Genomic DNA, 64,417 nt, shown 5'->3' with positions numbered 1-64,417 from the left:
GGGGCGTGGCAAAGGGACAAGAGGATGTTCTGGAACTCGTGGGAAGAAATCTTGAGGTCTTGAAGGTTTCCCCAGGGGCCTCAGGAATCTGGTGGAAATAAGTCAACCTTAAAACTGTCCTGTCACCTCCCAGACCATCAGCCTCCCAGAGCCTGGCCTGAGCAGGCCTCTGAGGTTTCCCCAGCCATTCCTCCTGAGTGATCTGAAATCACTTTTGGGTTACCTTGCTGGGCAGAGGTCAGGAAGCAGTGCAAGGAGCGCCAGCTGTGCCATTTGGTTGGACTGGGAAGGGGTTAGGGGCCTGTGTGCTGGGCTCATGCCCCTCCTGAACCAAGGGAGATGGAAAGGTGTGTCCTCCCCTCCTCTGCTACCAGGTTCAGCAGACCTCTCACAAAGGCCTCAAGCATTTCCTGTAAGGTGCCCACTGAGTCCCCTACTCAGGACACCAGGGAGGGGGGTGCACACCTGTGAGGATGGGACCACCTGTGAGCTATGGACACCAGAGTCACCCTGCGCCTTAAGTGTGAGCTCCGGGCGAGGCTGCAGAGCAGGAGCTGAACATGCGGGCCCAGCCGGGAGGAGGGTCACCCTGCATGTGATCGCCAGGCTACCTGCTGCTGCCACAGGAGAAACATGCCCACATGGCACAGTATCTGTGGGAAGCCAGCAGCTCTCATATTTATATGCAATGCCTTGGTTTTAAATTTGACAATTTTTAAAATTTAAGTGTGTGACCAAAACAAAATACCTGTGGTCCAGGTATAGACATCAGGAGTTCAGACTGCTACTTGTGCCCAAAAAAGACTTAGTTCTTCTCACAGACTTCCTCTGTCTGCCCCCAGGTTTACAGGGGGGCATACTGTCCCCAGCCCTCTCAGTGGTGACTGATGCTCATGTTTCTTGGTTCTAGGCCCCCGGATGCCCTGACTACAGCATCCTCTCCTTTATGGGCGCTTTCCACGGAAGGACCATGGGTAAGGCAAGAGCACCATGCTCCCAGTGGCATGCAGAGTAATAACAACAGTAACAATAGCCACGCCTGCCCTGGGCCTGGCATTGGTGCTTTACATATATTGTCCCACAGATGCCACACAAGGCATGGGGGACTACTGTCCTCACTCGCCAGATGTGGAGGCTGAGGGTCAGCAGGGGAAAGAACTTCCCAAGGCCTTTCAGTGACAGATCCAGACCTGTGACAAATCACAAAACACACACACACACACACACACACACACACACACCCCTACACACATTCACACGTACAACAGTTCACAGGTTGTGCTTCAGCTTCAGGATGATGCAAGAGCTGGGAACCTGCAAGCAACAGGCCCCCCTGTGCATTGCCTACCTGTGGCTAAAATGCCCAGCATATCCTCTTCAAAGACTGCCTGTGCCACCGCCCCATGCCAAGCGTCTGCTTTTCTCTTACCGGACTCAGGTTGCTTAGCGACCACGCACTCCAAAGCAATTCACAAGATTGACATCCCTTCCTTCGACTGGCCCATCGCACCATTCCCGCGGCTGAAGTACCCTCTGGAGGAGTTTGAGAAGGACAACCAGCAGGAGGAGGCCCGCTGCCTGGAGGAGGTAACTGGCCTCCCCACTTCCCTTCCTGCTCCTGCCCTTGCCAGCCAGAGCCTGAGCCTAGAGGAGGGCAGATGAAGCCAGTATCTGGGGGGAGGCAGGGATAGAGAGGCCTGAGCCTCGAGTGCTCCACACTGCAAGAGCTAGTGACACATCGTTTTACCACTTCACATTCATCCTCCACGTCTGGCACCAATTCCTCTACAGTTCACATGTCTTTGAGGCCAACCTCCAGTGACTCCAAAATAAAGGGAAATGGATTTATTGAAAAAGTATGCATAGCAAAACATGGTAACACGCACCTGTAATCCCAGCACCCTGGGAGGCTGAGGCAGGGAAATCACAAGTTCAAGCCCAGCCTGGACAACTTGATGACTTAGCAAGACCCTCTCTCAAAAAATAAAAGAGGGCTATGGCTATAGCTCAGTGTGAAAACCCTGGGTTCATCCACAGTACTGCCAAAAAAAGTACAATTAATTTAACTACATTTTATTGAACCTAATATATCACAAATATTATATCCACATGTAATTAATATTTAAAATTATTAATGAGATATTTTATTTTTAATATGAAGTGTTTGAAAACTATATTGTGTATAGTATACACTAGAGCACACGCTGGACCACCCACACGCCAACTGCCCCGTAGCCGTATGTGGCTCACAGCCCCCGAGGCAGAGAGTGCGGGGTAGTAGGAAAGATACAGAAATAACCAGGTAGTGACAAACCAGGTGATTTGTAAGTGGAATGGCAAAGCAAGGAAAAGCGCCTCGCGCTCCCGTGGGTAACTGGTGGAGACCAAGGCCCAGATCACATATCCAAACATGTTCTGCACAGCAAAGATTCCCACTGTTGGTCTATCTAACTGCGTGGTTTAGGGCTTCTTAAATTTATTTATTACGTGATCAACAGAGTGTCATAATTATTACCTACCCATCTCAGAACAAGATTAAGAAATACCACCACTTAAAAACACACACACACTTTAAATGTGGTGCTTTCTTATATCCCCTCACAATTCCAGTTACTTTTTTTAGGTCAACTTCATAATGTCATTTGCATACCATGGAATGCACCCCACTAAGAGTCTATAGTAAATCCCTCACAAACATTCAAGTAGTGAACTTTCACAGGTGTATTGTGTAAGACTCACTTTGTCTACTTATGAACTAATCCAACTTATAATTCTCCCAGAACAGAACTCATTCGTACGTCGGGGACTTACTTTAGTCCATAGATTTTGATAAACTATGCCATCACCCAAGCAGGGGCCTCTAATGAGCTTTGAGTCAGTCTGAGGGATCCACCTGCCCCCTCTCCTCGCCCCACTCCACACTGCCACAGATGGGATTAGTCTCACTGCATACAAGCTTTACAGCAGTTTCTAAAATATTTCCCTCAGGCCGGGCGTGGTGGCGCACGCCCGTAATCCCAGCACTAGGGAGGCTGCGGCAGGAGAATCATTGTGAGTTAGAGACCAGCCTGGGCTACAGAGTGAACTCAAGGTCAGCCTGAACTGCATAGTGAGACCCTGTCTCAAAAAACACTAGACAAAAAAATTTTTTAAATATTTCCCTTGGGTTCTTCCCAAAGGACTCTCATGCTAACAGAAGACCAATAGCAGCGATGACAGTACAGTAGCAAAAGGTAGTCTCTACTCCTGCACCTTTCAGCATCCCCACCCCACTGATCAGGAGAGTGAGGCTGGGGGGGGAGGGGGGCAGAGTGACTAGCCTCCTGCTAGCACCAGTCTCAAGGAGGACACATGTGGGCTCCTATGCACCACACTAATCATAGGAACTGCTACCAACTCAGGGCCTGTGTGAGCCATTGCCATGTCCCCTTTGGGATCCAGGTGGAGGATCTGATTGTAAAATACCGGAAGAAGAAGAAGACTGTGGCTGGGATCATCGTGGAGCCCATCCAGTCTGAGGGCGGAGACAACCATGCATCAGATGACTTCTTCCGGAAGCTGAGAGACATTGCCAGGAAGGTTAGCGGATGGGGCAAGGCTGCACGGGGCATAGGACTTTCTGGGTTGGTTTTCCAGAGCAAACCATTAGCCCTGCTTCTGCTTTTGGGTTCATGCAAACATCTGGATGTACAGAGGATATGGGCACCACAAATAGAGGACCTGGGATGGGGATGATATCTGTGATTCATTTTTAAACTCTTGTTGCAGCTGGGTGTGGTGATGCACACCTATAATCCCAGCACTCTGGGAGGCTGAGGCAGGAGGATTGCAAGTTCCAGCATAATATAGGCAACTGAGTGACTTAGTAAGACTCTGTCTCAAAATAAGCAAGCAAACAAATGAACAAACAGAAGAGGTGGGGATATAGCTCAGTGCAAAGGCCCTGGTTTAATGTGCAGTACTGCAAACAAAACAAAACTTCTTGCAAACCCTCTTCCAACCTGCCTATCTTAATTTGGAACTTTCTCAGTTAGGAGTTTCCTGGGAAGGCCTCAGCCTTCCTCTTTATATGGGCTGGACATATATTGAACCAGCTTATTAACCAGCACGTTCACAAATAGCGATTGCAGGATGTGAGTTACTAATACCCCAGCAAGACACAGAACATGGCAGCTAAAGTTAAGGCGATGAAGGATCCTCTTCACTGTTGGGCTCACTGCCTTCTGATGAGGTTAAGCCAGGTGGCTGGAGCCCAGGGCAGCCAAGCTGTGCTTTGGTGCTGAGAGTTTTAGGTGTGTGATTCTGCTCCAGCTCAGCACTTTTAGGACACATTCAGTGCAGCTCTGGTGGGAACTGCTCTACTTTCAGTGCCTTTTTATTTTTTTTTTTTTTACATAGTCCAAGAACACAGCTTCGAGACAGGGATGATGAGGCTGGACTTGGTATTGGTTTTGGTGGGGCCATGGGTCAGCAGCCCCTGACAGTGTTTACCTCTCCCTCTTCCATCTCTTCTCCGCCAGCACGGCTGCGCCTTCCTGGTGGATGAGGTGCAGACAGGTGGGGGTTGCACGGGCAAGTTCTGGGCCCACGAGCACTGGGGCTTGGACGACCCAGCTGATGTGATGACCTTCAGCAAGAAGATGATGACTGGAGGCTTCTTCCACAAGGAGGAGTTCCGGCCCAACACTGTGAGTGGGATGCAGTCGGGGAGTGTCCCTTTCTTACCCCCACCATTGCCCAACAAGGAGAACCAGAAGCCACCTAACACAGCCCAGTCCTTACAGTTTAATTAATGCTTATGATCACAGCTCTCCACACCCATCTTCACAGCTACCCACAGTCAGTCTTCCCACAAGTGCATTGTCTGTGTGTAATAATGTTAACAGTTGCTCCTGCAGATGGAACACTTGCTCTGTGCCATGTACTTGTCATGATCTTTTAACCTTCACAGCAGTCTAACCAAGTAGGTGTTATTTTTTTTCCATTTCACTAATGGAAAATTAGTCACAGAGTAGTTAAGCAAGTTGTTCAAGGCCACACAACTTGGGATTATCAGTTACAGGCTTTGTCAGTTACAGGGATGGGGGAAAGGAAGGGAAAAATTATTTATATTCATACATATATATATATACATATATATACATATTATACACAAGATGACTAGGACAATCGTACTGCTAATTTCCATTAGTTCATTTAAAAGAATGGTTATTGCTTATATTGTTTGATCAATTTAGCATGCCTATATCTGGTAATCTGAACAACTACTCTGAAGATAACAATATGCAATATAACAATCATTGTTAATTTCTTGTCTTCTTTTTTGAAATTCTGTATCATTTTTTTTCTCTTTTAAAAAAATTCCCTCTCACTTTGAACACTCTCGTCCCATCATTCTTGCCATTTCTGAAGCAGTTCTGGAAGTCCTCTTTTGTGAGTCTCTTTAGTGGTGATATTGTGGTTGTCTCAGTCTCCCGAATTACTTCAAAATCTTCTCCCTTCATGATCATTTTCACTTTGGAAAGAGCCAGAAGTCATATGGTGCTAGGCCCAGTGAAAAATGTGGATGAAGATGCACTGTAATATTTTTACAACCTGCATCTGTGTTGCATGGCACCTGGCTGTGGCATTCACTGTATTTTTTATTATACCTTGTAAAGACACTCACAGAAGACTTCCAGAACTGCTTCAGGAAGCAGCAGTAACAATGGCATACATGTGGTGGATGTGAGGGGGAATACTTTGGAGGGAATAATGGCAGTGTGTGTTCACTGTAATACATTTTTAAAATTTAAACATTAAACATATATATTGATCACCCCTTGTAGTTTCTACCTTCAGGGTTGCCTCATGGCCCAGAATGGCCACTGGAATGGCTGCCATTACAACTCATTTCTAGGCAGTAGGAGGGAAAAAATGGGAAAGACAAGGTGAACCTTGCCTTTAACAGCCTCCCCAGAAATCCCACAAATGCTCTTTTCTAACATTTGACCTATTCCTAGTCACATGGTCAGGTCTCCCTATAGTGGAGCTTGAGACATGTGCTGTAGTTGGCCATGTTACCACCCTGAATAACTCATGGGTGGGTACATAATTCATTTGAGAGTCAAACTCCCAGCAATCCAAGTCCAACTCCCTCACCAAGGAGCCATGTTTGCCGTGGGCAGTGCTTTAGCCTTTCCAAGCCTCAGCTTCCTGCTCTGTTTGATGAGTATCACAGGACAGCTCTGTGCTGCAGAGTGAGGCTGCCGTTAACAGTGGACTGCATAGATCGTGGTGGTTCCATGAGATGATATCGCCTGGTGAGGTCTTAACCATCTTAGTCTGTGTGTGCACACACTCTGATGTTTGCAGGTTGACAGATCACCTAGCAATGCATCTCTGAGAACACAGCCCTGTCATTACACCACACGTGACTGTCTGTCGGGGACCAATTGCCATGATTTCGCAGAGCCCCGTGGTGATCTGCTTTCCCACAGTACCACTTACTCACCGGGTTGTCTTGGAAGAAATCAGTGAGATAATGTATGTTGTGCTTCTAACCCTCAGCAGATGATCCCTGGTTAGTTTCTCTGATTTCCAAGAGAGGGGAAGAGCGGTGCACCTCAGGGTGTGCGCCATCTGAGCCTATCTACTGTCTGCCTGTTCCAGCCTTACCGGATCTTCAACACCTGGCTGGGAGACCCGTCCAAGAACCTGCTGCTGGCCGAGGTCATCAATATCATCAAACGTGAGGACCTGCTAAACAATGCAGTCCATGCCGGGAAGGTCCTACTCACAGGATTGCTGGACCTCCAGGTATCGCCCTCCTGCCTCCCACTCTGGCCCCAGGAGCACCCCACAACCCCTCAGGGCTCCCCCATGGCAGCACCCACTCACTTCACCATGGCTCTGCACCCGCTGTTCTGGCAGTTCTGAACAGGCTGTGCTGCCCCCGGGTTCCAGGCACAGCCTGTGCCCTCTGTAGGCAATGCCTTCCATTCCTCCCTCCCCGCCCAGGGCCCAGTTCCCCACTCCTGGCTTTTTAAAAACATTTTAATTTTTGTTAGTACACTTTTGCAGGATATATCACATCCCTCATGAGGAGTTGGTACATGTACACAACACATCTTAATTCCTTTTCCTTCCCCTCCCTCCTTCCGTCTCTTCATCCCCTTCCCATTTGCAAAAGATCTGTCTCCCTGTTTCCTAGTACACTTCATTTTGCTCTTTATTTATATTTGGGTTTCTCATGTAAGAGAAACCATGTGATATTTAAACTTGTCTTTGACACCACGTTCAGACAGCCCTCCTTGGAGAAACCTCCCAAAGACTCCCTGTGCCCCTGCCCCAGCCCAGATCTGCACATCTCTCCCCTGTGCTGCCTTCTCCACAGCCCCCACAGGTACCCTGTCTAGTGGGGTTTCCTGCAGCCCACAGATTGTGAATGTTCTAGTAGCCAGACCAAAAAGCCAATACAATGAGATAAGATTAGTTTTAATAATGTATTTTACTTAACTCATTTTGTCCAAAATATTATTTCAATAGGTCATCGATACAGAAAATAAGTGATGTATTTTGTATTCATTTGTTACACCAAACTTTTGAAGTTCAGTGTATTAGCCACCTTTCTCTCTCTGACACACAATACCTGACAACCACAATGTCTTGGTTACTTTTCTCTTGTTGCTGGGACAAAATATCCAACACCTAAAATTAAGGAAGTAAAGATTTATTTTGCTCACACTTTATGGAGGCTTCAGTCCATACGCAGCTGGCTCCAAGGCAGAGTGGCACAAGGCAGAGTGGCACAAGGCAGAGGGCAACAGTTCATGGCAGAGGAAAACAGCAAAAGCAACAAGAGCAAAAGGGGGAAGCAGAAAGAGCAAGCCTCTTTCCCTCCCTTATATTGTATACAGGCTACCCACCCTAGAGTGGGTGTAGCACTCACACCTGTAATCCCAGCATTGGACCATGAATCGATCATAACCCGTAGAAGCCCACCCCATGACTGCATGAGGCTCTGGGGGGCATCCAGACACAAACCATAACACACATAGAAAGAGAAATTTAATTTGGTTCCCAGTTCATGAGGAATCAATCCATGGTCACTGGTTCCAAAGCAGAAACATAGTGGGAGGATGTGGTGGAGCAAAGCTGCTCACCTCACGGCAGCCAGGATGCAGAGAGAGAAAGCAGGGAGGCAGCAGGGAGGGAGATACACTCTCCAAAGGCACACTTCCTGGTGACCCATCTCTTCCAACCTGGTCCCACCTCCTAACCACACGCAGATCCACTGATGAGTATGGCATGCTCAGGATTCAGTCACCTTCCCAAAGCCCCACCACTGAACATATGAGACTTTCGGGGGGGGGTGTATTTTACACACACAGCACTCCTTGATTTTGACTTACCACATTTCAGCAGCCACACATGGCTATCACATTGGATGCTGCAGGTCTGTATTGGAGCTTTTGGTCCAACACACAGACACTGCTCTCCTAAGCTGGGGGAGATAGGTGGTTTGCTGGGGGAGTGGGTGGGGCCCAGCATTTCTAGGACTGGGCAGCAAAGCCCAGCAGTTTTAGGGGAGAGATGACTTGCTCTGGGTGGCTGGTCTTAAAGTACCTGTCCTCTAGGCTTTTGAAACATGCTGTTAGCAATGACATGAGCACAACCCCACTGAGGGGTGATGATGATGGTGATGCCAGAGATGACTGTGGTGGCCAGGATGGTATGAGGACGGTGACAGAGAAGGGAAGACGGATAATAATGTAACAGCTTTCATTTACTGAGGGCCAACTTCTATCCAGAAACCTTCATAAACTTTTCTGTTTAAGTCCAACAGTAAGGCTGTAGGTCTGACCACTATCGTTACCCTTATTTTGCAAGTAAGGAAACTGAGGCATGGAAGCATGTCCAAAGTCAGCCAGTTTGTGCAAAACTGCATAAGTTTAAACCTGGATCTGGTGGACTTTAAAGTCTGTGTTCTTTGCCAGGGTTTACCTCTCTGGCATGATCAAGGATCTAATGATGATGATAATGATGATAATAACAGTAATAATAATTTCCATTAATTGAAGTTGTTTGAGAACTTGCTATATGTCAAACACTGGATTAAATGCTTTCTCTCTTTTAATCCTTGTAGAGTTAGTACAATTAGGGAAAAGAGGCAAGGGCCACAGTTAAATTTAAATTTCGAAGGGGACAGGGGGACAGGCACAAGGGGACAGGCACAAGGTTGGTTCCAGATACAGGGAGAGTCAAGAGTGTCATTGAACCACCAACAGGGTTGTCAGATTTAGCAAATTACAACCGAGAGTGCTCAATTAAATTTGAGAAACAGCAACTGATTTTTTAAAATGTAAGTATATTCCAGGCAACATGAAAGACATATTTTTAAAAGTGATCTGTTGTTTATCTGGACTTCAAATTTAACTAGACATCCTCTATTTTTACCTGGCAGACCTAAATCAGAACAGTTTGAAATTAGGAAAGCAGCCCGGGTGTGACAGCACACACTTGCACCTCAGCACTCTGGCAGGCTGAGGCAGGAGGACTGCAAGTTCGAGCCTAGCCAGGGCAACTTAGTGACTTGGTGAGACCCTGTCTCAAAATAAAAAGGGCTGGTAATATAGCTCAGTGTGAAGGCCCTGGGTGCAATCTCTAATAGCAAAAAACTAAAAAGAATGAAATTAGGGAAATATGAGCCTCATTTTCTGGATGAAAACAAGCAAACAAAACAACGGAGGCTGAGGGGGTGAATCCTTTGCCCAAGCCCAGGAAGCGGCAAGGCAGCCAAGTGCTAACCCTGGGTCTGCCTGAATCCAAAGCCCTGGTGTAGCTGTTGCCAGAGCCGGGCCCCTCCAAGTGGAACTGCTCTGAGTGGAATCCAGAAACAGGCTTCTCTTGGACTGGATCTGAATTTAAACTGAGGTTGGTAGGGTGGGGAATCATGAGGGAAAGCTCTGTACGGGGCTTCCCCTTCCTTCGTTCAGGGGTGCTCCATCACTGTCCAGGGGCCTGGACTAAAGGGACAGGTGGTACTTACTTCCCTGGAAGATGCCTGGGCCAGTGGCAGGATTCGAGCAGTGACGGTGATGCCCTAGGACCGTTCCTAGTTCTGAGCTGATACTCTTCCCGCCAGGTCCACCCAGACCCAGGGTCATCGGCATGGAGGCCTTGCAGGCTCTCAGACACAAATGGATAGCCGGGCAAAGGCCAGGGATGGGAACACAAAGGAAAAGCACTAGTGCAAGGAAAACAGAAGAGCAGAGCAGTCTGAGATGGCCCCAGAGAAGCCAGGGGGACAGAAGCCAGTGGAGAGTCACAGTCAGATTGCAGGATAAGAGTGTCACTCGGAGATGAGAAGCAGCATCGGCTTCCGGCCCTGTGACTCAGGCCGGGCTGCCCCAGGAGGAGCGAGGCCCACATGGCTGCCTGGAGGAGAAAGGAAAGTCCCTGAGCAAGGCAGCCTGGCTCGGGAAGTGGCCAGCATTTCCAGAAGTGAGCTGTAGATGCAGGATGGTGCCACAAAAAAAGGTGGGGGGAGTTCTGTGGAAGCTCCCCTGGCATCTTGCTCTTGAGGGCTGTTTTACAGGGGTGCCAGGGCTTCTGGCTCCCTATCAAGTCCTCTTAGAAAGCCACAGGCAAAAAGAAGCTGGGATTCCAGGAACGCCCTGAAATAGTAGGGTGAAAATAGGTGAGGCAAAAGGTGTGTGTGGGAACCCCAGCCACCAGAGCACGGCCTGGGGGCAGCAACATGGGCCTGGGAAGGGAGGGCTCCTACTGCCCCACTAAGTCTACAGTCGCTAAGCCCTGCTATGTATGCCTGTGCTGGAGAGACAGACAGACAGACAGGAGGGCACCATATTCCCTGCCTATCCAGAGACCACGCTCTGATGCATGTGTGTGTTGGGGTGTTCAAATCACCAGCTCCCAGGCAATCGGCAAATGCTGGAGCCTTAGTTCTCCCACTGTGGAAACTAAAATGGGCCCTTCCTCACCTGTGGGGTGAGGATTTGGGACTGACAGCAAATCCTAATCACAGCCAGATGCCGGGCTCTACCACCACCACAGCACAACTTTGTCTCTGTTTTCTGTCAAGGCACTGTCACGAAACAAGGCTTGCTCCCTGACTCTGCACCCAGAACCCTGAGATGGTTTTGGGTAATTCAGGCTCTGGTCTGCTGTTCTTTACATGGACAGTGGAGGATGAAGAGAAATCATCATCTTCTGGCCCAAGGCCTTGATGAGTCTCCTAGGGCCGCTGTAACAGCCACGGTGTGGCTTACAGCAAGAAGTTGAAGTGCACATACCCTCCTGTATAGTCATGGAAGCCAAAGGCCTAAATCAAGGTGTCAGCAAGGTTTCTTTTTCCTGGAGGCTCCAAGGAAAACCTGTTCTGTGTATCTCTCCCAGCTTCTGGTGGCTGCTGGTAATGCCGGACATTCCTTGGCTTGTGACAGCATCAATCCAGGCTCTGCCTCTACCATCACTTGTCCTTCTTCCCTCGGTGTGTGTTGTTTCTATGTCCAAATTTCTATCTAATAATACCAGTCATTGGATCTGGGCCCAGATTCACCCACTAAGACCTCATCCCTACCCAGCTAGTTGGATCTGAAAAATTCCTATTTCCAAATTAGTCCACACGCACAGGTTCCAGCTGAACCAATGAGCTGGGGTAGCAGAGCACTAGTCAACCTGATCTATCTCCCAGTCACCATCCTTGGGTGAAGTTAAGCTTTTTCCTCCAGAAGAACAACCTCCTTCCTAAAAGGACCACTAACAGAGATGGCTAATGTCTATGGAGCACCTGCAAGAGCCACGCCCTGGGCTTAGCCTTGGCACAGAAATCTTGTTCCACCAAACTCTCATGACAGCTCATTTTACAGAAGGGGAAGCCGAGGGATGCATCATGTAAGTGACTTGTCCAAGGTTAGACAGTGAGAGACAGCCCTGGGTTTCTCCAGGGCTCTTAACCCAACTGTGCTCCTGCCGGTTCAGGTAGAGCCCCACAGGGTCATCTGAGGAAGGACAGCCACTAAGCCCAGCTGAGCCAGGGTAACAGGCTTTGACGCCAGCCTTGTGTCTCCCACTGTAGGCCCGGTACCCTCAGTTCATCAGCAGGGTAAGAGGACGAGGCACCTTTTGCTCCTTTGACACTCCAGATGATTCTATACGGAATAAACTCATTTTAATTGCCAGAAACAAAGGTAAGGGGACCTGGGAGTGTCCAGCTAAGCGTCATCAATGTCCAGCATTACTTGGTGTGGGTGGAAAATATTGCTAGGTACTGGGGGAACCATGGGATACATGGGATACACACAGCCATGGTCTGTTCTTTCTTGAAAAGTTACTGTGGGGTTCCGTGTGTGTGTGTGTGTGTGTGTGTGTGTGTGTGTGTGGTGCTGGGATGGAAGCCAGGGCCTGGCATGTCCTAGGCAAGTGCTCTGCCAGTGAGCTACAGCCCAGCCCCTGGGGGGATTTCTGTATCCACTCAATCGCACTGCCGGCGTCCACCAAGAGGGTGAGCTGTGCTGACAGTGAGGTTCTCACAGTGAAGACCTTCAGGCTCCTTCCTTCAGGGAGTGCAGGCCAGCAGGAAGGGGACAAGGAATAAGCTTTTCCCCAGCCACCCACTGCACTCAAGAGCCCTAGGAAACAGGAAAGGCGGGGAGAGCTGAACAGCGGGAAATGTGGAGACCTGGGGAGGACTCCACGAGGAAGTGGCGTTTGTCCTGAAGGCTTGACAGGTGCTGGGGGAGCAACCAGTGAAAGTGAGAAAAGCATTCTAAGATAGAAGGAAGGGCACAACAGTCACCTGAGGCAAGATGGAGGTAACCAAGGTGGAGAACCAGAGGAATGGAAAAGATGGAAGCAGACACGAATGAGAGGGGTGAGGCCAAGGAAGGGATGCCAGGCCCACTTCACACCAGTTCAAGACTCTGGACTTCACCCTAAGAGCTATAGGAGGCCCTTGAAGAGTTGTAAGTGGGGAATGTTGTGAGATCAGAGTTCCTGCTGTGTATTGGGCACAAGGTCAGATCTTTTCCTCTTTACAGTCCCTGCAGCATCCCTGGAGGGCAGGGATAAGTAGCCTTTCCTTTAAAAAAAATTTCTTTGGTACCGGGAATTGAACTCAGAACCTTGCACTTGCCAGGCAGACGCTTGTGCCACTGAGCTATATTGCCAGCCCTAGCCTCTCCTTTAAAATGAGAAAGAGTAATGCCACGGTGCAACCCAGTGGCACAACTCTTGCCTAACATAGGCAAGGCCCTGGGTCCATCTTCCAAAGGAAAAAGAATGAAAGAGAGAGAATCTTAGTCCCAAAGATGCTAAACTACCCCGACAAACATGCCAAGATACAGAGCGTAAGGTCTGCCTTTAAAATAAGTAGGATCAGCCAGGCATAGTGGCACACATGCCAGGCATACTGGGAAACTAAGGCAAGAGGAGCCCATCTTGGGCAACTCAGTGACTCAGTAAGACCTTGTCTCAAGATAAAAAAAAAAAAAAATCCTGCGGTTTATCCCTCTGAGTGACAGATCTGCATCACCTCCTACTACCTCCTACTTAGCCAGAGTTTGTATTTTTGTAATCTGCTTGTTGCTAACTTTCCCCTCAGAATTTCTCTATCATCCACCCTATTGCAGGAGAAGAAGAGCAAGCATGCAAAGTCGGGAGGGAGGGAGGAAAAGGGAAGGATGTTGAGATGGATGAGGGAGAGAGAAAAAGAATGAAGGATGGAAGTGTGGGTGGGAGGTCAGCTGGGAGCTTGGCGGAAAGATGGCGAGTGGAGGACGGTGGCCAGTGTGTGCCACTTCCCTGCCAGCCCTGAGAACCAAACGCCTAACTTACACTGTGTGATCACAAAATACGGTGAGTGTTTGCATTTTTTAAATTTATTACAGTAAAAGACATACTACTACTAATCCCCCTCAGAATCATCCCCCTAGCTTGGAACACACTTCTCCCATCTTTCTGGCCACCTTCTGAAGCAGGTCTGGAAGTTCTCTTTCCTGAATGTCTTTTCATGGCTGCACTGATGTTCCGAATCAATTCATGCTTATAGAAATTTGTCACATAAAAACATTATGATGTATCCTTATCCTTATCCACCTCATTTACCGGATCTGGTACTGTGCAACTTCTGCCTCTTCTCCAAAGTCAAAATGACCATGAAAGGTCAATGTTTCTAACTGATTTAGGACATCAAGGCAACCAGGACAGCACAACCAAGGACATTCACAGAAGACTTCCAGAACTTCTTCAGCAGGTGGCAAGGATGATAAGTGTGTTCAAAGTGAGGGGGCGTACTTTGGGGTATATTAATGCCAATGTGTCTTTTATTGTAATCAACACATTAAAATTTAAATTTTCACTGTGTTTTGATCACACCTACACCTCCTGCCTTTTCCCCTAGGTGTGGTGCTGGGAGGCTGTGGAGACAAATCCATCCGTTTCCGTCCCACGCTGGTCTTCAGGGATCACCATGCTCACCTGTTCCTCAATATCTTCAGTGACATCTTAGCAGACTTCAAGTAAAGAAACCATTTCCACCGCACTCTGAGAAAGCCCCAGTCTCAACAGTTGTCAAATTGATTAGTTTGCCTAATTCATGTTTTCACTTAAAAGTATCAGAAGTGAACGCATAAACTGGAGAGTTACTTGTGGGAAGGGGATGCTTTTGGCGGCTGTGGGGGGAGGGCAAGGGAAGGAAGGGCTGCTTTTGAGTGTCCTGCCTATAGAGCCAATGGTGCACATTGGTTGGAGCCCAGAAATTCTGTCTGAGCCCTGGACTAGTCTTGGGGAGGGCCCTGGGAGTCTTGGACATATTTCTGCCCACCCATGACCAACCCCAACAATCTCTTTGGAAGCCTGTCAGGGGAGTTACACATGCTCCCGGGACTGGGGGCCACTACTCTTGGGCTCCAGTTCATCCCAGGTGCCCTATTTGGTAATCAGAGATGCTGGTGTCCCCTCACCCTACAGAAGCAATTTCACTCTCACCTTCTCGCTCAGCCCCCAAGCTCCGAGTCCCCCATTTCGGCTTGAGCGCATGATTAAATGGCTCATAGGAAGGCAGTGATGTGGGGACATGAGGTCAGAGCTTGGGGCAAGGGAGCGGGCATCTGGCCTCCTGATCAGGAAGACCACCCCGCAGTCCAAGTGGGGCTTCTCTGAACTGTGAATTCTGTCCTTGAGGGCCTCTGCCCGTGGAGGAGGCTGGGTGGCACCAGCTATGGTTCTTCCTCAACATCCTGCACTCCTCCACCTCGCGTCAGCCTGCAGCAGTGTGGGAGGAACCCGCAGCCTGACGGCACAGGGGACACACCTGAGCCAAAGGGTCAGAAGCACAAGCCTGTCACCCCGGAAGCACAGGCCCAGGGTCAGAGGCAGCAGAGCCACTACACCCTGTCCCCAGATCCTCTTGGGGTCTGACTTTGGTCCCCACCCTGGGAGGCTCTCTCCAGCTTTTGCCCATTATCTTCGCCCTGCTTCTCAGCAGAGCCGTCCCATCAGAGGGGCCATCGCTGGACTCAATTTCCTCACGAGGGAAATGCCATGAATTAAAGGCTCCAGAGCTCCACACACGGAAAGGTAGCCCGTTGGTTTAAGGTGGTTTCCTTGTCTTTGCCCCTGAAATCTGAGTTTTCTTAAGATGCCTGAGCCTGGAAGTTAGCGGGCAGACAGTGTGACAGAGGGTCCAGTGTCTCTGCTGCTGGAGGCGAGACATTCTTGGAGCTGGCCTGACCTCAAATGCTCCTGCACAGAGCACTTGCTAGTCCCACGGCTGTAAGATATTATTAGTAGGCAGATGGAGTGAGTGTGGCTTGGTTCTCCGTCCAGAAGGAAGCCATTTGCCTCCTGGTGCCTTGGCTATTTGGGAAAATGGGTATGTCGGATTCCTGATTCAGGGCTTTGCTCTTTTAATAACTAATCACTCAAAGATTTAGCTTCCACTCCTCCTCAGACTCAGCCACTGACCTCTTTTTGTTGAGCAATGACCTGTGTAGCAGATGTGGACAGATCCATGCACTCTGGTTTGCTTTACATTCCTGCAAGCAGCAGCTCCTCTGCCACTTTTAATAAGGAGTTCTACCATGTCCAAGGTCATCTGCGCTGCCAACTATGTGAGGACCCGTGCCTCCCTCCCTCTCTGCAAGGCTTCACTCATCTCTCCGTTTATTTATATTCCATCTTCCCTCACGCATCAAACTTTCATGAAATACCTGCCCAATCAGGAAATAGGAGGAACTAACGTCCCACTGGGAACAACAGACTCTCAAACCAATAGTTAAACCAGGGTGCCAAGTACAGTTACGATAGAGTAGATAAGTCTGAGAGAAAACTCCAATCCACCTAAGGGTCACAGGAGCTTTCAAGGAGAAAGTGATGTTTGAGCAGGGTTTTGCAGAATGAACAAGAGTTCATTCTGCAAGGCAAGGAAGAATACTACAAAAGGGAACCTAAGTTCATGGTCTCATACCTTTCACGAGAATACTACAAAAGGGAACCTAAGTTCATGGTCTCATACCTTTCACGAGGGAGCCAGATTCCACAGGCAATATCCCAAGGTTCAAGGCTTCAGTTAACAAACAAGGAAAATGCAGACCATCACTCATTTACTGGCTTAAGTATGTTGCTTCTGAGAACTTCAGCACTGGGTGCCCAACATTCAGTGAGGTTCTTGGAATCCAAAGGGTTTTATGCCAGGGCACAGCTGGAAACAGTGGAGGGAGTGCTCCAATATTTTGTTCTCTCCCCTTGGGCCCATAACAGAGGACTGAAATCATTTTATCTGGAAAATCATTTCTAGAAATATTATTCACTCTTAAAGAAGGGAAGTTGTTTCTTGTTAAAAAAAAAAAATTTATTTTTAAGCCATTTGCCAACAAATTCTTGTATACTCAGGGCACAATGAGTTCCTGAGATATCTTCTTGAGAAAGCTGGAGATTTAGGTAGGAGAATTTCAAGGTAAGGATTTTGGCAGAGCTCAAGACTGTAGCAACTTGGAAGATGATGGAAGAAACACGGGAAGCCCAGGAGACAGGGAAGAGCCCAAGAGGAACAGCTTCTGTGGCCAACAGCTTTTGTGGGACATAAACCCATCATGCATTAGTACCATAGAGTTTAGTAAATGTCTCTAGCAAGTATTGTCACTTTTACAGAAAACAAGGTCCAATACTAGCAGGTCTTAGCACATCCTCCCTTTTATTACAAATGGGTGTTTTTTTATAATTTTTACTGACACTCAGTAACCATGCAAAGTTGTGCACATTAATATGTCTATATATCTATACCTATCTATATATCTATATATATAAGCTCATGGTAGAAAACCATAGCTAGGGAGCATTGCAGACTTAATGCATACAAAGTGATCTTGTTTACAGTATTCTGTTGACAGTGCCAATAAATGATAAGGAAATTAACATGTCACAGTGTACCTGACGACCATATGCACAATTCCATGAATTAAATGTTTCCTGTGTTAATCGGCATTCTTAAATTAAAAAATTATTTATAATGGAAACGTCAGAGTAAAGTGGACTTTTTGGGTTGGAAATTACTTTGTTAAATAACTGTTTGACGAGTATTTATTAATCACCTATTACACTTTTTTTCTTTTCTTTAAGTACTGGGGACTGAACCCAGAGCCTTTCCACTAAGCTACATCCCTAGCTTTTTTCTTCTTCCTCCTCTTCCCCCTCCCCCTCCCCCTCTTCTTCCTCCTCCTTCTCCTTCTCCTTCTTCCTCTTCCTCTTCTTTTTTGTTTGACAGGGTCTCACTAAGTTGCTAAGTTGCCAAGGCTGGGCTTGAACTTTCAATTCTCCTGCCTGAGCCTCCCAGAGTGCTGAGATTACACGAATGTGCTACCATACCACCCCTTAGTGATGTCTTGGGGGAATACTCTGCCTGTCTACATGGCCTTGGGCTTAGGAATTAGGCATTTCATCAAGTTCATCAAGGATATGCTATGTGACACAGATGCCAAGATGGACACAGCGTGGCCCTGACCCTCAGCTCACATTCTAGCCGGGGGGCAGTCCCAACCACGCAGTGTAAGAATTGGACAGGTACGGGTGCTGCAGACACAAAAGGCCGGGCAGGGTGCAATTCAGAGTGTCCAGTTGCCCCGTCAAGGCTGTGCAGGAACTGGCTGCTGACGGAGCAGAAGACGGAGTAAGAACACGCAACACAAAGGCACGAAGGCAGGACACACACGTCCTGGGGTCAGCGTTGCTAGGTCTCAAGGAGACCAGGTCAGAGAAGGAGGCACGGTTTGTGTCTGCCAGGGCCCCGCATGCTGGTGACAGAGCCACCCCAGGTCTGCCGCAGGGGAGTCATCCTCGAACATTGCAGGAATGTTCGCTCTACTCACTGAGTGTTCACCGTAAAACACGGAGGCTGGGAGAGTGGTCAGGAATCTATTACAGTAATGGTGGCCTGTGGCCTGGAGAAGCGAAGTGACAACGGGTGGCGAGAAAAGCAAAGCACGAAGTGCAGTGCACGGGAAAGCAATTTTCAACACCGGCCACTTAGCAACCACCCTAAAGAGCTTTTATAAAAATCTGCACTTGGGCCTCACCCCCAGCCAATCAAATCACACTTTCCCTGTTGCCCACAGAGGTGCTAAGCTGACAACCCATGGGAATAAATCGGGAGGCAGAAGAAATACCGAGAAGACAGAGACACTTAGTGGGTACCTGTGTAAATCAGCCACCCTTCTGGAGTCCTGAGTGGCACCTGCCTCTGTTTCCAGCTGTCACAGTAGTCCTCTGGGTCCTTGTTTTTCTCATCTGTGAAATGTACAGTTCGGACACATATTTCTAAGGTTCCTTCCAGCTCAGATCAACAAGTCCAAGAAACAACTTAGAAGGGAGTATTTAGCATTCTATGCGTGCACGTGTGCTTGAGACCTGGTCTTGCTATGCAGTCCAGTGGCCTTGAATTCCCTATGTAACCTAGGCTGGCCTTGAACTTGAAATCCTCCTGCTTTATGCTCCCAAGTACTAGGATTACAGGTGTGCCCACCATACCCAGCACAATGTGTTTATTAAAATAATCACATGTAAATAATGAAAACATATATTTTTTGAAACAGGGTCACTCTGTGTAGTTCAGGGTGGCCCTGAACACACCATGTAGGCCAGGCTGGCCTTGAAGTCATGGTAAAATCCTCCTGCCTCAGCTTCCCGAATACTGGGATTACAGGCATGCACCACCATGCCCAGCCAAAAATAATTATTTTGAATATTTATTATATTAAGCATATTTTATTGGTGCTTTACAATTTTCACAACAAATCTACATGATGTGTATTTTTGTATGCTTATTTTATCTTAATTTTGGGGGGGCGGGGGAGAAGTCCTAGGGAGGGAACCAGCGCCTTACAAACGCTAGGCAAGAGTTTTGTCACTGAGCCACATCCTCAGCTGTCTGGTCGTGTGTGTGTGTGTGTGTGTGTGTGTGTGTGTGTCACTAGGGATTGAATGCAGGGCCTTCACACCAAACTATATCCTTAGTCCATTGCTTTTTTATATTTTGTTTGGAGTCAGGGCCTTGCTAACTCACTAAGTTGCCCAGTGTGGGCTTGAACTTGCAACCTTCCTGCCTCAGCCTCCCAGAGTATTGGATTATAGGCCTGCACTACCTCTGTGTGGAAACTGAAGCAGGAAGAAGTTAGGAATACCTGCTCCAAATTACACAGCTTGTAAGCCAGGGTTCGATACACACTCTATAAAAGACATATCAGGGTTTAGACAATACAAGTGGCTGGTTGGGCGTGGTGGTACACACCTATAATCCCAGCACTCAGAAGGCTAATGCAGGAGGACCACAGTGAGTTCAAGGCCAGCTTAGGCTATACAGTGAGTGCAAGGCCAGTCTGGAATACATCACAAAATCCTGTTGCAAAACTTGTGTGAACATCACATGCAGCTGACCCAGGATGGTTTGAAGGTAGGGACCGTCCAACATTCAAGGAACTTTCAGCCAGCCTGGCCACCGACCTTGGAAAGTCAACACGAACTGGTTGGCATCAGTGTGTGCTCTGAAATGCACATTCCTAAAGAGGCTGGACTGAAGTCACCAGAACTGCAAGGTCAGACACTATAAAGTCAGTTTTCTGTTTACTGTCCTGGTAGGCAGTAGACTGTCCCAGCTCTGCTGCTCGCTAGCCAGGTGACTGTCAGCTCCCTAAGCTTCATCTGTGAATTGCAAGTGAGTACAGCAAACACTGAGTGCTTCCCCAGAATAAGAGCCCCTCATGCCATCAGCTGCACAGTCCGCCCCACAGCAGGCTTGGTTATGGTTTCACTTCACAAATGAGGAGACCAAGGAACAGAGCCAAGTCCCACCCGGGAAGCAGCAGCACTGGGACTCAAGTGGGCAGGTCTTGCTTCAGAAACTGTGCGCTTCACTCCTCCATTCTACTGCTTGCCTGGGGTTCTCTGACTCAGACGACTGCCAGCAGAATTAAATACAGTCATACTGATTGCATGGCACATAGTATTTAATATATGGTAGTTCTTTTTTTTTTTTTTTTTTTTGGTCTTTTTGAGACAGGGTCTTGCTATGCAGTTCAGGCTGGCCTTGAGCTCACTTTGTAGCCCAGGCTGGCCTCAAACTCGCATGATCCTCCTGCCTCAGCTTCCCGAGTGCTGGCATTACAGGCGTGCGCCACCACACCCAGCTTGGTAGTTCCTTTTGATGCTGCTTCTCTGTGACTAGTGAAGTGTAGCTCACATGTAATTCTAACCGCATTGTATTTCTGTCAGAGCTAAGTTCCTACATGTATATATTAAAGCTCTTTCCCAACAAAGGTACAACTAACTAACAGCAGAGTATTTTCATTGTTAATCAGTAAATGGATGTTTTGTCCCTAGGGTTGGTACAAATACAGCCAGATGGGATTTGCCCTGCCTGATTAACTCTAATCAGGCAGGGTTTTAGTTAAAATGCTGCAAGATCAAAACAAGACCATAAAATTGGACCTTGCCTGGGACTCAGAGGGGCCCTGTTGCTTTCCACTGGGAACTCCTGCACCCTGAAGTCACAAAAGAGCAACCAAGGGAGAACTGTACCCTGAGTTGTTTGGGCACTTCACCCGAGACTGCTCCCAGCAAGCAGTTCTGCCCAACACATCTGCTACCCAACACAAGTGTGATGATGGGTTGGGGATGTGAGACACACCTGGTCCTATGACAAAATTAGTTTCATTCTGCTGACAGGAGGGAGGAAAACAGCTCCCATGGGGCTTTGTGTCCTGTGTGCCACACGGTGTGCGAGCCAAAAGCAGACCTCGGCGAGGCTTGGGTGATGACCACGTGGAAAGCGGCAGACCGGCCACCCTGTCTCCTGCACCTGAAGGACACAGGCTACAGCAAGTGCAAGGGGCACAAAGTCAGTGGGCGGACAGGAAGGAAAGCCAGTGCACAAGGCACAGACACACTTCCACCACAAACGCTGGCTTTCGGTCCTGTCTACCCAGCTTCCAAGTCCAGAACAGAAACCTACGGTTAGGAAACGTTTCTGCTTAGAAAGCTGGCATGAGGGAAGAGGGCTAGGAGAAGAGATTCCGTTTATTAGAGCATTTTTCTTCACTCTTGAAAACAATGACATGCTCATTATGAAAACTGCAAGCACTATCAGGAGAGCACAAAGCTGAAAGTGGAAGACGTGCTGTTTCATCCAGGCCCCCGACTCATCCCGCCCTCTCCTGTAAACAGTCTGCAAAGTGTGCATTTTTAAAAACAGCACAAATAAGAACTACATTTTTTGTAATCTGCTTTTCCTTATCAATACCCATGGTCACTTTTCCACATCAGCATTTACAGGCTGACCTCACTGGTTTTTAAGGGCTGTGTGTTATTTCACAGTGCAGATCTACCAACATTTATTTAACTGTGGCTTACGAATAGAAACTTCATTTTCTGCTGGATGTGGCGGTGCACACCTATAATCCAGGCACTCGGGAGGCTGAGGCAGGAGGATCCTTGTGAGTTTGAGACCAGCCTGGGCTACAAAGTGAGCTCAAGGCCAGCCTGAACTGCACAGCGAGACCCTGCCTCAAAAAGGAAACAAAAAAACTACAACTTCATTTCCTGCTTATTTTTGCCACTGGAAATATTTCAGTGATCATCCTCATATGCATGCCTGGATAATTATTAGATTACTGCTACAGACTGAATACTTTTGTCTCCCTCCCAGTTTGGGAAGTGATTAAGTCATGAAGGTGGACCCTCACGCACAGTGTTAGTGCCTTTTTAAAGGGACCCCAGAGACTCCTTCACTCTTGACCTGTGTGACAGCACAGAGACAGCACCTGTGAGCCAGGAAATGGGCCTCCACCACACACAGAATCGGCCTCATCGTAGACTTCCAGGCTCCAGAACTCAGAGAAATGTCTGTTTATGGTATTTTTACAGCAGCCCAAAGGAGCTAAGACCATTATTATTTTGAAATTATTTTTTAAAGGAACCATCAATATATCCACTACCAGAATATAAAAACTGCCTCCACTGTTTAGAGACACTGCTTTACTGTCCGTGGTATGGCTATGGGTGAGCCTCAAACCGAGGTGCCTTGAATTACCTGGGAAGCATAAAAACACAGATGCCCATTTCACCAGACTCTATAAGGGTTGGGCACAGGTAACTTTTGCGGTTGATTCTGGGTATTTTGAACAGGCGCAGGTAATGCCCTACTAGGGTGGTAGAGAGGTCCTTCCCCATTGCCCACTGCTGCGGGGAGAGCCGATCTGAGCTCAGGGATAAAGGGACGGAATGCTGTTCTCGCTGTGTGTGCCCTCTGCTGGCACCGTATGAGCATATCACACATAGAAGGCCAAGCTGGGGAGCAGCTGCTCTCACCCTCCAGGACAAGCCCCTTGCAGGTTTACCAGTACAGTGATCCTTCAAGGGAGATGGACAACCTGCACACCAGAATCCCCTGGGGCACCTTGCAAATAACTCGGCCTGCTCACAGGCTTGGCCAATGTTTTGAGAGTAGCATCATCATAAAACTGTAAGTCAATGGAACCACATGCCACTTACCTTGAAGAAAGAGGTGGCACTTCTGAATGGCTTGAGGCCCTCCAGGCCTGAGGGACCACTACCAGGCTCTGGGGCACACCGACAAAATCTGTTTTTGCCAGAACATGCCCCTGTACCCCAGCCCCTGAGCCTAGGGAAACCACAGCCATACTTGTACTGTGGACACCCAGGATCTCCAAACATCTGAGGGGGTCACACGCCCCAGAAAACCTCCAGCTGCCAGGAATTAACATGCAGTGGGAACTGAATAAATAAAACGAATCTTACTATATTGTTTCATTGTGTCAATTCAAAGTGCATAGAAATTAAAAGGAGCTGGGGCTGGGGATTTAGCTCAGCAGCACAGCGCCTGCCTGGCAAGCGCAAGGTCCTGAGTTCGATTCCCGATACCGGAAAAAAAAAAAAGAACAAAACTAAAAGGAGCTGTTTCCTCTTGGTTCTGAACATCTCTCAACTCTCACTGCTCTCGTGCTTTTCTGAGACTTTCTAAGGCTTCTCACGGTGAGCAGGATACAATTCAGGCTCCGCCCCTTAACAACAAAGCACACCACTGCCCAGTCAGAAGCACTCACTTGCTGTTGGCCTGGTGCTGCCTCATGCTCACGTCAGGGCCCAGCTTAAGTGTCTCTCCTGCAGGGCCTGGCATGCCCTTCCCTCAGCCACACACCCCCACCCGTCACCCACCTCAGCCCATCTGACTCTTGCATTTGTCACCATCTGTAAGTGCATACACTTATCTGCTTAACAGCTTCCCCCAACACACACTCACTCACATGTATGCACCAAAGACATGTGACTGAGTTCCACAAGGGCAAAAACCTATTAACTACACTGCCTGACACAAGACAGATACTCACATGGTCTCAGCAGAATGAATAACTAATTTGGAAGCCTGAGGGAAAAATTATCTTGAATTACATGCTTTATTTGCTTCTAACTTGTTCAGGGTTACCTTGGATATTTCAAAGGCACTTTTCTCAAAATGTCATTTTCAGCCTACAGAGGAAGGATATCACATTCTTCATGACAATGAAAAAACAGAAAAACAGTAAAGATTGAAAGGACTAGCTATATATCAAGTTAATGGAATATTTTATAATTCCTGAATATTTTTAGTGAACATTGACTCAAGTGTTATAACAAGAAAGAAGAAAGAAAAGGGAAAAAAAGAGGGCCAGGAATATAACTCAGTGGAACAAGTGCCTGCCTGGCAAGCACAAGGTCCTGAGTTCAATTCCCGGTACAAAAAAAGAAAGCAAGCAAGCAAGAAAGAAAGAGCAAGCCAGGCATGGTGGCGCATGCCTGTAATCCCACCTGAGGCAGGAGGATCGCTGCAAGTTCGAGACCAGCCTGGGCTCCGAAGTAAGCTCAAGGCCAGCCTGAACTGCGTAGCGAGACCCTGTCTCAAAAAGACAAAAAAAAAAGAGAGAGAAAGGGAGAAAGAAAGAACAAACCTCAGGCATAGTAAAATACCTGTACCCTGAAAAAGCCTGACACACAATGAGACACCACTTTGCACCCCTTGGGATGGCTGGTATTAAAACATGGAAAATAACCAGTGTCGGGAAAGATGTTGAGAAACTGACTCCCTGTGCATTGCTAGTCAGAATACAAACTGGAGCAGCCACTATGGAAATGCTCAACAAGGAATCCCATGCTATGGTTTAGAAGTGTCCACCATAGGTCCGCGTGTTAAATGCACGCTCACCAGCCTGTGCTGCCACTGGGAGGTAGCGGAACATTCAGGTGGGGCCCAGCCAAATGTGGTGGCACATGTCTGTAACCCTGGCACTCCAAGAGGCTAAGGCAGGAGGACTGCAAGTTCTAATCCAGCCTGGCCAACTTAGTGACTTAGCAAGACCCTATCTCAAAACAAAAAACAGAAAAAGGGATGGGGTGAAGCTCAGTGCGAAGGCCTAAGTTCAACTCCCAGTACCAACGTGCAGCCTCGTAGAAGGAATGTAGATCACTGGGAGCATGCCCTTCATGGGGATATGGGGAGTCTGGCTCCTTCCTGTCCTTCTCTGCTTGCTGGACACCGTGAGGCAAACAATGCTCCTTCGTCACATGTTCCCACCATGTCTCATCGCAGGTCCAAAGCAAAAGGGCCAAGTGCTCATGGACTGAATCTTCTGAACCACAAGCCAAAATAAGTTCAGGGTTTTACTTGTTTATTGGTTTTATTTATTTGTTTTGATACTGAGGACTGAACCCAAGGGTGCTCTACAATTGAGCTACATCCCAGATCCCAACCCTTTTTATTTTGAGACGGGCAGGTAAAGGGAGTTCTGTTTGAGATGATGTAAAAGTTTTGGAAACAAATAGTGATAACAGTTGTACTGGCCCGTGTGGTGGCTCACGCCTGTAACCCCAGCACTTGGGAGGCTGAGGCAGGAGGATCGTTGAGAGTTCGAGACCAGCCTGGACTACAAACTGAGCTCAAGGCCAGCCTGAACTGCATAGCAAGACCCTGTCTCAAAAAGACAAAAAAAAAAAAAAGAAAAAGAAACAGTTGTACAACACTATAAATGTACTTAAAGTACTTGAACTGTACATTTTTAAATGGTTAAAAGAATACTTTTGTTATATAAATTTTATTATAATAATAAATTCTTTAAAAAAAAAAAAAAAGAAAAAATAATAATCAATGCCTGGAAAGCTATGCAACAAAACAGTTACTGACTTCTAAGTGGCAAAAAACTGTTGGCCATGGTGGTGTACGCCTGTAATCCCAGCATTCCAGAGGCTGAGGCAGGAGGATCGCTGTGAGCTTAACACCAGCCTGGATTACATAAGTGAGTTCAAGGTCAGCCTGCACTACATAAGGAGACAAACAAACCAAAAAATTGTGCTCAGTGGCAAAAATTATAAAGATCATAACTTTTTTCTATATATGTTAAAAACTATACAATAAAATTATTAAGTATGAGAAGCAACGCACACAATCATCTCTAACTTGGTGATGCTCCGGCATCGAGTTCTGCCTGGATTATACTGCAAAACCTTCAAATGTGACATCGCCTGGTTTGCAGCTGGAGTGTCGTGTTCATGTGAACACCCCTACCCCAACAGAATGGCAGGAGCCCACCCTCAGCTTCACCCCAGACCCTCTGCTGCTGGGCACCAGGGCACAGCACAGGCTAGGGAAATCTCCCCTGCCTGCCTGGAAGCCTGCCCATGTTGTAATCTCTGACCAGTGCTGGGCTGCTGACCGTACAAAGCCCCTGGCAGTCACTGTTTGCAGTGCTGGGGATGGAACCCAGGGTCTTCCACATGCAGGGCAAGTGCTCCACCATCGAGCCACATGGTAGCCTGACATGTACTGTTTATTTTCACACTTATACCACAAGTCATGCAGGACTCTGCATTTTACAGACGAGAAAACCAAGGTTCAGACACCACATTCTGCCCCAGCCTGGGAGCTGAGAACTGACAGAACCAAAGGCTCTGACTCCAATTCCTCTGCTTCCTTGCCACGCCCTCTGCCTTCCAATTTCAAAGCAGTGACAGACTCAGTGAACCTGGCACAGTTTCGTCCAAGAATTGCCTCTTCAGAAACTTCTGCCTGAATGTCAGGCACCTTCTTCCTAAAATTGGTTTTTACCTTCTGTCTCATGAATTTCCCAACAGATGGGTTTCCAGGGCACCTGAGATTCCCCTGCTTCACCTTTGCCCACGGCCTTGGCTTTCCTGTCGGAGAACCAGGTAGCCCAGCAGCTCCCAGCTGTTCATTTGTGTGTGTGCACTGCCCCAAAAACCTGAGTGAACCGCTCTTTGTCCACAATGCGTCCATAGCGTAGAGTGAGGTAGAAAGTCTGCTTCTGGCTGTACTGCTGGATACACATCAACACATCCTGGGGCTTGTCCTTTGTATCTGTCAGGGGCATCACATCTGCCACAGGACAGTATGTGTCCTGCCGCCAGCCCCAGAAGTTCAGGTGAGCCACCCGCAGCATGGTGCCGGACTCGTTCACGTACAGGATACCCACCAGCCTCCGGAAGAAGTAGCTCATCCAAGCCAGCATGGCCAGGGCGAAGCCAGCAATCCCACTCGCTAGGCACACTGAGTTAAGAGTCAAGAGGCCCTGGGAGTACCAGTAAAAGCATGGCGGTAGGAGCACCACCGTCAGAGCTGTCTGTGTCACCTTTAGCCGAGAAAAGAACCCAAAGATTCTGATTGCTTTAAAACGGTAGATCATCTGGAATTTCTCTGTCTCTGTGCCCGGTGGTTTCTCCTCCGAGGCGGGCGACCTGTTCCCCACCCAGCTCTTGGGATTCTCTTGCCCACTGCAGTACCACTGCCTGTGAAGAAGTCTTCCCTGGGCAGCTGGCCCCCGAAACTTTAGCACAGCTCGCAGGAGAGCAGCCTGGAAGGGAGAGAGGAGACGTTTTTCTCATGGGACTTAACCATGTTGATCGCACAATGAACATCTGTAAAGCACCCCACAGGGAAACTCCTGACAAGCCTATGAATTCACCATCACAGCCAGAGAAGGGGAGAAAGGTAAAGTCAGATGCTTTACTTCACGTACACTTCACAAATGGAACCGTGAACACTACTTCCACTTTACCACTAAGGAAAATAAGCTCAGAGAGGGTAAGAAACTTATCGAAGGACACACAGCAGAACACAGAATCTGACTCTCAAACTGATCCTCTTCCCCCAAGGCAGTTCCAAGCGAACACAGAAAAGAAGGAATAGCTTCATTCATTCCACAAATACCTTGGGAGGGCCAACACTGGGCTGGACCCTGGATACACAAAGCTGTGTGAACATTTTTACAAGCATGGAACTAATTAGTCAGTGTCCTAGTGAGAAATTCAAACAACAAATCTAGGAGATATTTATCACAGCAACTTTGCAGTTATCTGCCCAGTTTATGCATTTTCTTGGAGCTGGAGAAAACTGTCGTCTTCTGTCAGGTTAGCTGGGGACACGGAAGAGTACAGGAGGAATGAGGCAGGCAGGGCGCAACAGACAGCACACGAATTTTGTTACTGAGCATTGCAGTGGGCAAAGCTCTGGGCTTTGGAGCCAGATGTGGATCCCAATTCTGACTTCAACAATCATTAGCTGTGGATCCTTGGGAAAGTTACTCCACCTCTCTGAGCCTTACTTCTTTACTTAGCAAGAGATTCAGGAAACACCGAAGCCCTCAACTTAGCATCTGTTGCATGAAGAGCCCTCTGCAAATTGTAGTTACCCCGGCGGTCGGTCCGCGTAACCCGAGGGGAGCAGAGGACGCTGGAGAACAGCAAATCGTAACCAACGCCGGGCAAATCGTAACCAACGCCGGGCTTCCTCCCGCAGACTATGCGAGTCAGAAACTCAGGAATCCTGCCTGCCAGCCCCAGCTGCTACCTAGGGCCCCCCAAACATGCCACCACCCTCGCCGCTCACCACGAGTCCTTACCATGGCCCAACACCAGCGGCCGGAAACGAATCCCACTACACCCGGAACGTCTAAGCGCACGGTCGGACGTAAGAGGCGTTCTCATAGTGCGCATTGCATCTTGGGAGTCGTAGTCCAGGGACAGCGCCTGACCCTCTTCCCAAGCATTGTGGGACCCAGTGGACTTCTCCTCTTCCCGACATGCGCTGCGGCTTGGCGGCCAGACCCGGAAGTTCCGGGCTGAGTTCCTACTGCCAACGAGTCCGATCAAGCGTCCCCCGGAAACCCGAGAGATGGCTGCGACCCGGCCGGCGCTGTGCCTCTTCGATGTGGACGGGACCCTGACGGCCCCGCGGCAGGTAGGCAGTGCTCGGCACACCGGTGGCTGCAAGTGCGGCGCCCTGCTGCTCGCAGAAGGAGCTCCCGACCACCTGGGATGGGCGCCAAGGGGCGACTAAGGACCGTCTCCCCCTGCCGTGGGCTCAGTCCTCATCTTAGAGAATTGAGACTGAAGATCCAACCAGCTCTTTGTGACCTCGGGATACTCAGAGACATAAGGTAGAACCAAAAAAGAGTTTTAAGACGAAGACAGTCTTAAAATGCAGGGGTTTGGAAAATGCAGGTCTAGATTTAACCTCAAGCTGCGGGGAGCGATGGACCTGGATTGGAACGCCACCGCAAGCCCTTTCACCAGCTACGTGACCTCCCCGGTCCTGTCACCTGTGAGCTGTGCCGCGTAGCATATTAAAAACATCGGTTTCCAGACCTCTTGACAGCTGTGTGACCTTGAGCAAGCCAGTTAACCTCTTTGAGCCTCCTTGGCTGTAGCTTTCAATGAGGTCATTACCTGCTCCATATGGTGCTTTTGGTTTTGGTGTTTGGGGGTTTGGGGGTTTTTTTTAGGCTGGTTTTCCCTGTACATTTTGGGCTGACCTTAAACTCACTGTGTAGCTCAGGCAGGCCTCAAACTTATGGCGGTCCTCCTGCCTCAGCCTCCCGAGTCACGGGATTACAGGCATGCACCGCCACCACACTCGGCGCCACGTGGTGTTTTTGAGGATCTAATGAAATTAAGTAAGTTCCTGGAAGTGTCTTGCACAGAGTAGACCTCAAACATTAGTCATCTCCACCAACCCCTGCAGTGAATTGGGATGATGAGAAAAGACCTAGATCATTACGTACTCCCTGCTGAGAGCTTTCTTGGGCCCTGGGAAATATGCTTCCCATTCCTAGAATTTGCTGCTGCAGTCACTGTTAAGTTTCAGTTAAGATCAGCCTTATGGTGAGGCTTGTCTGACCTGTTGCACAAATTGGTCTCTTAAACCCCACTCAAAGGAGATTGGGCCCAAAGGGCCAGACACTTCTCAACTTCCACCCCAGCCTCTTTAGTTTTTGGTGAGGTGTCCTCCGGAAGTCCATGTCAAATGTATGTGACCTTAGCTGTATCATTTTACCTTTCCGAGCCACAGATGTGATCCATCTCGTGGTAACATTCAACTCCAGGTTCTCCAGAGGCCTTTCCTGACTCAGATCAGCACACAGTTGGGTTGTTAAGAGTTATAGGGGGGGGCTGGGGATTTAGCTCAGCGGCAAAAGCGCCTGCCTGGCAAGCGCAAGGTGGTGAGTTCGGTTCCTGGTACCGGAGAAAAACCAAAACCAAAAAAAAAAAAAAAAGAGTTATAGGGGTAAATTGGGATCCACAGTTTACTCTTTGTACAGGGTCACATACTAATTAGTTTAGTTTCCGCAGGCCATATGGTGTATAGTAACTAATCAACTTCAGTGCAAAAGCAGGCATAGATCATATGTAAACACAGAGTGACTGAGTTCCAGTAAAACTTGTTACAAAAGCAAACAGCTGTTCAGTTTGTGCCCGTCCCTGTAGTGGTCTAGGGTTTACCTTTCCAGTCACTTTTGCTTAATGTTGAATACTGTCAGTCTTTCATCTTTTGTCCCAGGTGAAATAGTTGTTACTACCATCTTAAACATACAGAAACTGAGAGCCACTAAAGCTCTGACCTCCTCAGTTTCACATAGCAGACCTTGTACAGGTCGCTGGGCCTCAGGGCATTATTTTTTGTCCAATTTACTGTGCTGAGATGGACACTGTACTGGGTGTTCGGAAGAGTGCCTCTTCCCAGAAAGAATCCTGATATACGTTCATAAAATACAAAATAACTAACCGTATGACCCAGAATGTATTCACTGAAGCATGGTATTCCTTGCTATAAATAATTTTTACACTCAAAAAAAAAAAAAATCTAGCAGAGCATGGTGACCACACAAGTAATCCCAGTACTCAGGAAGCTGAGGCAGGAGGGTCACCATGTGTTCAAGGACAACCTGGGCACTATAGTGACTTCAAACCCAGCCTGAACTACATAGCAGGACCCTATCTCAAAAAATAAATAAAATAAAATAAAATCAATAATTTAAAAAAGAATTTTTCTGGAGGCTGGACACTTTAGGTAAAAGTACTTTAGCAACAGATCATAGTTTTTCCCTCTTTCATGTGTACAATCTAAAAAAAAAAAAAAAAATGAATTCATTTTTTATTGCAGTTGCTGAAGCAGGATATGAGCCAGTCAGGTTAAATCTAATCACCGTAGACTGCAGACATTTGCAGATTTTACTGTTTTAGTAGAAGTTTGTTATACTACATACTTTCCTAAAAGTGCCAATCCATCTAAAATCAATTGGGAGTTAGAACAAAAGTCTACAAACAGAAAGGGATATCATGAAAAGTTCAAACACGAAACATTGAAAACAATGCAGAGAAGCTGGATATGGTGGTGCAGTCCTGTGATCCCAGCACCTGAGAGGCTGAGAAAGGAGGATTGCCATGATTTCCAGGCTAGCCTGGGCTACATAGGGAGGGAGGGAGGGAGGGAGGAAGGAAGGAAGGAAGGAAGGGAGGAAGGGAGGAAGGAAGGAAGGAAGGGAGGGATGCTCTGCTGTGGTTACAACATATGGGTCCTATTTCCTGTCAAGAAGTATTCGCTGCTACTTGGAAGCAAATGGTTTTTAAGAAACCATTCTCATTGCAAAACATGTCATGATGATTGACCACAATGTCGTTTAACTCATCAGTTTACATAAGAATTAGATAAAATACATTGTGCCTTGGGCTTCTGTTCAGAGATGGAAGTATTGCTGCGGTTAGCATGGTTAGTACTGTTTGGGGATTCTTCCATAATTCCTCCCATTCTGATGTCAGGTCTGAGCGAACCACTTGGGGACTCTAACATAAGTGTTCACAGTTCTCACTGACACATAGACACCACTAGGGCAGTTCTGGATTTTATCTAGTAGGTCACGATTCTTCTGCGAGAGATGGGAAAGATTGAAATCTATTATAAGCCCCTCTGTAAAGCTTTATTAATCGTACGTATATGTTACTCTAAAAAATTGTATACTGAAGTGAAGTTAAGCGGTTTATATACTGAGGTTAGGTTAAATAGGTTTTGAAAAAATAAGTATCCAGCCAAGGTTGCTAGAAATGGGCTGGGGTATATGCCAGGTGTGGTGATACACACCTGTAATCCCAGCACTTGGGAGGCTAAGGTAGGAGGATCACTGTGAGTTCGAGACCAACCTGGGATACATAATGAGACTCTTGTCTCAAAAAAAAGGGGGAGCTGGGGTATAGCTCAGTGGTAGAGTACTTGTTCATCCTGGGCAGAGTCCCAAGTTCAGTCCCTGATACCAACACACACACACATACACACACACGCTATAAATAATGAATTATTAAAAATTCATTGTGATTTGTCTTACTATACGGGTATCTTTCCTAGTGTGTAATTTATTTTGAATTATCTCAGTTTGGAATTTGACCAGCATAAAATGATACCAGTAGGGCCACAGTTTATAGATAGGAACTTTTTTTTTCAGCGAAACTAAAAAATATAATGATGTTCTCTTTCTTTGGTTTTTGAGTGTGGGGTTTCTGTTGTTATTGTTGACGTGGTGGTGGTGGTACTGTGTATGAACCTGAGGCCTTACATGTTAGAAACATACTGTATACTCAGCTACATTCCTAGCCATGCTTTGTTTTATGTGATTATAATGAATCCTGAACTTTTTAATTTCATTTTTTTTTTGTTTTTAAATAAACAAGTCTGTAAATGGAATAAATCACATTTGAAAGGAATGAACTAAATCTGTATATTGGGATGGAAGTATCACTATAGTATGGTGCTAAAAAAGGCAAGTTACAGCATACGACATAAAATAATTCATTGATGTTTATGTACCTAATTGTATGTATACATGTTGACAGGCATGTAAATTTATGGAGAAGCAGCAGAATAGTATACAACAAGTGTTAATAAATTGCCTATGTGTTTAAATTTTGGGCAAAAATATGTAAAATTCAATAAGTTTATTCTAGTATAAAGTTAATTACCCAAAATTACAACTAAAATACTTGAAAAATATCTACAGACCTAGCAACTGAACTGGCGTGTATAAAAATAAACATCACGTATAGCAAACATACGCCAATAAAACCAAGTGAATAAAATAAGAGCTGTATACTCTTGCAGTTTCAGTTACTGATTATTTTTGTGGTTCCTGACTCTTGTATTTTCCTTCTTGAAATGTAGAAAATTACCAAAGAAATGGATGACTTCCTACAAAAGTTGAAGCAGAAGACCAAAATTGGAGTGGTAGGCGGGTCGGACTTTGAGAAAGTGCAGGAACAGCTGGGCGCTGATGGTAACTCTGCGTTGCTAGTTACATTTTGGTCAAAGTTAACTGGTCTGTATTGGGACCTGTAACCAAGGGTCCGAGCCATCCCAAACCCCGTCCACATGTGGCATGCTTTCTTCCTTCTTTGGGGAGACATTTTCTCTGCCTCTATATTTCCTTTGCATTTATTCCCAAAAGTCATGCTTTGGCGTTGTTGGTGGAACGCTTTACACTGATTTGTGGGTAGATTCACCTAGAAAGCAGTGTCTGCTTCTTTGCACACGGAACCTTTTGCCTGAATCAACTGCTTGTCTGTACTCTGCCTGTCAGCCTTAGCGCAGGCCCCACCTCCTGCCCTGCTGGTCACCGCAGCGCGGACCGGCCTCGCGACCTGAGCGCCTCCTCACCCCTGCCCTGGCGCAGTGTTCCCCAGAGTTCCTGTATCCTGAGAGCCACCAGCCTCCACCCCGCCCCAAACCACAGTCTCCAGCAGCCCCCGACACTGGAGTCTCACCGGCCGCTTCCCGGGAGATTGCGACTGGATAAGGTCCAGGCAGGACCTGGGCATTGTTAGCAAGTACTCCAAAAGGTGCTGGTGCACAGCCCTGCTAAAGTACACTCTGATTTTTCAAAACTCTGGTTCTGTGTTTGCCTTGAAGACCAGGACTGTGCGGTTTTTCATCTCTGTGACCTCAGGGCCTCTGGAAACTGTTAGACTTGGTGGATTAATGGATTGTTCTCTTCACCCCTGTTGTCCCCAGAGTCCTCACATCTCGGAACCAGCTCTGCTAGAGCAAGGTTTCTCAGCTTTGTCACTGCTGACATTTGGACCCAGATAGTTCTGTTACGGGAGCCCTGTGCATTGTAGGATATTTAACAAAATCCCTTTTCTTTACTCATTAGATTCCTACAGAGTGTACACACACACACACACAGTTTTCACAACTAAAATTGTCTCCAGACGTTGTCAGACACTCCCAGTTAGGAATTCTCTGATTTTTTTTCCTTATATATATATAGTGGGAATTGAACCCAAGGCCTTCAAACTGAGCTCCATTTTCAGCCCATTTTTTATTTTGAGACTATCTCACTAAGTCATTAAGTTGCTCAAGTGAGACTTGAACTTGTGACCCTCCTGCCTCAGCCTCCCATAGTGCCGAGGTTAAGGTGTGAACAACCATGTTTGGCAGGAACTCCCATTTATCTTTTTTGTTTGTTTTACTTATTGAGATACAGTCTCACTGTGTAGATTAGGCTGGCCCTATACTCACTATGTAGCCCAGGCTGACCTCGAACTCACAGCAGTTCTCTTGCTTCAGCCTCCTGAGTGCCACCACACCCTGCTCTGTATGTCTTATCTTACAGTGGAGTTCTGTGAGACTATATTGGGTCATCATTACTACAAGAGTAATGTATACAAACCTTTTAAAGCTTGCTGTTGTACACATTAAGCCCCAGAAATCTGTCACTTGGTCTTGATTGCCCCTCCCGCGTCTGGCGGTGTGTTTGACACACACTGAGAGAGGTACTGTGTCGGTGAGGGACGGTGCACGTTCCGTCACAAGCTGGAGAACGTTGAAGGCCCGCCTGCCTCACCGTCCTCTTACTAAATTACGACTGAGTGCTCCATCCAGTACACAGTGGTGCGGTGCCTGAATTTTGACAAGTGCCTAAAGTTTGAGAATCCCGCTATTACAGTTACGTGATGGTCTCCAAATCTGATGATAAGAATCACCTAAACAGCTTTTTAGAAAAGCAGTCTTAACCTTTCCCCTGGCCATTCTGATTGAGATAGCCTGAGAGCAGAGCATGACAATCAGCATTGCCCTGGTGCTCCTGGTTCGAAGCAAGGTTTGGGCGCCGTGGTGGGCCAGCAGCCTCAGACCGACCAGCCGAAGGCAGGGACTCGGCAGCCCATCCCCAAGTTTCAGTCTCCGGCCCACTCGTTAGCCTTTAAATTGGCAACCAAAGGCCCATTTTTTCTTTTCTCTTTTTTTTAGGAGCTTTTCTCCCTCCTCCCACTCTGTTAAAATGAGATTGTCTTTTACCCTGCTTACTAAAGTTTAGCAGTTTTATTGATGGTGAGTGTTAGCCAAGAAACAAATGTATATTTTGATTTATTACATTCTAAGTTTTCTTTTGTTTTGGTTTTAGTGGTAGAGAAATATAACTATGTGTTTCCGGAAAATGGCTTGGTAGCATACAAAGATGGGAAACTCTTATGTAAACAGGTATGTTGTTAAGTATGGGAACTGTTGTTTACTACTATTAAAATATTTAGAGCTGGACATGGTGGCTCATCCCTATAATCCTAGCACTTGGGAGGCTGAGGCAGGAAGATCACTGTGAGTTTGAGGCCAGCCTGGGCCACATAGTGATTTCAAGGCCAGCCTGAACTACGTACCAAGACGTTGTCCCAAAAAATAAAATAAAATAAAATATTTAAAAGGGTGTTTGACATTGAATGCCTCTGGGAGGGCACACTGAGAAGCTGAGAAACAAGTGGGAATATTTATTCTATATTTATTTAAGATTTAAGTCTTTTTTTCTCCAGTCATATTTTCTTGGTGCATTTTACATATACGTAATGATACATCGTCATAGAGAATTTGTATCTGTACATGATAAAATTTGTTTCTTTCCACATTGCCCTGCCCCCTTCAACTCCTCCTCCTCTCCCCATTTGTAGAAGCTTTGTTTCCATTTTTTTCCTTCTTTTCTCATTTTTTTCCCCTTTCCCTTCTCTCCTTTCCCTCCTCCCTCCCTTGCTCCCCTCCCCATGTGAACGTTTCCTTTCTATTTCACCATAACCTGTTACACACTTTTGTCCTTATTTACACTTGCAGTTTCTCACACCAAAGATTTGAATCTTGAACCGTGTGACTGTTGCATATTGCAAATTGATGACTACATTTTTATATTTGTCTTTCAAGGATACATAAATCTCATATTTCTGTTGCAACCGCAGGAACTGGGCCCGGCTACTGCACTGTAAACATCTTGCAGAGGTCCTGTGTTGCTTTTAGTAGCAGAGGATCATTCTGTGCAGACATAAGGGAAAGCTAAGGCAGAACAAGTGTATTTTCTATTCATGTCTGTTGGTGTTATAATTGAACAAGAGCAACAGCAGTAGACTCTGGACCTTCCAGGAAGTATTTGAAAGATAACGAACAGAAAATGTTCATGGCGTCAGTGGCCCTGGAACACCAGCCTGGTGACTTCCTAGCAGTAGTGGCTAACGATTTAGGTTTGCTACACAGCTGTTTTGAAAATACGTCCTGGTAAATAAGTAACTACAGTTTTTTTTTTTTTAATCTAGAGTATTCAAGGTCACCTGGGTGAGGCCCTAATTCAAGATTTAATCAACTACTGTCTAAGCTACATTGCAAAAATTAAACTCCCAAAGAAAAGGTGGGTTTTTGCTTTTAGCAAAAGAGCTCTGCTAAAATGTGGAGTCGTGTCATTTGGTGGGTTAATGCTTGTGGATATGCGAAGCCCAGCATTTAAGGAGGAATAATTGGAAAGGATTTCTAAAGCCGACAGTGTGAGGCTTGTGTGGGAGGTGGCGAATCCACATGTAGTTAATCAAACACGCCATGGAAAGTGTGCACCTTTGGAGGCTGTGAGAGGAACCCCGTGTAAAAAGAACAGCAGAACCCCTAGGTCTGAAGTTTCATAATTGGACACTTCCAAGCCAGATCCCACACAACACCAAATCTTACATAAAATCCAAATTAATTGCTGTCATTTAAAAATGAGTCTCCCCGGGGGGTAGTGGCGCACGCTTGTAATCCCAACACTCAGGAGGCTGAGGCAGGAAGATGGTTGCGAGTATAGGCCAGCCCAGGATACATAGCAAGTTTAAGGCCAGCCTGGACTACATAGTGAGACCCTGTCTCCAAAAAATAAAAATGAGTCTGATTTCTCTTTTCCAACCATGTGCGTTTCTGGCTCCTGCTGGCAGATGTGAAGACCTGGCTGTCTGGCTTGTCGCTGCCACACGGCAGCCCCTCTCTCCCGCACACCCAACCCACAGCCCTTGTTCCAGGCTTTCAGAGCCCACTTCCCACTCTCTGACCCCTGCAGACCTTGGAGTGGGGTCTGCCTCCTGGTTTGGCTGCTGCTCCATCATAATCCCCCTTCTGAGACTCGCGGCGATGCACCTCGTCAGGCCCACCGTGCAGGGATTGGCAGGGAGTGGGCTCACAGGCTAACTGGCTCTTTCTTAGTAATGAGAGGTTGAGGTGATTCTTTGACACTTTTTTTCTTCCCAGTTTTCAGTAGTTACTAAGTAGCATCTTTAATCAGCAGGGAGACAAAAGTCTTTGCCACTAACATTTAGTGTATGCTGCACTCCAGAGGCTGCTCCGGGCTGTCAGAATGCCTAGCCACTGCCTCCCACAGCTTCTCCAGTGGGCCTGCAGGAGCTTCTCTGTACTGGGGCGGGTGTCGGTGGTACTTGCAGTTGGGTGATGGGTGTGAGCGGGTTCCTTATCTATTCTGCTTATGTTTATATATGGTAGAAATCCCCCATGTGAAAAGTTAAAATACACATATTTCCAGTCCATTCCACCCTTACTTTGGGCTAAGCATTTTGTTTTGTTTTGTTTTGTTTTTCCTTCCTGTACCAGGAATCAAACTCACGACCTTGCACTTGCCAGGCAAACACTTTTGCCACTGAGCTACATCCCCAGCCCCTGGGCTAAGCATTAATGGAGGGTTTTTTAAAAAAAAAAAAAAAAAAAAGGACAAAGCATAATGCCGTCCTCAAAGTACTTTTTTTTTTTTTTTTTTTTTTAGTTTTTCTCTGGTACTGGGAACTGAACTCACGACCTTGCACTTGCCAGGCAGGCGCTTTTGCTGCTGAGCTAAATCCCCAGCCCCTCAAAGTACTTTTAGTCTGAGGAAGGAGACAGATGCACAGCTGTAATTGCAGAATAGTGTAAGGAAGCTGCCTCGGGAAGCTGAACTGAGACTCACAGTTATCCATGTTCTGCACGACTATTAACCATGTGCTGTCCCTAAGTCAGGCTGTAAAACCTCAGATAGCCAGGAGTCTTGACTACCCTGATCCATGTTTTTCAGAAGACCTCCATCCATGCTTTGGGAGTGAGTAATATGTCCTTGGGTTGGGGGAAATAACTGTGCTTATTGAATAAGTATCTGATAGCTTAGGACCAGTGGCCCTAGAGTCGCCCCGGGAGTGGTCAGCAGCCCCATAGTTCCTCGGTGGCATGTAGATGTAAAGGACAGGGCTGGGTGTCCCAAGTCTGGGACATCACAGACACGGGGTCTTTGGAAAACTTTTATTAGGTACTTGTGATTGTATATTATTTATCACTTCCTTTGCAAGGTGAGCACAGCAGGGGGTGGGATCCGGCTGCCAGAGTTTGCTTGTACCTTACTTGAACAATATTTAGTTGCTTCCCAGTTTCCAAAGTAACTCTACATAGACTGGTACATTGCATTTGATCTTCACAGAACCCTTCAGAGGTCACCAGGGCAGCGCCATAACCTCTTTCTGTAGATGAGCTAGCAGGGGTGTAGGTGCCCAGGGCGGGACAGCCTAGTAAGAGGCTGTGCTTAGCTTCGCACCTGACACGTGGCCTCTAATTATTTACAGCGGCAGGTAGCCGGAGGTCGGGATCGTGTGATGAAGGCCATGGGCAGAGATCACGGATACTACTCCAGCTGGCTTGTAGGCTCCACCGTGCATAGTTGGTCACAAAATGGTGGAAGTTCATTTTTAAAAATGAGTACGTAGCTTTAGGTTATCTCAGTTTTAGAAACTGTTCTGAGACTGACACTGGAGACATGGTAGGAAAAACTGTTTTTCAAGCTCTTCATTCAGAGTGACTAAGGCGGTGTCATGCTGTTCTCGTTTTCTGCGATCAAATCAGACCTTTGGGAGCAGTGTGCCGCTGGGTAAATTGAGTTTCCTCAGCTCGGACTGAGGCTGTCTGGATGACTCTCAGAACCTGTCAGTGCAGCCTTTTTTGCTTAATGCAGTCGGTCTGTGTGGGAGCTCACGAGCAAAATAAGTGTCCAGGAAATGTGTTTTCCAACTCCTTAGGGCACAAGGGACTGCTTCTGCAATGCCGGTGGTCATTTTCGTAGCTCTTTATTAACCATAAAATCTTCCCAGCCGCAGCACTGCCCAGAGCCACAAATGTGTTTTTAAATTTCCTGTAGCCACATAAAACCAGAAAGGAATAGGTGAAATTAATTTTTTAGTAATTTATCTTTAACTCAGTATATCCAGAGTATCATTTTAACAAACAGTATCAAACACTGCGGGTGATGATTACACTCCTTTCTTTTAGTGTGTCTCAAATCACATCCGGGCGTAGCCACATCTCAAGGCTGTGTGACCCTGTGTTCAGGGTTACTTTGTGGCACAGCTCTGAGAAACGTGGGTCTTGTCCCCTCTACTTTTTAGAACCACTCAACTTTTTAGCAGTTTACCTGTCTATAACGTTGCCCAGGGACTAGGGACGTGGCTCAGTGGTAGAGCTCTTGCCTTGCATGCACAAGGCCCCGGGTTCAATCCCCTGCACCACAAAAAAAAAAAAAGATTATAATGTTGCCCATCTCAGTGAGGTGTTTTAGGGACCCTCTGTCCCCTTTCCCTCCCCAGGGGTACTTTCATTGAATTCCGAAATGGGATGCTGAATGTGTCCCCTATTGGAAGAAGCTGCAGCCAAGAAGAACGCATTGAATTCTATGAACTCGATAAAGTGAGTCCTTCCGAACTGTCCTGGGGAAATGGCTGGGTTTGTGACAGTAAGACGTGCAACGTTGTGACCAGAATTTCAGATACTTCTTCTACGCTGTAATACAATGCCGATTGCTGTCTTTGTTTTCCTCAGAAGGAAAACATAAGACAGAAGTTCGTCGCGGATCTGCAGAAGGAGTTTGCAGGAAAAGGCCTCACCTTTTCCATAGGTACGGTCTACCTCACTGTGTTCCGGGCCTTGTCCCCATCCCCCAGCACTGCTGTTGGTTGTGCTGCTGAGACTGACTGTGCTCGGTGTCACGGGCGCAGGAAGATATGTGAGCGGTGCAGCCTGTAGGGGGAGCCAGTTACTTTCTTCAGCAGCATCTGCCATCGCTGGATTTGCCCCACAGCCAGAAATGGCTTCCCCGCTGTTGTGTTTGGTTTGTTTTTTTTTTCCCAGTACTGAGGACTAAACCTAGGGCCTCAGGTGAGCTAGGCAAGTGTTCTACCACTGAGCTACACTGCCCAGCCCTTTTTAAAATTTTTTTTTTAGCGTGAGATAGGGTCTGTCAGTTGCCCAAGGTAGGCTCACACTTGCGATCCTCCTGCCTCCAGCTCCCGAGCCGCTGAGATTATAGGCATGTGCCGCTGCACCTTACTCTGTGCCTGTTTCTACGTCCTCATGCGGCAGGATTCCCTCTGTCTGTGTCTGTCTCCTTGGTCAGAAGAGGAGCAGAGAAGCACTGTAGTAAACTCCAGAAGAGAGACAGAATGTGGACTTCATAGATAAGTTAAAATAACAGGGCACACCTATAATCCAGGCACCCAGGGGGCTGAGGCAGGGAGGATCACCACAAGTTCAAGGACAGCCTGAACTGCATAACAAAACCATGTCTCCAAAAACAAAAAGTTAAGTTCTACAGTCTGCACCTAAAGTAGTGTAAGTAGCAAAGGAGGGTATAAAATTCCAGGCTTGGACAGTGTAGTTGCTGACAAAGAGTAAACAGTAAGTTTTCTTCAGTGACGCATCTTTGTGTGGGGTGGGGGGAAGTGCCGGGGTAGAACCCAGGATCTCCCACATGCCAGGCAAGCTTTCTCAGCGAGTTGTACCTCCATCCCTCATGGGCCTGTTTGGCACCCTTAGCTTTTGTATATATTCTCCCCCACCTGGCAGGAGGCCAAATCAGCTTTGACGTGTTCCCTGACGGATGGGACAAGAGATACTGCCTGAGACATGTGGAGAGTGACGGTTATAAGACCATTTACTTCTTTGGAGACAAAACTATGCCGGTAAGTAGGAAAATGTTTTTGCAGCTTCATTACTCAGTTCAGGCTTGAAAGGGGTATGAGCAGGACTCAGGCTATTTTCCCTGCACACACACACTTCACCCGCCAGCCCCACTCCACTTGGGTGATGGCTTCTGCCCTAGAGAGGGGTGTGAGGCAGCTTCTCTCCCCTCCGAGCTCAGATAGCCGGTGCCCAGGATCAGACTGCGTGTTAACCGATCCTTTTGGGTTTGGCTTGTGAATTAAACATTTCCCACTTCAAGTGCCTTCCAGAGCACCAGTCTTTGGTGGTGTGGTCAAATGCTTTGTATTTCAAAGCCCTTGCTGTTTTTGTCTTTTTTTTTTTTTTTTTTTTCCGGTACCAGGAATCAAACTCACGACCTTGCGCTTGCCAGGCAGGCGCTGTGCCACTGAGCTAAATCCCCAGCTCGGTCTTGTTTTACTATACGCCCCCCACCCCAGGTTTTTACTGTAAATCAAGCGCTGGGAGTCATAGGTGCTGGGATGGTAGGGACTCTCAGGAAAAGGCACCAGGGGTAGTTCAGAGGTAGGGTCAGTCCTGACCGGCAGACGCAGAGGGCACTGGGAACTGTTGGGGTCAGCGGGGGTCGGAAATCCCCGTCCAACACAAAATCCAAGGTGGGGGCTGAGCACAGCCGTGGGAAACTAGAGGCAGATTCCCCAGAGCCACAGTGGCAGCACAGTGGGGCTGTCCCTGGATGGGCAGACCCTGCTGCCCAGAAGCTTGAGCCTCAGCTCCTTGCTGCCCATCTTGGTCTTACCACCTCAGTGAGCTGTATCCCTTCAAATTTCTCTGCTTCCCTTGCGTGTGCTCCCCAGGGTGTCTCCTCCCTTGCCTTTAGGGGTTCCAGTTCAAACTGCACCCAGCAGGTGCAGCATAACTGATGCAGACGCAGAGTCCTCATCCCTCTGATCACTGGGCCACTCCAGAAACCTGCTGCTCTTCTAATGGCCCCGTGCGTGAGTTCTGCCTTCCAGCAAGGCCCCAGTGTGAAGGGGACTCCGGGGGCTGTAGGCGTACTTCCTGCTTTCAGAATGACAAAGCCAGGATGTGAAGGGGTCCATGACATAACTAATGACAGAGCCAGTGGCTGCAGAACAAATCGATCAGCTCTTTGTTTTAAATTGCTTTATTGAGGTATAACCGATATACAAAAGCTGTAAATATTTAGTAAGTGCGATTTTGATGAGTTTGTACATCTCTGTGCATCTTTGGTTCTGGAGGGGTTAGTAATGATGTTTTTATAACACTTAATATGAGATCAACCCTCTTAACAAAACTTTAAGTGGACACTGTAATATTGTTACCTATAGTCACTGTGAACTTGATTTACTAGAACTCGATTGAACTTATATAAATGAAACTTTATACCCACTAGACAGCTCCTCTCCCCTCCCCTGCCTTCTTTCTCTGTTCTTCATTTGGAATCATCCAGTATTTGTCCTTCTGTAACTGGTTTATATCACTTAGTGAAATGTCCTTCAGGTTAATCCATGTTGTGCAAGTGACAGGATCTCCCTCCTTTTTAAGGCTGTATAATATTCCACTTTGTGAATGAATATATATATACACAGTTTCTTTATTCATCTGTCCTTCTCTTGGCCATTAGGCATAACGCTGCCATGAACATGGAAGTTTAGGTATCTCTGCAACATCCTGATTTCATTCTTTTGTCTATATACGTGTGGATTGAAGAGTTACACATACGTCTAGGGGCTGGAAATCTCCTAGAAGAAAACAGGGGAAAGCCAGGGGGAAGGGACTTTGGCCTTTGCAGTGCTTTCTTAGATCTGATCCCAAGGGCACACACAACACAACCAAAATAAGCAAGTGGGATTATGTCAGGCTGCAGAGCTGCTGCACCCAACGGAAGCAGGTGAGTGAAACAGCAGCCTGTGCAAGGGAGAAAAATATATGAAAACCGCATGTCGTTAAAGGGCTGCTATCCAAAATATATAAGAAACTCCTGCCACTCAATAGCAAAAAAATAATGCAGTTTAAAGGTGGAGAATGTACATTTCTCCAAAGAGTGGCCCACAGATATGTCAGAAAAGGGTCATTGTCCCTAATCATCAGGGAGATGCAAATCCAAACCACCGTGTGGTCATCGTGGATGTGCGGGGGTGGCTGCTAAAGAAGGAAGAAAAGCCCAGAAGTAAATGTTGGCCGGAGAGTGGAGGAGTTGCCACACCCTTGCACTCGTGGGGGTGTGACATGGCACAGCCAAGATGGAAAACACTATGGAGTTTCCTAAAAAAATTAAGAACAGGCCAGTGTGGTGGTGCATGCCTGTAACCCCAGCACTCTGAGAGACTGAAGCATGAGAATTCCCAGTTGAAGCCCAGCCTGGGCAACGTAACAAGTTGGTGAGACCCTGTCTCAAAATTTTAGAAATTTTATAATGGGCTGGAGATGTAGGTCAGTGCAAATGTCCTGGGTTCAGATCCTACTACCAGCAAAAAAAAGTTAAATATAGAACAACATGTGATCCAAGAATTCTACTCCTGCGTGTATTTCCAAAAGCATTGAAGTCAGGATTTCAAAGGAACATAGGTTCTTTAAATCAGTACGCATTTCATTACAAGCTGTCTCTTCAGCAGAGTGAAAAGAATCTTGTTCTGATTCCCCAGTGAAAGAAATGTAGCATTTCACCTTGGTTTTTGTTTTGTTTTTGTGGTGATAGAACCCATGGCCTCCCCAACAATGAATGTAATCATTAGGTACTGCAAATATGAACTAATTAAAATTAAAAATTAACTTTAAAAAAGATCCCTTGGGGCCGGGGATATAGCTCAGTGGCATAAGCGCCTGCCTGGCAAGTGCAAGGTCCTGAGTTCGATTCCCCGGTACCCAAAAAAAAAAAGATCCCATGGCCTCATACATGATGTTAGAAACACACTCTACCACTGACCTGCATCCCCTGCCCTCAGCCTTGTTCTTAATGACAGAGATGGCTTATAACCATATCCCTTTTTAGAACTGCTTTGGATGCAGAAATGTTTGAATTCCGGTTTCGGGGGGGGAAAACTCGCTATCTGCTGTAATATCTTTTAAAAATTAAGGTAATAAAACTACACCCAGAATGTAAGGAATGCCCAGAAGTTTCGTTAGTCCTGCTGTCATTTCTTACAAAAAGAGAAGAGAGCTATTAAAACATCTAACAGATTTTATCAGTAAGGATAACCTTTGTGGTGTGTGCAGGTAGAAGCCTCAGTTGGAATGGAAGACAGTCCTGGGATAATCAGAAAATGCTCAGAGGATGTTGTTTGCCACACACTGATTCAGGTTTTGTTTATAGTGTAAGTGTGCATGGACAGCAAGAGTCTGGACTATAGGCTACAGCGGGGCCGTTTGTGCTGGGGGTGGATATGCACACAGCAAGGACCCACTGGCTTTCCAGTGGGGTCGGGACACAGGCTGTAGACAGCCCTGACACTCTCCCTCTTTGGCTCTATGTCAGAGGATGACCAGGTTCCCCACTACACTGTTTAGTTCAGCGACAGCCTCTGTAGAACAGGGCAGGGTGGGGGTACTCGCCAGCACCCCGCTGTCTGCGCTGCTACAGCCTCCTGTTTGCTCAGAGCTTGGGCTTTTAGGCATTTAACAGGCTGACTTCAGTGAGCAGAGGCCCCTGCCGTGGGCTCACTGAGTACACTGCCACAGAGATACGAGTGTTCTTCACCCTCCCGTCCTTCCCTCCCTTTGTCTTCTCTGGGAACAGGGTTTTTGTTCTCAGCGCTGGGAGCAGGCAGGTAACTGAGCTTCCTCTGCAGGAATCCAGGAACCTTGGGTGCATATGCAAATACAGTGTTTGACATTCCCAGTTCCCTTAAGCCTGTTCTAGAGGGCACTCCTGTCACCAGCGTGGGGCTTGGTTCCGCTCTGCCGGCCTCAGACCTATGTGGCGTGTAGGCTCAGGGTAGCCCAGGAAAGAGCCCGACATGCTGTGGGAGGTGGAAAGGCCTGAGCTTGGTGGTGTTCGAGGCAGGTGGCCCTCAGGAGCAAGGACAGCTGAGGAGGGACCCTGTGTGGCCCACCCAACAGGGCAGGAGGCTTTCGTCTTCCTGGACATTTTGATTCTCCACCTGGCCAGCTTTATGAAGTGTCGGTGAGTGTCATGGGTGCAAAAGCTCACTTATATTCCACTGTTGCCTCCCGTGCCCCCTGGCAGGGCCATGGAGGCTTGTGCTAAGGTAGGCATCTGTCGGGCCACGTCTGTGCCCTCGTTACATTTTCTGTTGGGGGGGCTGACATGGCAGTGTCACGGGCCAGTGTAAAACCTTCTGGGTTTGGAGGTCTCTCCTCCCAAGTAATGGCTCTCTGCTGTCCCACCCTGCCTGGCTGCGGGAGCCTCCTGACTACCCGGCCAGCTTCCACCTTCAGGGCCTCAGCTCCTTCCATTCTCCAGAGAAATCTGTTGTTAGGCAATCCAGTTGTGTTGTGTTGCTTCCCCTAAGATCCCAAGTGCTTCATTGAGGTCTCTGGAGCTCTCCGTGGCCCACCTGGCTCCAGCTGACCCTTCCAACCCTGCCTCCTCGCTCCCCAGTGTCTGCCCAGGTTCACTCTTTTTTTTTTTTTTTTTGGTTTTTCTCCGGTACCGGGAACCGAACTCACGACCTTGCGCTTGCCAGGCAGGGGCTTTTGCCACTGAGCTAAATCCCCAGCCCTGCCCAGGTTCACTCTTGGCTTTGGCTCACCCTCAGGGGCCATGCCCTCACTTCTTTCAGGTCTGCTCAGAAGCCCTCTGTAAGCTCCTGATCCCTACTCTTCCAGTCCTTTCCCTTGACCACCAAACCTTAAAGATCTATTAGTTCACGGTTAGCCTTCCCCCGGCAAAGTCCCCAGGCAGCCCTGATGCCTGCTCTGTGCACCACTGTGCTCCAGCTTCGGGATCCACGCCTGGCAGGTGGTAGTGCTCCCCAAAGCCCCGTTAATTCCGGAGTACTTACTCCTTCCTCCGACATCAGGTGAGACACGGAGGGAGCATGTCCCAGACAAATGCTTGGTTCTGAGGCTTCCACATTTTGCCTTTGTTAGCCTCTGTGATTTTTACTCACCGTGCTGTTCCTAGAAGAAATGTGACATTTAATCATAAGAATTTCACATGTATTTGGGGAGCAGATACCGGCCACAAACTCAGGACTGTCAACGACCCAAAGCCCTTGACTGCATAGAAGCTTGCCCCAAGTTCCTGGCCTGAAATGTTCCCTCCTGAAGTCCTGAACTTCACCTCCACCTGGGGAGTTTGTCTGGGAGTGGCTTGTGCTTACAAAAACAAGATGACTCATAATTTTCAGTGCCAGTTCAGCCTTTAAAAGGATGTCCAGTTTTCCAGAGAATTACAGTGTTCTCCATATTGGCCTCCTGTTTTGTGCTTTATGAGAAAAATCCATTCGTTCTACACACTCGTTGATTGCACTATAAATTGATTTTTTTCCAGTTTTAGAATTGAACTGCGGGGGCTGGAGATACACCTCAGCGGTACAGTGCCCACCTAGCAAGCACAAGGTCCTGCATTCGATTCCCGGCACCAAAAAAAAAAAAAAAGAATTTCATACTCAGTTTGATGAGGAAAGTTTGGGAAACCCCATGACAAGGAAAGCAGGGGCTTTCCTGCATGGCTGGGGGTTTTTGGAGCAGCAGGCAGTCCAGTCGGGGAACCTGTGGCTGGTGCAGCTGGTCGGGGCACTCAGCTTGGTTTCTGGACACCTGCCTCAATGTCAGCACATACCCATGTCTTACCAGACGCCCAGGCGTGGCCTTTGTAAAAGCAGCCGTTTTAGCTGGGCATGGTGGGACAGGCCTGTCATTCCCCCCTTTTGGGAGGTTGAAGCAGAAGGACTGCTCTGAGTTCAAGGCCACAGTGAATTACAGAGCAAGACCCTGTCTCAAAAAAACAAAAATAGTGCCAGGGATGTAGCTCAGCAGCATAAGCACTTGCCTGGCAAGCCTGAGGTCATGAGTTCGATTCCTGGTACAAAAAAAAAAAAAATCAAAAAACCAAAAATAAAAACAGACGCTTCAGTGGCCTCACAGCCTCGGGTTAAACTGCCCACACCTGTGCCCCTTGAAGCACTCCAGGTGATGTAGTGGCTGAAAATGCTTAGCTGTGGAGCAGGTGCAGCTGGTCACCTCCAGGCGCTGCCATGGTGAACTCGCTGCCGTCACACAAGGCCACAATCAGGGCCCCATCATCCCCCTCCAGAGGGAGATGTTGCCCACAGCCGCACCCCTGGTCACTGTTGAACCAGGGTCCGACCCAGGCCGCCCGCTGCAAAGATCACACACTCGCAACAGCTGGGGCACTAGCCAGCTGGGGCTGTTTTTTAAATTTAATGAAACCCAGGTAAATTCAGCTGTCACACTAGCCATGCCTCAGTGCCCTGTGGCCGCAACCCTGCTCCAGCTCTTGGCCTGCCTGGGCTCTCAGGACTTGGAGAAGTTTGGGTGTGGCTAAAACAAATTGATGCTGTGAGAATTCTGTTGTTCATTGTGCTTGTTTCTTTACGGAAAAATAAGCCTTAGGTCATCACCAGAGCATCATGATTCTTTTCATAAGCATAATTACATGTTCCCAGCTTAATTGCAGTTCTAGAGGAGATTAAAGTGCTTTCTCAATAATGGCTGCACTGGTGTTGGTCCCCTCCTGGAAACAGGCACCTGGAGAAATTCTCCCAGCACAGTAAGATCTTAGGCTCCCGGGCCCTAGCGGCCATGGCTGAGGATAGAGTGGAGCCTCTGCATTTGTGCGTTGTGTCTTTGCAGGGTGGCAATGACTACGAGATCTTCACAGACCCTCGAACCGTGGGCTACACCGTGACAGCGCCCGAGGATACACGCAGGATTTGTGAAAAGCTCTTCTCGTAATACAGAAGAGGAGGGGTCGTGGCCAACATGCCGGAAAGGTCACTGGGGGGCAGAGCCATGGCCCTGACGTACGTGCATGCTACATGCACCACCACCCCCAGCCTGGCCCTCTGCACTGTCCAGTCACGCACAGGCCAGGCAGCAGCCTCTGGGACAGGAGGTCACCCCACACCCCACTGGCACATTCCTCTACCTCCACTGCCAGAGCAGCCAGGAGGGAGGAGAAAGACTCCAGAATGCTCTGGGCTGGAGGAGTAACTCTATGGTGCAGGATGCCTGGATTCTACAAAAAAAAAAAGCAATAGGGAGGCTGAGGCACAAGGGTTGCTGTAAGTTGAAGGGGTCAACCTCAGCTACAAAGTGAGTTCAAGGCCACCCTGAACTGCATAGTAAAACCCTGTCTCAAAAAAAAAAAAACCTCGCAGGAACAGCAACAAAAGACCTTGTCCTCTAGCCCCCAGTGTGGGATCCACCTGATGCCTGCACTCAGATTACACGTGGCTTGTTTTGAAACTGCCCAGTCATTCTAGAACGATACAGAACAAATGTGCCTGGGCCTCCCTGTGGGTCTTGTGAAAATTTAACAGCTGTTAATGTCCAGAGCTCTGCGTTGTCAGCACCAAAAGGGAGTTGGATGTTGAGAAAGAGGAGGGGCCATCTGCAGTGACCACCCACCCCCAGGTAGAAGGCGCCAGCCCACCCCTACCCCAACTCTGAATGGAGGCTGGGATCCTGAGCACAGTGTGACATTAGGCCAAGTGACTGCACACACTGTTTTCCAGCTACTTCCTGTTTCATGAGCCACAGACCTCAGCATGGCCTGCCAGACCGGCGGCTGGCCAAGTGACCACTGACCCCATGGAGTTTGCACCTTGGCTGTCCTGGAGCTTACGGCAGCTCCCTAGCCATAGTGAACAGTTGGTTCCTTCCCTGTAGGCACCGGTCCTAGAAGGCAGAGGACCCATCAGCCCTTTCCGTGTGGGCTGGATGCTGCCTGGGTTTGCAGCAGCTCAGTTTGCAAGGTTAGGTGTCACCAGGGCCACCCTGTCCAGGTGGGACCTGGCTCCTCAGGCAACGGTTACAGGAGCAGCGCCTGCACACTGGGGTGTCTGCTGCTGCCCAGGTCCTAGTCCAGACCTTGGCCTGAGGGGTGGGAGCTACCACTGCCCTCCACCTCCCCTCTGCCTTTTTCAGGGACCTGGCTGGGAGATTCCCAAGAACGGTTCCGGAGCCACTTTGCAGTAACTGGAAACACTGGGACTCACAGTCCCTCCAGGCAGGTTGATGCTGGGGCCCAGGGGCCACCAGGTTCTCCCCATAGGTATGGCTGCCGCCAGCTCCTGCCGCCCAGCTGCTGGGGCTCAGCATCAGTGAGGTGAAAGCCCGCAGTAACCCACACCTGCCCCTCACCCCTCTCCCACACCGGTGGGTGTCTCAGGGTTTTTTTTTCTCTCTCTCCCGGGTTTCTAAGACCTGGCCGCCCTGCGGCCTGGCTGAGTTTTGCAAATGGTACTGTAACAGATGAAGCGCAGCACAGTAAAGCAACTTCGCCCTTCACCATTCTCCTGTGACTTTCTTCCTCTGTCAAGTGGGTGGTGATGTGAAGGAGTAGCAATTTATCTTCTCAGATTCTGAAGGAAACCCACCTGATGGCTGAGCACGGCTCTCTGCTCTGGTGGTTTTTTGTTTCGGTTTGGTTTGGTTTTTGTCTTTTTGAGACAGGGTCTCGCTGTGCAGTTCAGGCTGGCTTTGAGCTCACTTTGTAGCCCAGGCTGGTCTCTAACTCACAACGATCCTCCTGCCTCAGCCTCCCGAGTGCTGGGATTACAGGCGTGCGCCACCATGCCTGGCATCTCTGGTGTTTCTGACAGGCGCTCTGTCCATGGCATTCCAGGGCCCAGACACATCCTCCTGCACTGCATCTCTGCAGACGATTCCCTGGCTACCTTCCTTGTAAGTGGAGGTGGGCTGCCCGGCATGCCACCCCACTGCACTGTTGCAGTCTCCTCAGCCTACCCCCTTGCCCCTGAACTGGACTTGGGGCTCTGCCCCACTTCCTCCTGACCCTCTGCGGTCTGCGTGTCCCAGTCCCACACCCGAGGGGCTTCCTGCAGGGGCCTCCTGGTGACGGTGCAGCCACAGCAGCAGAGTGCATACTGCCATCCCACGGGCGCTGAGGGCCAGGTCTGTACTGAGAGCAGCTGCCGGGGCCAAGGCCGCCTGCCCCTGCTGCGAGGCAGCCATGTGACTCGGGGCCCACTCCCTCAGCCTGTCTGCTCATCTCTCAAGTGCAGCGGTCACCACCAGACATGTCTCCTGGAGGAAATGACCTCACTACAGCACTTCCATCAGCGTGTGCTGTTACACTCGCCACGCCTCCAGGAGCCCTGTGAGGTGGCAGTCATTCCCTTGGCAGGATGAAGACATCCATCACAAACTTAAATACCGTACTGTTGAGCAAGAAGGAGCTGCAGGGGCTGCGCCCAAGCCAGCCTGAGCCTGTTCTGAGAAAGTCAGTCCTCTGCCCGGCACCACTGAAGCTGACCTGGATTCAAGGTCACCCAGGGCTTCAGGAGCCCTAGGGGAACAGCCTGAGCTAGACACTACAGTGCCGAAGAAGCCAGCCTGGAAGGCACAGACCCTGGCCAGCTGATGCCCAGGGACCTGCCTGCCACTGCGAAGTCTCCAGCTGCCGGCTGGGAGTGGCAGGAGGGGTGGAGAAACGACAAGCTGAGCAGACAGTGCCGAAATCCAGTGCAATCCAGGCACACGCAGGCAGCCCTGACTCACTTCCGAGGGCCGCTTCCTCTTCCTCTACCCACTCCCAAGCCCCCTCATCCCGGCCCTGCCCAGGCTGGGTGCTTCTCATCCCAATGAAAGGCAACTAGCCTCCTACCTCCAAAGTAAGTTCTAGAACCCCTACCTCTTCCTACCTCCTGCCCCCCTTCCTCCTGCCCCTCTGCAGTCTGTGTCCCAGTCCCACACCCGAGGGACTTCCTGCAAGGGCCTCGTGGTGGTGGGGGCACCCCGAAGTAAGTTCTGGAACCCCTTCAGCCCAGGCTGGCTAACCCATTGCGCCTTCCGGCCCGCATCGTTTCCCCAGCCTCCCTCCACCTCTATGTAATACTCATCTGCTGTAAGTCAGCGCATCTCGCTCAGAACTAAAGGCCAAGTCAGCCTCTCCCTACACAGGTTTGGTGGCCTGGTTTCATTTTTTCCAGTACACTGAAGATCATTCTGCATCACCAAATACCTGCCCTTCTCCCTTGGGAAACTGGCTGGGCAAAACTTTTCCTGCCAGGCGAAGTCCCTCCCAGAGCAGCAGCTGCCCTGCCAGCCCTCCCCACTCCAGTCCCGTGCCTTGGACTGTCACGTCTCCACCTGGCTCTGGCTGCCCTTGGTCCCCTGCCATGGCAGACTGACACTCTTTCCTCAAAAGCACATGGGACACTCCTGCTGTGGCCCTTGGACAATCACCATCCTACCCGCCACCACCCCCCTCCCCCGTAACGCTGGCTGGGCTTGAGGACGGGGACAGCCTTGCCTCCACTTCCAGCCCCCCAGCCCACCGTGTCTGGAGACCCTCGAGCCTGTTGGGACACCTGAGGCAGGAACACCTAGGGACTGGGCACTGGCTGCCTGTGGAGATCCTTCCCTTCTTTCCGCAGGCTGATGGTGGGAAACCTCACATTCATACGGCATCCTGACCACCACCCAAGGGCCAGTGCTGTTTACCTTCGCCAGGAGCCACATCCTACTGCTCAGCCTCTCACACTGGAGAATGACGGTGAAGGAAACAGGGACGATCTGCTTTAAAAACGAACTGCAAAGCAGAAGGTGTCACCTTGACTACGGGGAGGGGTCCCCCAACCTGCTGGCCCACAGGCAAAGCTCTTGGCAAGCCAGCCTCATGGTAACAAACACACAGCCCTACACAAAACAAACTTTATTGAAAGGTGGCTGATGGGAAGCGAGATCCAAATTGGGGAATCCTGCATTCTATTCCCAGATCCATCCCCAGTACCCCGTGACCCGCCCCATCCATAAATGGAGGCTCTGCATAAAAGCAGAGGGCTGTCTCTTTCAGCTCCCACATCCGGCAGTTCCAGAAAACTCGTGGACTGAAAAAGTGTGGTCACCCAGAAAGCTGTTGACAAAGGATTCTGCTAAACGAGAAAATCGAAAGATCACTGACAGCAGAATGTGACTCCCAAACCGTGGGGCACAGCCGACGGGGGCAACAGTGTAGGGGCCCCTCCAGGCCACAGTGACCAGATGCCAAGGCAAGGACGAAGCCACAGAGATGCTTGGGCGGGCGGGCAATGACGAGCGAGCCCTCAGCCCTCTTGGCAGAAGTGGCGTGGAAGTGTGTTCTGTGCCCAGCAGGCCCCAGGGGAGATGCCATCAGGGAGCCATCCAAGGCCACCTTTGACCCAGCAAGAAAAAAGATACCATCGACCCTGCAGAGGGCAGAGCAGGAGAGGACGTACCCTTCAGGGGGCACCACAGGCAATAAAGAAGATGAGTAATACATACACACACCCAACCACCAACACGCTTATTTTAAAACCATCCCACCACTCATCAGCAGAAAGGTTCCAGCCTTTGATCTCCTTTCAGACAAAGCCTTATTAGGGAGGCCAAACACACCCAAAGTTAAGACACTTGATGAGATTGCTAGTGCTTCCTGCATCAAGAGACCCTCCCACCCTGACGGCCCCCTGAAAACCCACTTCACAGGCTCACCCCTGCATTGACAAGCGCATCCTTAATTGGCCCAGGCCACGTATTTCAAAACATATTACCCAACTACTTCTAATTTCAAATCACACCTAGAGTCAAACCAAACCACTACAAAAGAAGCCCTAAGGGTCTATCAGCTAGCTCTGGGGGAGTGAGCTTTATTAAAAAAAAAAAAAAAAAAAAATCCCTAAGCATTTCTTCACACTGGTTTTAAAGACCACCACCACCACCACAAGTGTATTTCTCCAACGTTTAACTTTACCTGGGGATCAGAAAGCAAGCTATCTATTCTTTTCGGGATGAATCAGGCAAGTTTTGTTCCGAAACAAACTTGCACCCTCTCCACAAGCCCCTCTGCCACAGCCTCCTGTATAATCCACCCCCAAGTGACAGCTTAACGACAAGACTTCAATGGCTGCTGAGTGGGGACCGCTCCACCAGAAGACGTGAAAAGCCCAAGGTTAGCCCAGTGCACTGCACTAACCCCCAGGGGTGCTCCTACAGCAGTAATGACAAACCCCTGGGACAGGGGCCACAGCGAGCTGTGTATCACTGAAAGCTCTAAAAGGTTGTCATCACTGTCCTGGTGGAACCATCTTCCCGGACAGGTGGTGGTGGTGGTGGTGCCCTCCTGCAAGGCACCAAAAAGCAAAGTCTCTTAATCCAAAAGTCCCCCACACACAGAAGCCAGATCCCTTAAACAACCAAGCAGAGAAGTAGCAAATCGCTCCGTGCCGGCCAGGGTACCAGGTGGAATTTACCTTGGGTAAGTCACCTGCTATGGGCCACACAGATCTGGGGATTTTGACTCCAACTCAAAGAAAGGGAGAAGAGGGGTTCTGGGCAGCTGAGGAAAAACCACCTCCAACCCACCCCCTGGGCGGGGGCTGGACCTCTCCACTCAGCCACTAGGGCGCCTCTCCTTTTCAAATGCGTTTAATGCTTTTCAGATGGTAAGCGCTTGTTGAGATGATGGTGGAGGCTGTGCTGGTGGCCGAGAGCACCCATGCCTGCCCTCAGGTCCCTTTCCAGGGCTACGTGAGAGGGGCCTCCGTCCCACCCTGGAAGCCCCATCTTGTGCAGGAGAATGTCATCTTCATTGTGGCCCCGCCTCCTTCTCCCACTTAATTCTCCCAGAAGCCCAGGAGGAGGAGTGCTCCCGGGCCTCCTAGGAGCTGACGACGTGCCCAGACCAGGTCTCATGCTTGGTGCCTGGTGCCAGGTGGGTTATGACCACTTCCACAGCCTGCAGCTTCTCGTTCTTGGGCGGGATGGAGCACATCTTATAGGTGACTTCATCGCCTTCCACTGGGACGTACTCTCCTTCAACGCTAGAGGGGAGGGAAGGACACAATGCTCACAGCAGGAAAGGCCTGATGAGACTCCACCCCAAGACACCAGACCCTGCCGAGCAGAGGCCGCCTCGGTGGATGCCCATCTGACCAGCCACCCAGAACCCTACCCCGAGGACCTGCCCTCCTGCCATCCCACTAGAAGGCACTGGCACATGCTCCCAGGCTTGGGGTCCTGGCCATGCAGCCCTGACCCCAACAGCCTCTCCCTGGGGCTCAGATGCAGGGGCCGAAACAGTCCAGGCACCTGTGCATGTTCACACCATAACACTAATTATGGAGGCTGGGCCTGCTGATGGCAGGCAGGACCGCCAACCGGGTCACAGAGAGGGGAGGCCGGCCCAGGACTGGTATCGGGTGGACAGGCACCCAGCAAGGCCTCCTGCACTCCCTCAGCCACGCCGACCCCGACCCCCGGAACTGGGCATAGCCTTTGACCATAAGCTCTGCACATGCTCCTCACAGCCTTCAAGAAAAGTCCCTGTTACCCTTCAAGCGAGTTTCAGGAAGGGTCCTCTGCCTGCAACCATCCCCAGGAAGGTTCCTTACTTTCCAGGGGGTGGGAGTCCCCATCTCAGCGAAACTGGTGCCTTGAAGCCTCTTGATGAGAGCCCAAGAAAAAAGAATCCCCTCGGCTCCCGGGTCATCTTGGTCAGGGAATCTTAGAGTAAGCGCTCCCCTCTCCGAGGTGGTCGCCAGGAGGCCCAGGAAAGCTCGCAGCGCAGTCCTCACAGTGAGCCAGACTTGCTCACTGCCTTCTCCTTACTAACTCCCTTTCCATAGCACACTGCCCGTGTCTCGGGCACCCCCGAGTCCTTCCTGGGAGAGGCGTGTGGGTGTGTGTTCACATGCGCGGAAGATACCACACATCATCTTCATGGCAACATGTGTAAGGGGGCCTTCCAGCGGAAGGGCACATGATGCAAACAGGATCTTACTTATTTTGCCGTGCTATAGACTGAAACCGGGGATGCTGTACCCCTGAGCTGCATCCCCAGCCCTTTCCTTACTTTTTATTTTGAAACAGTCTAAGTAGCCAGGGTAACCTTGAATTCACAATCCTCCTGCCTCGGCCTCTCAAGAAGTTGGGATTGTAGGCATTGCCACCATACCCGGCAGGCTTCTGTTTTTTAAAATGTGACTTCCATGTTTGCCAGGTCTGTTGTGCAGAGTAGGCATTTGCCTGCCACTGCCTGAAATGAAAGGTGGGGTGTGTGGGCTGGGCATGTAGCTCAATGGTAGAGTGCTTGTTTAGCAATGTGCAAAGGCCTTGGGCTGAATTGTCAGCACCAAAAAAGGGGGGCTGCTTAGGCCAGAGGGGTGTTGGTCTGGGGTGCCATTAAGAGACTTCATGTATCAGATGGCTGCCCAGGAGACCAAAGGTGACTTGTAAGACACAGGGCACTTTCCAGCCCCCAGGATTTGTGGGCCCCATCCTGGGCTGGAGGGGGTTGACAGTCAGGAAGGAAGGACGTCAGTGAGTGAACTGCTAGAGAAAGGGTCCACCCCAAACTTCCTTCCTGGAGCAGAGGGGCTGCCAGCCTGCACCCCCACCGGGCTACCTCCCTTGGACGAGAGCAGGAAACTAGCTCCCAGGCCAACAGGCACCCCCAACTCAGGGACACCTCCCTCCCACCAACCAGACACACAACCCCCAGCTCGTATGCAGCAGTTCTGCCACTCTCGGTTTCCACAGGCTTGGCTGTGCCGCCCAGGGTGGCACACACTCGTGTACACACACACACACTTTCCACAACTATCCACAGGCATGCAGTCACACTCACACGGGCAATGTCCTCCCTGGCCACACACACACCCCAACACAGCTGCCCTACAGCCACACTCTGTCCCCACACGCGCGTGGCGCGGCAGTGCCTGCCCGGCCCGGGACGGACTCACTCAGATATGTGCAGAAAGATGTCGGGGCCGCCGTCCGCTGGGGTGATGAAGCCGTGGCCCTTGGACCGGCAGAAGCACTTGCAGACTCCTTTGTAGACAGGGCCCTGGGAAGCCCGCACCGTCCTGACAGAGAGGGGAAGGCATGAGGGGACCCCACGATAGCCACCCACTCTCCAGGGCACACCCCACTCTGCCCAGGCCCACGCACTGCCCCAGACTCCCCAGTGGGCACTGAGGTTAGTACAGTAGATCTGGCTCGAGGCAGGAGGCCCATCTGAGAATGTGCCCTCAGGCAGCCAACTCACGCAGAAAATGTCCTCGTCCGGCGGGTGGGCAGGGGGCTTGGGACCACGTTGTCCCGCAGCGGGGATGGGGAACGCTGTGTGTCCCGAGGGGTGTCCAGCAGCCCCCCTGAAGGCTGATGAGTGGGGGGCTGTGCAGGCGCTGGTGGGGGAGGCTCAGATGACATTGCTGACCTAGAGAGAGATGGGGTTCTCAGGGACGGCAGGATGGGATGGAGGAGCCCCCCCCCTCCATGTCTGATGCTCCTGCCTCTCCCTCAGCCAGACCGAGACTGGCAGGGACGAAGTCACCTTGTCTACAGCCACACCCGGTTGGGTCAGGTGTCCACTCGGGCTCACAGGTCTGCAAGAGAATGCCAGGTCGCCCCTACAACAAGGAAGGCGTTAGTCCTCCGATGTCCCCAGCACAGATCCGGACAAACTCAGGATGACTTCAGAAAACTCTAGGACTCAGTGTGGGTGCCTGAGAGGCATCACAGCCCGTAAGCCAGGCAGGGAGGCGTGGTGGTGAGCCCGAGACCCCAGGGAAAGGGGTGCCTGGAAGGCTGCCAGGCGCTTTCACAGAACATTTCCACCCAGCCGATCGCCGCAGCTCTCCTGTGAAACTGAATTCTCCCTATTGCCCCTACCCCCCTGATCCCTGACACACACCTGAATTTGGCCAGACCAAGTTGGGGGGTATTGAGGGGCGCCACAGCCCTGCCTAAAGTAAAGTCACCATGTCATCCAAGCAGGACCTGACAGCTGTGCTCAAGAAAGCGCCAGCTGCCTGGGCTCAGGGTCAGGACGAAAGAGCAGCAGCCCAGGTGTCAGCGGGACTGCAGGTGGGCACCATGCAGCACCTGCTGGGCTGGGGACAAGGACACATGGGGCCCAGGACTCTTTACTACAGGTGGGGGTGGGGGCTTGAACGCAGAGTCCCCTCGAGTTCATAGCCAGGCAGGCACAAGGCAGCCCTCAACAGGCTGCACGCGTCTCCCCAAGCTTTCAGACTGAACATACGAACTCAGCTGGGTGTGGTGCTGAATGCCTGTGACCCTGCCCAGCCCCCAGGAACTCAGCCACCTTAGCAAGACTGTCTCAAAATAAAATGTAGCTCGAGTTCGGTTCCCGGTACCGGAGAAAAACCAAAAAAATAAAAAATAAAATGTAGCTCAGTCTGAAGGTCCTGGGTTCAAACCCCAGTATATGAGAGAGAGAGAGAGAGAGAGAGAGAGAGAGAGAGAGAGAGAGAGAGAAAGAGAGAGAGAGAGAAGAAGAAGGAGGAGGAGGAGGAGGAGGAAGCGGAGGAGGAGGAAGAAGAGGAAGAGGAGGAGGAGGAGGAAAGGACAAAGGATCTTTTAAACACCCCAGGTGCTCGCCTGAAAATCTCATTTCCAGGTACTTTTGAAAGAAAGGGGCATCTCTAGCAACCAGAAGCCAGAGGCCACCTTCGCTTGTAGCAAGCCTCCATCCACCCACTGGTGCCCCTGCTTTACCCCCCGCTGCATGCCCCCAAATCCCCCAAACCAGCCTGTGTCCGCCAGTCCTGGGGAAAGGGCAGCCCATTCCCTCTGCAGGAGGTGACACAGCTACCTCCTCACCCTCTTCTCAGCTGCAGCCGCAGCCAGGCAGACCCCAAATCCAGGGAGCCCCCAAAAGGCCCTGCCACTAGGCTGATGCTCCGGGCACAGCATGACCAAGCAGTACAGGTCATAGAGTCCTAGAATGTTCCCATGCCTGGAGTTCTGGGTAGGGGGCCAGCCTTGCCTGGGGGGGGAGGCACCCCCACCCTGGCCCCCCAGGACCGTGGGCAGTGCCTCGCTGACCTGGTGACTGCAGGGTGAAGTGGAGGGCTGCCCTTGCCCCTTCTAATCAGGCGCCTTCCCTCTTTTCTCCTGGAGTCAGCACATCTGACTTCAAACCCTACCACCTGCCAGCTGTGTAATCTTGAGCAAGTTACCTAACCTTCCCAGACCTCGGTTGCTGCATCTGGTGAACGGGAACTGTGACAGTCCCAACGTCACACCACCATCATGAAGTGGAAAGGAAGTAATGCACACCAAGCACTGGGCACATAATCTGTCTCAAACAAGCATTACTTGTCAGCTCTGTTGCAACTGTCATCGTTAAGTCATGCAACAAATGCATGCTCCAGCACCAGGCCCTGCTCATGGTACTGGAGACACAAGACTGAGCCTGAGCCGGGTGTGGTGGTGCACACCTGTAATCCCAGCACTTGGGAGGCTGAGGCTGGAGGATCATTGAGAGTTCAAGACCAGCCTGGGCTACAAAGTAAGCTCAAGGCCAGCCTGAACTGCATAGCAAGACCCTGTCTCAAAAAGAAAAAGGCTGATCCTGGAAGCAGAGACTAGGTAACAGATGCACCAGCAACACTGTCACCAACCGCCAAAATGCTTGTTAATGTGGAGGGGACACAAAGCAATGAGGTTGTCTGTATGTTCTTTGGCCTACTGCTCTGGTTTCAGTCTGTACAGGACAATTAACTTTGTAAGGTCTTATTTTTTTTTTGGTTTTGGTTTTGGTTTTTTTCCGGTACCAGGAATCAAACTCATGACCTTGCGCTTGCCAGGCAGGCACTGTGCCGCTGAGCTAAATCCCCAGCCCCCTGTAAGATCTTATTAATAAATGAATCCGAGGCTGGAAAAACAAAAGGGGAGTAGAGGGAAGAGGAAGAAAGAACTGAAATGTTTGGTGTACATGTACAATGGCCCACAGGGAATGTAATCATTATGCACAGCAAACGTGTACCAGCCACGGGGTTGGGGTGCTATCTGTACAAGGGCACAAGCGGGGACTGAATAGAGGAGGAAGAACCACCCACTCCAACCTGGGCAAAGTAGCTCACACCTGCACTCTCAGCCACTCAGGAGGCTGAGGCAAGCGGACTACAAAACTGAAGTCAGTCTGGGCAAATTCACAAGACTCAAATTTAGAAAGGGCTGGGGTGCAGCTCAGTGGCTAAACACCTGTCCAGTGAGCACAAGGCCCTGGGGTTGGTCCCAAGTACAGGACTGAAAAGACCCAGCCATCTGAGCATCGAAGGAGGGCTGCTTCTAGAAGGAAAGACAGCCTGTGTCAAGGCTCGGAGGCTGTGGGGGTGGGGATGGACCAAGAGAGGCAGGAAATGAGGTGGAGAGGTGGGCCGGGCCACCCAGGGATCATTGCATCACCAGCTTCACCACCATGCTCATCATCCTGCGTGTCTTCCCCTTTTTTTTTTTTTTTTTTTTAAGGGGGCAGTTGAGAAAGAACCTCACAAGTTGGCCTCTAGCTGGAGATCCTCCTGCCCCAGGGCTGGAATTACAGGAGTATGCTGCTGTCCCCAGTGTATCTTCCTGTTTTCATGCCCATTTCCCTTGGTTCACACCCTGTCTTGGTTACTTTTCTCTCGTTGCTGGGACAAAATACCTGACGCCCAAAATTAGGGAAGGAAAGGTTTATTTCGCTTACAGTTTGTGGAGTTTTCAGTCCATACTTGGCAGGTTACAAGGCAGAGTGGCACATGACAGAGGGCTACAGCTCATGGCAGCAGAACACAGCTAAAGCAACAAGCACAAAAGGGAGGAATGGCCGGGCCGCAAGCAGCCTCTTCCTCTCCCTTACATATGCAAACTATCCACCCCAGGGCGGGTGTAGCTCTCACACCCATAATCAATCAAACTCTAAAAGCCTGCCCCATGACCCCATGAGGCTTTGGGGGGACACCCAGACACAAACCATAACACACCCTTGGTGGTGTCTACTTCTTCCCAGGAAACGAAACACAGCCTGAACTGGGGATCCCATCTCTTTGTGCCCAACCTGCTCACTCCCCAAGCACACCCAGTCCCCTGACACAATGGAAGACGCCCTGACCGTTGGTAGGGAGTGGCCCATGGGCAGCATGGAGTCCCTCCACATCCCCAGGGCCCAGGCCAGGGTCTCAGGGTGACCGGGAGGACCCAATGCTCTACTCCATTCAGTATGTACCCTCTCCAGTATGCACCCCAACCCCGCCACATCTGCTGTGCTTGGATGTGCCATGTCAGACTCACACTCATGACAGTGAAAGAAACTAAGGCACAGGGAGTGACAGGGATCATGGTGGGGTGGGGTGCCGCTCCCACTTCCACCATCCAGGCAGGCTCTGGGAGGCCATCCGGGATAGGACAGCCAGAGCAGGCCTGGCCCAGGGCCAGCCCACCCACGCAGTCATCAGGGAGGAGCGCAGGTGAGAGAAGGGCAGGCGGGATCAGAGTCCAGCAGTCAGGGGTGGGTAACCGTCACCCAGGACGTGGCCTGGGCCCAACACACCAGGACAGGGGTGGGGGGGATCCCATGGCTCTGGCTTCCTGCTGCCAGCAGCACTGCCAGTAGCTCCTCCTACGGCCTGGAGTCCGCAGGGCCCACTTCTGAGACCAGCCCTCACACCCTCAGCTCCCACAGTGAGGGGCCGGGGGCGTGTGAAGCTCAGCCTGGCAGGAGGCTCCAGGCCAGACCCAGGGAGGGGCTCTGCCTGCAACGACCCAGACCCAGTGTCCCACTCAAGGCGTGTCACAGCTGCTGGGACCTGCGTACCTGTGCACGGGAGGGCTCTGTGTATCTACACATGCAGTAGAGGTGTGCACATGTGGATGTCGCTGCACATACATGTGCATGTGGCTGTCTACACACATGAACCACAGGTCTGTGACTCAGCCAGGGGAACCACATCTGGCCTCCACAGCTGGCCCCCAGGCTGCCTCCTATGCCACCAAGTCATACATCTACCCTCTAGAAGCCGATGTGGGAGGCCACGCGCCCACCCTGAGTCAGCCCCCAGTACTGCTGAGTGCCCAGCCCAGCCAGGGAGGCCAGGCCTGGGAGCAGGCCGGGCGGGAAGCCACTCCTACCCTGCGGGCCCCCAGGAAAGGGTGTGTCAGCCAGGCCCCCATCCTGAGAGCTGCTAGGAGGAGGCCTCAGCCTAAAATAGCCTGGGAACTTTCCACAGGCCTGTAGCTCCTCCAGGTAGTCCAGGAGCCTGGCCGTCCCAAACCGCCCGTCTGGGGCATATCTGGGGACTGAGGACCTGATGATACAGCACCCTACTAACCACCAGCCTGTGCAGCCTCTCCTGGCCTCCTGGCCTAAGCGCCCACCAACCACATCCATGTTGAGAGGCCTCACAGCCAAGTAGCCAAGCGCTTGGTCTACGAAGCAGGGGACTAGCGCCACTGTCATTTAAACTCCAGGGAGAGTTTGCTCCATAAGGCTGCCTGCCGCCTTGTTGTTCAGATCCTTCCTGAAGGCAGGAAAATGGCAGAGGAAAGGGACAAGAACGTCAGTTCATGTTGGGTGCCTCACTCCGGCAAAGCCAGATCCCGCAACCCTGTTCTGCAGAATAGGAGCGTCGAGCCTTCCAAGGGCTTTGTGAGAGGCAAGTCCAGGGCAGCCCGCTGCTAAAGGAGGCGAGGGCACGGCGGGCACAGAGCCACCCTAAGGGAAGTCTGCAGGGGAGGTGCAAAAGCGGCAGCACAGAGGGAAACGCAAGAGGCCCGTGCGTTCCTGCCACCTCTGTGCGGGCTGCCGGGTGCATTAACGAGAATAATCTTCACATCAAGCCGAAAGGTGGAGGCCCCTGTCACTCTCGCTTCAGAGGTCCTAAGCAGGCTTACATTTTAGAGAACGGCAGCCTCTGCAGCTCCTGCACAAACGAAGGAGGATGAGGGGCCCTGAGTCTGCTTTTTTTTTTTCATTTCTCTTTGGCGGTGCGCAGGACGGAACCCAGGACCATGAGCCTGCGAAGTACCGCAGCCCCAAAGGCTAGGCCCCAGCCCTCTGCCAAATCTACATTTCTAAGGAGCTCCAGCGGGGCAGCTGCCGGCCCACGGGGCACAGTACCAGCGTGGGTGAATCGATTGGCCCAGCTCAGGACAGGAGGCTCGGACTGGGCAGCAGTGCAGGGCACAGGGCTGGGGTGAGGAGACCGCTAGAGGTGCAGAGCTGGTCACCCCGCATCCCAAGGATCCTAGGCTGTGAACTGGGAGAGATCCCGGCCCATCCCATCCCCAGGTCCCAGCCCAGCAGATCTGGGCTCCTCAGCCCTGGGGGCTGGGGCGGGTCCACGCCCCGCCCAGGGGTCCCTGGAAGGGGCCGAGGCTCACGAGGAGAGATTGACACGGCTGCGGGGCGGGCCCAGGGCTACTCTCCACTCCATTGTTCTGGGGACCGCTGGGTTCGCCAAGCAGGGAGGGGAGGGGCGGAAGGGGACTGGAGGGCGGGACGGAGAAACAGGGCGGGGCGAGCCCTTGGCCAGCCAGCAGCGCCCGACACACCGAGCCGCCCCAGTCTCTCCGCCCCACCGCTCTCCAGCCCTAGGGGCCGGGAACCCATGATCAGCTCCTCGTGGCCTTGAGCAGCCCTCTCCCACGGGCACACGGTCACACAGGTCACTCACCACCCGACAGACACACCCCCCTTGCAGCCTGCCCCCACTTAAGAGCCCTCTGCCCTGTACCCCTCCCAATACTCCAACCTTTCCCCAACCCTGTGGGCTTTCTGCACTGGCTGCTCTTCCACTCCCTCGGGGATCTCTGGCAACCGACCTCGCCGGCGCCCGCCTCCGTTTCCTCATCTGTCAGTCGGACAGCAAAGGAGCAGTCCCGGGTAGTGGGAGGGGGGGAGTGGGGGGGGGTGCAGACTCTTACACCGTGCAGCTAGAAAAGCACGTGGTGGGCTCAGTGGACAATACCTGTGCCGCCTAAGGCGGAGCTGAAATAATGCTTCCCTCCCTCTCCTGCTCTCGGATGGGATACAGACCAAAACCAACTGCCCTGACTGCCGCTCAGCAGGAAAGGCCGCTCCGCTCCTGGACCCAGGACCCCAACGGGACCTACAGAGGCTCCCAGACCGCGCTCCTGCCCTGGAGAGGGCGGCGTGGAGGGCGCCGCACCTAGGCAGGCTGCCCAGCGCAGGCTGGAGAGAGGCGCAGACTCCAAAAGCCGGGCGGGGGCGGGGGCCCGGGCCCAAGCCAGGTCCTGGGGATCTCCTGGGGGGCCCGCAGGGGCAAAGGCTCAGAGGCAGCCAGGGGCAGAGCGCACAGGGGAAGGTCGGTGGGAGGGATAACAGAAACCCCTACAAAGAATGGGCACAGGAGTGGCAATTTTAAGAAAGGAGGGGGAGCTGGTCCGAAGTGATGAGGTGATCGTTTGCACACGCTCCCTCTGGCCTCCTCGTGGTGATCAGATTAGTAGGGCAAGAGCGGGAGCCCAAGCTTAAATATCCAAACAGGACAAAAAACTAACGTCTCTCAGCACTGGGACAGGCAGCTGCTTCTATTTGCACACACCTGCTTCTGCCAGCGAAAATTGGTGCCTCAGTCTGCAGCTGTGGCCCCAAGAGGCCTGTTTTGTTTGTTTGAGACGGTGTCTCGCTATACAGTGCAGGCTGGCCTCGAACTCGCACCAATCCTACCTCAGCCTGCTGAGTGCTGAGATTACAAGCGTGTGCCACCACACCGGGCAAGAGGCCTATTTTGAAACAAGATACCTTGCCTAGAACGGCTGATCTCCACTACCTGCTGCACACACACCTACTGCAAACCCAGAAAAGCTATGCACCCACAGTCTTGTTTGTTTAATTGATGGACTGGCTTTTTGGGACAGTGTCACGCTATGTAGTCCAGACTGGCCTTGAACTCACTATTTAGCCCGGGCTGGCCTCGAACTCCCCTTATCTTCCGGCCTCAGCCTTCTGAGTATTGGGATTACAGGCGTGCGCCACCACGCCTGGCTCCAGAGTCTTCCTTTTTAAAAACCAAAAGTGAGTCGGACGAGATGACGTGTACCTGTAACCCCAACACTTTGGGAGGCTGGAGCAGGAGGATAGCAGGTTCGGGCAACTCGGACTTTGCTAGCCCCTGTCTCAAAAACTTTTAATTTTAAAAAAGAGCTGGGAATGTAGGTCAGTGCGAAGACCCCGGGTCAATCCCCAATACCTAAAAACAAGAAGAAAAGGAAACGAATGTTGCATTTCCGGCCTGCAGATCTGGGCCGCCAGCGCAGCCGGGAGTTCACTACAGCGTCCCGCAAACACCCGGGGAGCGCGCCGAGCGCCCCGCCCCCTCCACCGCCATCCCC

At 50.1% G+C, this 64,417-nt stretch overlaps 4 protein-coding genes and 1 long non-coding RNA gene across 10 annotated transcripts in view; 3 read left to right on the top strand and 2 right to left on the bottom strand.

Annotated features, from left to right (window-relative positions):
* Window positions 1-17,519, top strand: part of Abat (4-aminobutyrate aminotransferase) — a 93,206-nt gene extending 75,687 nt beyond the window's left edge. For both annotated transcript variants that reach the window (XM_005391219.1, XM_005391220.2), the window contains exons 10-16: window positions 911-974; window positions 1,439-1,587; window positions 3,442-3,579; window positions 4,521-4,688; window positions 6,652-6,798; window positions 12,083-12,194; window positions 14,405-17,519. In XM_005391219.1, the coding sequence (XP_005391276.1) occupies window positions 911-974; window positions 1,439-1,587; window positions 3,442-3,579; window positions 4,521-4,688; window positions 6,652-6,798; window positions 12,083-12,194; window positions 14,405-14,526 (900 nt within the window). In that variant the 3' untranslated portion in view covers window positions 14,527-17,519. The remainder of the gene's footprint in view (window positions 1-910; window positions 975-1,438; window positions 1,588-3,441; window positions 3,580-4,520; window positions 4,689-6,651; window positions 6,799-12,082; window positions 12,195-14,404) is intronic.
* An 8,831-nt stretch (window positions 17,520-26,350) lies between these two features.
* Window positions 26,351-28,519, bottom strand: Tmem186 (transmembrane protein 186). Its single transcript, XM_005391218.2, has 2 exons — window positions 28,458-28,519; window positions 26,351-27,410 (listed from the first exon to the last, which is right to left on the bottom strand). The coding sequence occupies exons 1-2, from the start codon at window positions 28,458-28,460 to the stop codon at window positions 26,772-26,774; spliced, it is 642 nt and encodes a 213-aa protein (XP_005391275.1). The 5' UTR covers window positions 28,461-28,519; the 3' UTR covers window positions 26,351-26,771.
* Window positions 28,520-28,645: 126 nt separating this feature from the next.
* On the top strand, window positions 28,646-49,579 carry Pmm2 (phosphomannomutase 2). 3 transcript variants are annotated; one of them, XM_005391216.2, is made up of 8 exons: window positions 28,646-28,795; window positions 33,044-33,155; window positions 35,283-35,359; window positions 36,448-36,539; window positions 39,766-39,865; window positions 39,998-40,073; window positions 41,021-41,136; window positions 41,997-42,733. In XM_005391216.2, the coding sequence occupies exons 1-8, from the start codon at window positions 28,730-28,732 to the stop codon at window positions 42,033-42,035; spliced, it is 678 nt and encodes a 225-aa protein (XP_005391273.1). In that variant the 5' UTR covers window positions 28,646-28,729; the 3' UTR covers window positions 42,036-42,733. The 3 variants fall into 3 exon arrangements, with proteins under 3 accessions (XP_005391273.1, XP_005391271.1, XP_005391274.1); XM_005391214.2 differs by lacking the exon at window positions 41,997-42,733 and adding an exon at window positions 47,921-49,579 and having other exon boundaries at window positions 28,649-28,795; XM_005391217.2 differs by lacking the exon at window positions 41,997-42,733 and adding an exon at window positions 47,921-49,579 and having other exon boundaries at window positions 28,702-28,994.
* A 236-nt stretch (window positions 49,580-49,815) lies between these two features.
* On the top strand, window positions 49,816-52,949 carry LOC106149308. The gene is made up of 2 exons (XR_001235394.1): window positions 49,816-50,925; window positions 51,691-52,949. It is a non-coding gene; the product is annotated as an uncharacterized LOC106149308 (long non-coding RNA).
* On the bottom strand, window positions 51,954-58,008 carry Carhsp1 (calcium regulated heat stable protein 1, 24kDa). Of its 3 annotated transcripts, none has more exons than XM_005391211.2 (5): window positions 57,902-58,008; window positions 56,610-56,685; window positions 56,322-56,492; window positions 56,017-56,139; window positions 51,954-54,096 (listed from the first exon to the last, which is right to left on the bottom strand). In XM_005391211.2, exons 3-5 carry the CDS (start codon window positions 56,483-56,485, stop codon window positions 53,934-53,936), a joined length of 450 nt encoding a protein of 149 aa, XP_005391268.1. In that variant the 5' UTR covers window positions 56,486-56,492; window positions 56,610-56,685; window positions 57,902-58,008; the 3' UTR covers window positions 51,954-53,933. The 3 variants fall into 3 exon arrangements, with proteins under 3 accessions (XP_005391268.1, XP_005391270.1, XP_013373289.1); XM_005391213.2 differs by having other exon boundaries at window positions 57,894-57,981; XM_013517835.1 differs by lacking the exons at window positions 56,610-56,685; window positions 57,902-58,008 and having other exon boundaries at window positions 56,322-56,494.
* Between the last annotated feature and the right edge of the window lie 6,409 nt (window positions 58,009-64,417).

Source organism: Chinchilla lanigera, unplaced genomic scaffold, assembly GCF_000276665.1.
Source record: "Chinchilla lanigera isolate Chin_1 unplaced genomic scaffold, ChiLan1.0 scaffold00041, whole genome shotgun sequence".
Classification (NCBI taxonomy): domain Eukaryota; kingdom Metazoa; phylum Chordata; class Mammalia; order Rodentia; family Chinchillidae; genus Chinchilla; species Chinchilla lanigera.
The sequence above is the reverse complement of the archived record's forward strand: the minus strand, read 5'-3'. Positions and strand labels throughout refer to the sequence as shown.

What these genes read in the sequence shown, in the direction of transcription:
- Pmm2 (XM_005391214.2), top strand. Translation starts at nt 28,730, where the DNA reads ATGGCTGCGACCCGGCCGGCGCTGTGCCTCTTCGATGTGGACGGGACC. An exon ending in GGAACAGCTGGGCGCTGATG is followed by an intron (nt 33,156 to 35,282) that starts GTAACTCTGCGT and finishes TTTTGGTTTTAG; the next exon opens with TGGTAGAGAAATATAACTAT. An exon ending in GGAAACTCTTATGTAAACAG is followed by an intron (nt 35,360 to 36,447) that starts GTATGTTGTTAA and finishes TTTTTAATCTAG; the next exon opens with AGTATTCAAGGTCACCTGGG.
- Carhsp1 (XM_005391211.2), bottom strand. Translation starts at nt 56,485, where the DNA reads ATGTCATCTGAGCCTCCCCCACCAGCGCCTGCACAGCCCCCCACTCAT. An exon ending in CGGACGAGGACATTTTCTGC is followed by an intron (nt 56,140 to 56,321) that starts GTGAGTTGGCTG and finishes CCTCTCTGTCAG; the next exon opens with GACGGTGCGGGCTTCCCAGG. An exon ending in ATCTTTCTGCACATATCTGA is followed by an intron (nt 54,097 to 56,016) that starts GTGAGTCCGTCC and finishes CCTCCCCTCTAG; the next exon opens with CGTTGAAGGAGAGTACGTCC.